The following is a 72,089-nucleotide window of genomic DNA, read 5'->3' as shown; positions in this document are numbered from 1 at the left end:
CAATTATGCTCTGCTCCTCGCTCCACACTCACCCACTTACATGCTCTGGCATTCAAAAGCAGCCATACTGTAGGCTATCAAAGAACTGTCAATCATATCAATGGATGGAATCAGTGAATGAATGGTTGCAGCAACCATTACATGGTCTGACAAACTACATAACAAATGAGGCCTAATTAGACAAAATAACAATTATCTTGTTCAAACGATTTAGTATCTCGTTTGAACAACTTAGTATCTCGTATGAATGACTTAGTACAACTTTTTTTTACTCAGTCGTTCAAACGCGATACTACACTATATCTACAAAAGTATGTGGACGCCTGTTCAAATTAGTGGATTCTGCTTTTTCTTACACACCCGTTGCTGACAGGTGTATAAAATCAAGCGCACAGCCATTCAATCTCCATAGACAAACAATGGCAGTAGAATGGCCTTACTGAAGAGCTCAGTGACTTTCAACGTGACACCGTCATAGGATGCCACCTTTCCAACAAGTCAGGTCGTCAAATTTCTGCCCTGCTAGAGCTGCCCCGGTCAACTGTAAGTGCTGTTATTGTGAAGTGGAAACGTCTAGAAGCAACGACGGCTCAGCCGCGAAGTGGTAGGCTACACAAAGTCACAGAACGGGACTGACGAGTGCTGAAGCGCGTAGTGCCTACTTTTTGGCTCTGTGATGCGAGCTAACTATTCAATTATATGAATTTGTGTATTGTGCATGTAGCCCCCCCAACAAGAAAATTAAAAGATTTATAAAGATTTGGACACAAAAAAAAATTCCTAGTATAAAGATCCTGGCACTTCATTGGAAGTAATAGGGGATGGGGGAAATGCTTTTGATTGCCCATATGACAAGTGATGAAAGTATGTAAGCTGCCTATTTATCACAGTCATTGCTTTTCTGGAGAATGAGATTAGCTTTAGTTTCTATATACAACATCTCAGTCCTGACTATTCCATGGAAGAGGCCTGTTGACAGCACTGTGACGTATTTATTATTACTACTACCAAACATTCAGATCTCATTCAGATTCTAGTGTTTAGACACTAACTGGAGTTCAGAGGAACAGCAATTGGAAGCGTCCAATTGTATTCCAGTGAAGCCACAGTGGTGTCAGATATCTATCTTTGCTTTTCTGGTATTGTGGGAATGATGTACGGAAACAAACACTCCCGGAACAAACAATCTCACCTACTTTGAAGTTTCACAGAAAACCTAAAGTAACCTCCCTCTCAAGCTTCTTTTGAGAATTGACCTGAAATGGTGAAATGGAAAATGTTCTCATGTACTGTAGATAGGAATGTCTTCTTAAAAATAAAGTAGAAATGTGTCAAGGCTTAGTGATGCTATCAGGCCGTATTCAGAAATCATAGGCCCCTGGCCCTTGTTTTTTTTTTTTGCCTTTTAAAAACACATTTCATGCAATTCTACCGTTATTTACATGATAAAATACATTAGCTGAATATTTCTTAATTCCACAAAATGACTGAAATGAGTGGCTACTCTGACAAACTGAGCTCAATCTGGTCTTGAATTCAGACCAACAATAGCCCAGGCCAATGAAACCACAGACAGATTGTACAATATTAGGGGGCAATATATCAACCTGAGCATTTCGTATTATTCTGTACATAAATCCGAGACACTCCATTTAGTATGATATGTTACATTTCGTATGGTATGTATTAATTTGTGGATCTTCATCACGCATTTCATATGATATGTTATGAATTGCAATTTGTGTTATATGTTACAAATTTGCAAAATGTGCAATATGTTAAGAATTTGCAAAACGTACAATATGTTATGAAATTGCAAACCTATGATATGTTACGAATTCTAGCTAGGTGGCTAGCAATAGCTAGACTAGGGGTTAGGGGTTAAGGTTACGTTTAGCAGTTAGGTTAAAGGGTTAAGGTTAGGGTTAGGGGAAGGGTTAACTAAAAGGGTTAAGGTTAGTGTTAGGGGAAGGGTTAGCTAAAAGGGTTAGGGTTAGGGGAAGGGTTAGCAACAGTGGCTTGCGAAAGTATTCACCCCCCTTGGCATTTTTCCTATTTTTTTGCCTTACAACCTGGAATTTAAATGTATTTTTGGGGGGTTTGTATAATTTGATTTACACCACATGCCTACCACTTTGAAGATGCAAAATATTTTTTTATTGTGAAACAAATAAGACAAAAAAGAGAACTTGAGCGTGCATAACTATTCACCCCCCCAAAGTCAATACTTTGTAGAGCCCCCTTTTGCAGCTATTACAGCTGCAAGTCTCTTGGGGTATGTCTCTATAAGCTTGGCACATCTAGCCACTGGGATTTTTGCCCATTCTTCAAGGCAAACCTGCTCCAGCTCCTTCAAGTTGGATGGGTTCCGCTGGTGTACAGCAATCTTTAAGTCATACCACAGATTCTCAATTGGATTGAAGTCTGGGCTTTGACTAGGCCATTACAAGACATTTAAATGTTTCCCCTTAAACCACTCGAGTGTTGCTTTAGCAGTATGCTTAAGGTCATTGTCCTGCTTGAAGGTGAACCTCTGTCCCAGTCTCAAATCTCTGGAAGACTGAAACAGGTTTCCCTCAAGAATTTCCCTGTGTTTAGCGCCATCCATCATTCCTACAATTCTGACCAGTTTCCCAGTCCCTGCCGATGGAAAAACATCACCACAGCATGATGCTGCCACCACCGTGCTTCACTGTGGGGATGGTGTTCTCGGGGTGATGAGAGGTGTTGGGTTTGCGCTAGACATTTTCCTTGATGGCCAAAAAAATCAATTTTAGTCTCATCTGACCAGAGTACCTTCTTCCATATGTTTGGGGAGTCTCCCACATGGCTTTTGGCGAACACCAAACGTGTTTGCTTATTTTTTTCTTGAAGCAATTGGTTTTTTCTGCCCACTCTTCCGTAAAGCCCAGCTCTAACACTAAGAAATATCAACGTTTTTGAGAAATAGGATCCACACACTGGGACGGCTTCATCTCTCTCCATGGGCGGCGCACAATTGGCCCAGCGTCGTCCAGGGTAGGGGAGGGAATGGCCGGCAGGGATGTAGCTCAGTTGGTAGAGCATGGCGTTTGCAACGCCAGGGTTGTGGGTTCGATTCCCATGGGGGGCCAGTATGAAAAAAAATTAAAATATAATAATAATAATAATAATAATAATGTATGCGCTCACTAACTGTAAGTCGCTCTGGATAAGAGCGTCTGCTAAATGACCAAAATAAAAAAAAATGTAAAAAATTATGGCTATATTCCCACTAATATTATTTTATGTAATTAAGCTTTTACATGTATTTTTCTGTCTTTATAATAATAATAATAATATCTAATTTGTACAGCGGTTTCCCACGCTCTATGCATATGTGAAGCTTGTTGGGGATTACTTCTGTACGCAAATCATTTCACTGCTGCAGTTTGACTTATTTATTCATTTTTATTTATGAAAAGAAGCTGATACTGGCCTTTATAATTTACCATTTATTTATGATATTTTAGCTTAATTAAACTAATTTATATTATGGTGTTTCTATTCCAAGAAAAACAAAAATACATTTTACAGTAGCCTATGTATTGCCTACCTAAAACATCTGTTAATACATTTGAAGTCCTTCAAAATAGAAACTAGATATCCTAATGTTAGAAAGTAGAATATAAACTAGATATAGGCTACTGTGGGTGGGGTAGGCTAAATCATTACAACTGAATAGGCCTAATTAAAAGAATAGTGATAATGGAAAGGAAATATTCTAGGCAGAACATGCCCAAAGCTTGTGGCTGAGCAGTACCAGAGTGAAATTGGAGCCGAAGAGAAGGCTGATTAATTTTTGAATCTGCTGAATTACACTCTGCTCCTCGCTCCACACTCACCCACTTACATGCTCTGGCATTCAAAAGCAGCCATACTGTAGGCTATCAAAGAACTGTCAATCATATCAATGGATGGAATCAGTGAATGAATGGTTGCAGCAACCATTACATGGTCTGACAAACTACATAACAAATGAGGCCTAATTAGACAAAATAACAATTATCTTGTTCAAACGATTTAGTATCTCGTTTGAACAACTTAGTATCTCGTATGAATGACTTAGTACAACTTTTTTTTACTCAGTCGTTCAAACGCGATACTACACTATATCTACAAAGGTATGTGGACACCGGTTCAAATTAGTGGATTCTGCTTTTTCAGCGACACCCGTTGCTGACAGGTGTATAAAATCAAGTGCACAGCCATTCAATCTCCATAGACAAACAATGGCAGTAGAATGGCCTTACTGAAGAGCTCAGTGACTTTCAACGTGACACTGTCATAGGATGCCACCTTTCCAACAAGTCAGGTTGTCAAATTTCTGCCCTGCTAGAGCTGCCCTGGTCAACTGTAAGTGCTGTTATTGTGAAGTGGAAACGTCTAGAAGCAACAACAGCTCAGCTGCGAAGTGGTAGGCCACACAAACTCACAGAACGGGACCGCTGAGTGCTGAAGCGCGTAGTGCCTAATTTTTGGCTCTGTGATGCGAGCTAACTATTCAATTATATGAATTTGTGTATTGTGCATGTAGCCCCCCCAACAAGAAAATGAAAAGATTTATAAAGCTTTGGACACAAAAAAATAATCCTAGTATCAAGATCTTCCTCCTGGCGCTTCATTGGAAGTAGTAGGGGATGGGGGAAATGCTTTTGATTGCCCATATGACAAGTGATGAAAGTATGTAAGGTGCCTATTTATCACAGTCATTGCTTTTCTGGAGAATGAGATTAGCTTTAGTTTCTATATACAACATCTCAGTCCTGACTATTCCATGGAAGAGGCCTGTTGACAGCACTGTGATGTATTTACTATTACTACTACCAAACATTCAGATCTCATGTTGTTGCTTCTAGTGTTTAGACACTAACTGGAGTTCAGAGGAACAGCAATTGGAAGCGTCCAATTGTATTCCAGTGAAGCCACAGTGGTGTCAGATATCTATCTTTGCTTTTCTGGTATTGTGGGAATGATGTACGGAAACAAACACTCCCGGAACAAACAATCTCACCTACTTTGAAGTTTCACAGAAAACCTAAAGTAACCTCCCTCTCAAGCTTCTTTTGAGAATTGACCTGAAATGGTGAAATGGAAAATGTTCTCATGTACTGTAGATAGGAATGTCTTCTTAAAAATAAAGTAGAAATGTGTCAAGGCTTAGTGATGCTATCAGGCCGTATTCAGAAATCATAGGCCCCTGGCCCTTGTTTTTTTTTTTTGCCTTTTAAAAACACATTTCATGCAATTCTACCGTTATTTACATGATAAAATACATTAGCTGAATATTTCTTAATTCCACAAAATGACTGAAATGAGTGGCTACTCTGACAAACTGAGCTCAATCTGGTCTTGAATTCAGACCAACAATAGCCCAGGCCAATGAAACCACAGACAGATTGTACAATATTAGGGGGCAATATATCAACCTGAGCATTTCGTATTATTCTGTACATAAATCCGAGACACTCCATTTAGTATGATATGTTACATTTCGTATGGTATGTATTAATTTGTGGATCTTCATCACGCATTTCATATGATATGTTACGAATTGCAATTTGTGTTATATGTTACACATTTGCAAAATGTGCAATATGTTAAGAATTTGCAAAACGTACAATATGTTATGAAATTGCAAACCTATGATATGTTACGAATTCTAGCTAGGTGGCTAGCAATAGCTAGACTAGGGGTTATGGGTTAAGGTTAAGTTTAGGAGTTAGGTTAAAGGGTTAAGGTTAGGGTTAGGGGAAGGGTTAACTAAAAGGGTTAAGGTTAGTGTTAGGGGAAGGGTTAGCAAGAGTGGCTTGCGAAAGTATTCACCCCCCTTGGCATTTTTCCGATTTTTTTGCCTTACAACCTGGAATTTAAATGTATTTTGGGGGGGTTTGTATAATTTGATTTACACCACATGCCTACCACTTTGAAGATGCAAAATATTTTTTTATTGTGAAACAAATAAGACAAAAAAGAGAACTTGAGCGTGCATAACTATTCACCCCCCCAAAGTCAATACTTTGTAGAGCCCCCTTTTGCAGCTATTACAGCTGCAAGTCTCTTGGGGTATGTCTCTATAAGCTTGGCACATCTAGCCACTGGGATTTTTGCCCATTCTTCAAGGCAAACCTGCTCCAGCTCCTTCAAGTTGGATGGGTTCCGCTGGTGTACAGCAATCTTTAAGTCATACCACAGATTCTCAATTGGATTGAAGTCTGGGCTTTGACTAGGCCTTTACAAGACATTTAAATGTTTCCCCTTAAACCACTCGAGTGTTGCTTTAGCAGTATGCTTAAGGTCATTGTCCTGCTTGAAGGTGAACCTCTGTCCCAGTCTCAAATCTCTGGAAGACTGAAACAGGTTTCCCTCAAGAATTTCCCTGTGTTTAGCGCCATCCATCATTCCTACAATTCTGACCAGTTTCCCAGTCCCTGCCGATGGAAAAACATCACCACAGCATGAGGCTGCCACCACCGTGCTTCACTGTGGGGATGGTGTTCTCGGGGTGATGAGAGGTGTTGGGTTTGCGCTAGACATTTTCCTTGATGGCCAAAAAGCTCAATTTTAGTCTCATCTGACCAGAGTACCTTCTTCCATATGTTTGGGGAGTCTCCCACATGGCTTTTGGCGAACACCAAACGTGTTTGCTTATTTTTTTCTTGAAGCAATGGGTTTTTTCTGCCCACTCTTCCATAAAGCCCAGCTCTAACACTAAGAAATATCAACGTTTTTGAGAAATAGGATCCACACACTGGGACGGCTTCATCTCTCTCCATGGGCGGCGCACAATTGGCCCAGCGTCGTCCAGGGTAGGGGAGGGAATGGCCGGCAGGGATTTAGCTCAGTTGGTAGAGCATGGCGTTTGCAACGCCAGGGTTGTGGGTTCGATTCCCATGGGGGGCCAGTATGAAAAAAAATATATATATAATAATAATAATAATAATAATAATAATAATGTATGCGCTCACTAACTGTAAGTCGCTCTGGATAAGAGCGTCTGCTAAATGACCAAAAGAAAAAAAATTGTAAAAAATTATGGCTATATTCCCACTAATATTATTTTATGTAATTAAGCTTTTACATGTATTTTTCTGTCTTTATAATAATAATAATAATATCTAATTTGTACAGCGGTTTCCCACGCTCTATGCATATGTGAAGCTTGTTGGGGATTACTTCTGTACGCAAATCATTTCACTGCTGCAGTTTGACTTATTTATTCATTTTTATTTATGAAAAGAAGCTGATACTGGCCTTTATAATTTACCATTTATTTATGATATTTTAGCTTAATTAAACTAATTTATATTATGGTGTTTCTATTCCAAGAAAAACAAAAATACATTTTACAGTAGCCTATGTATTGCCTACCTAAAACATCTGTTAATACATTTGAAGTCCTTCAAAATAGAAACTAGATATCCTAATGTTAGAAAGTAGAATATAAACTAGATATAGGCTACTGTGGGTGGGGTAGGCTAAATCATTACAACTGAATAGGCCTAATTAAAAGAATAGTGATAATGGAAAGGAAATATTCTAGGCAGAACATGCCCAAAGCTTGTGGCTGAGCAGTACCAGAGTGAAATTGGAGCCGAAGAGAAGGCTGATTAATTTTTGAATCTGCTGAATTACACTCTGCTCCTCGCTCCACACTCACCCACTTACATGCTCTGGCATTCAAAAGCAGCCATACTGTAGGCTATCAAAGAACTGTCAATCATATCAATGGATGGAATCAGTGAATGAATGGTTGCAGCAACCATTACATGGTCTGACAAACTACATAACAAATGAGGCCTAATTAGACAAAATAACAATTATCTTGTTCAAACGATTTAGTATCTCGTTTGAACAACTTAGTATCTCGTATGAATGACTTAGTACAACTTTTTTTTACTCAGTCGTTCAAACGCGATACTACACTATATCTACAAAGGTATGTGGACACCGGTTCAAATTAGTGGATTCTGCTTTTTCAGCGACACCCGTTGCTGACAGGTGTATAAAATCAAGTGCACAGCCATTCAATCTCCATAGACAAACAATGGCAGTAGAATGGCCTTACTGAAGAGCTCAGTGACTTTCAACGTGACACTGTCATAGGATGCCACCTTTCCAACAAGTCAGGTTGTCAAATTTCTGCCCTGCTAGAGCTGCCCCGGTCAACTGTAAGTGCTGTTATTGTGAAGTGGAAACGTCTAGAAGCAACAACAGCTCAGCTGCGAAGTGGTAGGCCACACAAACTCACAGAACGGGACCGCTGAGTGCTGAAGCGCGTAGTGCCTAATTTTTGGCTCTGTGATGCGAGCTAACTATTCAATTATATGAATTTGTGTATTGTGCATGTAGCCCCCCCAACAAGAAAATGAAAAGATTTATAAAGCTTTGGACACAAAAAAATAATCCTAGTATCAAGATCTTCCTCCTGGCGCTTCATTGGAAGTAGTAGGGGATGGGGGAAATGCTTTTGATTGCCCATATGACAAGTGATGAAAGTATGTAAGCTGCCTATTTATCACAGTCATTGCTTTTCTGGAGAATGAGATTAGCTTTAGTTTCTATATACAACATCTCAGTCCTGACTATTCCATGGAAGAGGCCTGTTGACAGCACTGTGATGTATTTACTATTACTACTACCAAACATTCAGATCTCATTCAGATTCTAGTGTTTAGACACTAACTGGAGTTCAGAGGAACAGCAATTGGAAGCGTCCAATTGTATTCCAGTGAAGCCACAGTGGTGTCAGATATCTATCTTTGCTTTTCTGGTATTGTGGGAATGATGTACGGAAACAAACACTCCCGGAACAAACAATCTCACCTACTTTGAAGTTTCACAGAAAACCTAAAGTAACCTCCCTCTCAAGCTTCTTTTGAGAATTGACCTGAAATGGTGAAATGGAAAATGTTCTCATGTACTGTAGATAGGAATGTCTTCTTAAAAATAAAGTAGAAATGTGTCAAGGCTTAGTGATGCTATCAGGCCGTATTCAGAAATCATAGGCCCCTGGCCCTTGTTTTTTTTTTTTTTCCTTTTAAAAACACATTTCATGCAATTCTACCGTTATTTACATGATAAAATACATTAGCTGAATATTTCTTAATTCCACAAAATGACTGAAATGAGTGGCTACTCTGACAAACTGAGCTCAATCTGGTCTTGAATTCAGACCAACAATAGCCCAGGCCAATGAAACCACAGACAGATTGTACAATATTAGGGGGCAATATATCAACCTGAGCATTTCGTATTATTCTGTACATAAATCCGAGACACTCCATTTAGTATGATATGTTACATTTCGTATGGTATGTATTAATTTGTGGATCTTCATCACGCATTTCATATGATATGTTACGAATTGCAATTTGTGTTATATGTTACACATTTGCAAAATTTGTAATATGTTAAGAATTTGCAAAACGTACAATATGTTATGAAATTGCAAACCTATGATATGTTACGAATTCTAGCTAGGTGGCTAGCAATAGCTAGACTAGGGGTTAGGGGTTAAGGTTAAGTTTAGGAGTTAGGTTAAAGGGTTAAGGTTAGGGTTAGGGGAAGGGTTAACTAAAAGGGTTAAGGTTAGTGTTAGGGGAAGGGTTAGCTAAAAGGGTTAGGGTTAGGGGAAGGGTTAGCAACAGTGGCTTGCGAAAGTATTCACCCCCCTTGGCATTTTTCCTATTTTTTTGCCTTACAACCTGGAATTTAAATGTATTTTTGGGGGGTTTGTATAATTTGATTTACACCACATGCCTACCACTTTGAAGATGCAAAATATTTTTTTATTGTGAAACAAATAAGACAAAAAAGAGAACTTGAGCGTGCATAACTATTCACCCCCCCAAAGTCAATACTTTGTAGAGCCCCCTTTTGCAGCTATTACAGCTGCAAGTCTCTTGGGGTATGTCTCTATAAGCTTGGCACATCTAGCCACTGGGATTTTTGCCCATTCTTCAAGGCAAACCTGCTCCAGCTCCTTCAAGTTGAATGGGTTCCACTGGTGTACAGCAATCTTTAAGTCATACCACAGATTCTCAATTGGATTGAAGTCTGGGCTTTGACTAGGCCATTACAAGACATTTAAATGTTTCCCCTTAAACCACTCGAGTGTTGCTTTAGCAGTATGCTTAAGGTCATTGTCCTGCTTGAAGGTGAACCTCTTTCCCAGTCTCAAATCTCTGGAAGACTGAAACAGGTTTCCCTCAAGAATTTCCCTGTGTTTAGCGCCATCCATCATTCCTACAATTCTGACCAGTTTCCCAGTCCCTGCCGATGGAAAAACATCACCACAGCATGATGCTGCCACCACCGTGCTTCACTGTGGGGATGGTGTTCTCAGGGTGATGAGAGGTGTTGGGTTTGCGCTAGACATTTTCCTTGATGGCCAAAAAGCTCAATTTTAGTCTCATCTGACCAGAGTACCTTCTTCCATATGTTTGGGGAGTCTCCCACATGGCTTTTGGCGAACACCAAACGTGTTTGCTTATTTTTTTCTTGAAGCAATGGGTTTTTTCTGCCCACTCTTCCGTAAAGCCCAGCTCTAACACTAAGAAATATCAAAGTTTTTGAGAAATAGGATCCACACACTGGGACGGCTTCATCTCTCTCCATGGGCGGCGCACAATTGGCCCAGCGTCGTCCAAGGTAGGGGAGGGAATGGCCGGCAGGGATGTAGCTCAGTTGGTAGAGCATGGCTTTTGCAACACCAGGGTTGTGGGTTCGATTCCCATGGGGGGCCAGTATGAAAAATAAATAAATAATAATAATAATAACAATGTATTCGCTCACTAACTGTAAGTCGCTCTGGATAAGAGCGTCTGCTAAATGACAAAAAATAATAATATTATGGCTATATTCCCACTAATATTATTTTATGTAATTAAGCTTTTACATATGTAATTTTATGTCTTTATAATAATAATAATAATAATAATAATAATAATATCTAATTTGTACAGCGGTTTCCCACGCTCTTTGCATATGTACTCCGAGCATGTGCTGACCAACTGGCAAGTGTCTTCACTGACATTTTCAACATGTCCCTGACCGAGTCTGTAATACCAACATGTTTCAAGCAGACCACCATAGTCCCCCTGCCTAAATGACTACCGACCCGTAGCACTGACGTCTGTAGCCATGAAGTGCTTTGAAAGGCTAGTCATGGCTCACATCAACAGCATTATCCCAGAAACCCTAGACCCACTCCAATTTGCATACCGCCCCAACAGATCCACAGATGATGCAATCTCTATTGCACTCCACACTGCCCTTTCCCACCTGGACAAGAGGAACACCTACGTGAGAATGCTATTCATTGAATACAGCTCAGCATTCAACACCATAGTGCCCTCAAAGCTCATCACTAAGCTAAGGATCCTGGGACTAAACACCTTCCTCTGCAACTGGATCCTGGACTTCCTGACGGGGCGCCCCCAAGTGGTAAGGGTAGGTACTCCCTGTTCACCCATGACTGCATGGCCAGGCACGACTCCAACACCATCATTAAGTTTGCCGATGACACAACAGTGGTAGGCCTGATCACCGACAACGATGAGACAGCCTATAGGGAGGAGGTCAGAGACCTGGCCGTGTGGTGCCAGGACAACAACCTCTCCCTCAACGTGACCAAGACAAAGGAGATGATTGTGGACTACAGGAAAAAAAAGAGGACTGAGCACGCCCCCATTCTCATCGACGGGGCTGTAGTGGAACAGGTTCAGAGCTTCAAGTTCCTTGGTGTCCACATCACCAACGAACTATCATGGTCCAAACACACCAAGACAGTCGTGAAGAGGGCACGACAAAGCCTATTCCCCCTCAGGAGACTGAAAAGATTTGGCATGGGTCCTCAGATCCTCAAAAAATTCTACAGCTGCACCATCGAGAGCATCCTGACTGGTTGCATCACCGCCTGGTATGGCAACTGCTTGGCCTCTGACCGCAAGGCACTACAGAGGGTAGTGCGTACGGCCCAGTACATCACTGGGGCCAAGCTTCCTGCCATCCAGGACCTCTATACCAGGCGGTGTCAGAGGAAAGCCCTCACAATTGTCAAAGACTCCAGCCACCCTAGTCATAGACTGTTCTCTCTGCTACCGCACGGCAAGCCGTACCGGAGTGCCAAGTCTAGGTCCAAAAGACTTCTCAACAGCTTCTACCCCCAAGCCGTAAGACTCCTGAACAGCTAATCATGGCTACCCGGACTATTTGCACTGCCCCCCCACCCCATCCTTTTACGCTGCTGCTACTCTGTTAATTATTTATGCATAGTCACATGTACATACTGCCCACATGTACATACTACTTCAACTACCTCAACTAGCCGGTGCCCCCGCACATTGACTCTGCACCGGTACCCCCCTGTATATATAGCCTCCCTACTGTTATTTTATTTTACTTCTGCTCTTTTTTTCTCAACACTTTTTTTTGTTGTTGTTCTATTTTTACTTTTTTGTTAAAAATAAATGCACTGTTGGTTAAGGGCTTTAAGTAAGCATTTCACTGTAATGTCTGCACCTGTTGTATTCGGCGCATGTGGCCAATAAAATTTGATTTGATTTGATTTGATTTGAAGCTTGTTGGGGATTACTTCTGTACGCAAATCATTTCACTGCTGCAGTTTGACTTATTTATTCATTTTTATTTATGAAAAGAAGCTGATACTGGCCTTTATAATTTACCATTTATTTATGATATTTTAGCTTAATTAAACTAATTTATATTATGGTGTTTCTATTCCAAGAAAAACAAAAATACATTTTAGAGTAGCCTATGTTGTCAAGCGACGTGTATGCGGTTAGCGAAGTCAAATGCAGGACACAGAGCGGCTGGCAACGTTCTTTACTGAACACAGTAAAATAAACGTACAAAACAACAAACCTCCAAAACAGGGAGGAAAACACAAAGACCCGTACATACGAGAAACTGCTGGAATGACAAACGAACAATCACACACAAAATAACCAAATGAGAGACAGGGGTTAATATAGGGAATACAATCCAACATAATGGGAAACAGGTGTAAACAATAAAGACCAAACAAGACAAACACCGAAACATCGATTGGCAGCAGCTAGTACTCCGGGGACGACGAACGCCGAAGCCTGCCCAAGCAAGGAGGAGGAGCAGCCTTGGCTGAATCCGTGACAGTACCCCCCCCTTGACGCGCGGCTCCAGCCGTGCGCCGACCCCGGCCTCGGGGACGGCCAGGAGGACGCGGAGCAGGGCGAGTCGGATGACTCCGGTGGAAATCCCTCAATAGGGAGGGATCTAGGATGTCCCTCCTAGGGACCCAGCACCGTTCCTCCGGACCGTACCCCTCCCACTCCACGAGATACTGCAGACCCCCCATCCGACGCCTCGAATCCACGATGGAACGGACTGAGTACGCCGGAGCCCCCTCGATGTCTAGTGGGGGCGGAGGAGCCTCTCGTATCTCATTCTCCTGGAGTGGACCAGCTACCACCGGCCTGAGGAGAGATACATGGAACGAGGGGTTAATGCGGTAATTAATGGGCAGTTGTAACCTATAACATACCTCGTTCAATCTCCTCAGGACTTTAAATGGCCCCACAAACCGCCGACCCAGCTTCCGGCAGGGCAGGCGAAGGGGCAGGTTTCGGGTCGAGAGCCAGACCCGATCTCCCGGTGCATAAACCGGAGCCTCACTGCGGTGGCAATTGGCGCTCGCCTTATGCCGTCTGATAGCCCGCTGCAGATGGACATGCGCAGCGTTCCATGTCTCCTCTGAGCGCCGAAACCACTCATCCACCGCAGGGGCTTCGATCTGGCTCTGATGCCAGGGTGCCAGGACCGGCTGATAACCCAGCACACACTGAAAAGGCGTAAGATTAGTGGAGGAGTGGCGGAGTGAGTTTTGGGCTATCTCTGCCCAGGGGATATACCCCGACCACTCCTCCTGCCGGTCCTGGCAATAGGACCTCAGAAACCTACCCACATCCTGGTTTACTCTCTCCACCTGCCCATTACTCTCAGGGTGAAAACCCGAGGTAAGGCTAATCGAGACCCCCAGACGTTCCATAAACGCCCTCCAGACTCTAGAGGTGAACTGGGGACCCCGATCAGACACTATATCCTCAGGCACCCCGTAGTGCCGGAAGACGTGAGTAAACAGGGCGTCGGCCGTTTGTAGGGCTGTAGGCAGACCTGGCATAGGAATGAGATGGCAGGCCTTAGAAAACCGATCCACAACGACCAAGATCGTGGTATTCCCCTGGGAGGGGGGAAGGTCCGTGATAAAATCCACCGACAGGTGAGACCACGGCCGTTGTGGAATGGGTAGGGGTTGTAACTTCCCTCTGGGCAGGTGTCTAGGCGGCTTACACTGGGCGCAAACCAAGCAGGAAGAAACGTAAACCCTCACGTCCCTAGCTAAGGTGGGCCACGAGTACTTCCCACTAAGGCAGTGCACTGTCTGACCAATACCAGGATGACCAGAGGAGGGTGACGTGTGAGCCCAATATATCATTCATCACGGACCTCGAGCGGCACGTACCTCCGTCCCTCTGGACACTCTGGGGGAGTAGGGTCGGCACGTAACGCCCGCTCGATGTCCGCATCGACCTCCTACACCACCGGTGCCACCAGACAAGACTCCGGAAGTATGGGAGTGGGCTCAATGGACCTCTCCTCTGTGTCATAACGTCGGGACAGGGCCAGTGCATATCAGACTTTCTGCCGGAATCACTGGACCCTAGCGCCGGATCATCGCAACCAGCTAGCTGCAACCTGTTGTTGGCTAATTACCATTGCCCCTTAGCGGCACCAGTTAGCCTCTAGCTAGCCTCGAGCCAGGCCCATCTCCCGGCTATCTACCTCTCTGTCAACCGGACGAACCTCCTAGTGTTAACACTCGCCATGATCTCGCCATCACATCTTGACAACTCCGTTGTGTCCTCCTCCCAGAGTGCGAAGAGCCTTGGCGTGACCCTGGACAATACCCTGTCGTTCTCCGCTAACATCAAGGCGGTGACCCGATCCTGCAGGTTCATGCTCTACAACATTCGGAGAGTACGACCCTGCCTTACACAGGAAGCGGCACAGGTCCTAATCCAGGCACTTGTCATCTCCCGTCTGGATTACTGCAACTCGCTGTTGGCTGGGCTCCCTGCCTGTGCCATTAAACCCCTACAACTCATCCAGAATGCCGCAGCCCGTCTGGTGTTCAACCTTCCCAAGTTCTCTCATGTCACCCCGCTCCTCCGCACACTCCACTGGCTTCCAGTTGAAGCTCGCATCTGTTACAAGACCATGGTGCTTGCCTATGGAGCTGTGAGGGGAACGGCACCTCCGTACCTTCAGGCTCTGATCAGTCCCTACACCCAAACGAGGGCATTGTGTTCATCCACCTCTGGCCTGCTGGCTCCCCTTCCTCTGCGGAAGCATAGTTCCCGCTCAGCCCAGTCAAAACTGTTCGCTGCTCTGGCACCCCAATGGTGGAACAAGCTCCCTCACGACGCCAGGACAGCGGAGTCACTCACCACCTTCCGGAGACATTTGAAACCCCACCTCTTTAAGGAATACCTGGGATAGGATAAAGTAATCCTGTAAAGTAAAATTGTAAAGTGGTTATCCCACTGGTTGTAGGGTGAATGCACCAATTTGTAAGTCGCTCTGGATAAGAGCGTCTGCTAAATTATGTAAATGTAAATGTAAAATGTAAACACTGAGCCCCGCCGATCCAACACGACTGGTTTGCCGACGAAATCGTCTGATGTGGTTTCAACAGGCTTCCCGTTACGACGTCGACCACGAAGATCCATCTGCTAGCCCCAGCCCGCTAGCACTGTCGTAGAAATATTTGACTAATAAATAATCAACTCAAAAATATCTCTCAAGACACCGGAGCTTGTGAATCCAAGAATTAGACTTTATTGCATAATAAAGCCGAGCTTGCTCCATGGAACAACTGGCTCTCCTTGGCTCAAAGATCTCCTTTTATACAAATACAAGTGCATAGTCATCCTTACATAGCATATACAGTTACTACCCTTAGGGTAAATGATTGACTTCTTTCATGGCCACGCCATCCTTATCTTTCAACGTCTAGATGTCACATGTTGTTTTCTCCAAAAAGGCTATGTGAACTTTTCCATATGACCTCTTCCTCTTATCTCATTATATTGGTGGCAGACCCTTTCTCAAAAATAATACACATACATACATTAAGGCATGGTTACACACTGTATTGGCTATATTGCTTATTTAAACATGCATCTGGACTTATAAAATGTCAATCATGTTTACTATATTTTATCTTTGACATTTCCCAACATTTTCTTTAATGATACATAAAATATTACCATATAATCCCCCCTTTGGGACATTCCAACAATGTCCCAAATAATACAAAGATTAATTTTTAAATGAATGTAAGCATGCGCATTTACTTATTCTTATCCTTGCCATATGTGGTTACTTTTCATATGCATATATTTAAACCAATATATATTCCTCATTGTTTGACCCATCCTAATGAGGACCCAGAGCCCAGTCAGGTATTGGATACAAGTTTGGAAGGTTTTCCTCTAAATTAACCTCCAAGTTTTTCTATTAGGCTTTGTAACCATGGCAGGCCCATCCACCCCCAGGAACAACTTCATACAAACATTCAGGATTCCCAAATTCCCAAAATGGCCCATATTCATTTACCTACTGTCATGGCGCTCCCTGAACTGGGTGTATTTCTTTATAAACAATGCTCCCCACTTTTGTTTAGTTATAGCATTTCCCATATATGTGTTAGTATCCTATCACATCAACATATACAACTTTGTCTTAACAATAATATCTAGGACATGTTTAAGAATGGTGTCAATATCTTTAGCTTACATAACCTTTTTCACCCATATCACAAGTATTATAACAATCAAAATAATCAATATCAATATCTAATCAATTAATTGCCATGTCAACATCACTAAGCATTAATATTAATAAGTTATTCAGATCAATCAGTCCACTTATAATTTATAATCATAATCAAATTAATTACCCAAAACAACTTTGGAATGACAATTCTTAGCTAGTCACCTTTGTTCCATCATTCAAAGTTAAAACTCTCACCTTGGCACATATTGACACTGGCAGAATGTATATTTATATTATAATAATTCTAGCATTAACTTCCTCATAACGAGAATTACAACAGATCAGTATCTTAATGCATTGTCCAAATTACTATAAATTTAGTAGTGTATAATACCTCCTTAATCAACATACTACCTCAACTAACAGTCCCTTCCTCTACCGGCACTCAATCTTCTGGCGTCTTCATTATGTTCTTCAGATAGCTTCATAGTTCATCTTGGATTGCCCATGGCAATGTCCCAATTCCAATGTCACACCTGAACCGCCCCACCTCCACCATCATTCTGTTTTGTCCATTTGCAAACCAGTATACCCAAACTAGGAAGAACGTTGCATTTGCATAGACCTCTCTCCTCCTGCTCACTCCACATGGTCTCCTGTCTCATTCTTGAGAGAACAGGCACAAAAGAGAAGGCAATTGATTGCTTTGATTTGATGCTGGATTCAGGTCTCCTGGCAGAGGTGGTGTCGGACAGGAACGTCTTCAACGCCTTTGTTGTTACCCTTCAGCCGTGTAGAGGGTTTTGGTTTTTATTGAGGTTTACACCGTTCTGGACCGAATGATTTCTGCTATGCATTACGACACCATCCGTAGTAACCTCCGGAAAGGACAGATCATAACAGTTTAGTTGAGTTCATTTCCAATCCAAAACATTCCTATTAACATTGACTACATGTCTTATGTTTCATCACTCATTCTTAATACCCATTTCTATCTAATGCCTGATAGATTTTTCTTTGAGGGGTCCCTGTATTCCAAAGGCTATCTGTTTAAACACCCCCTATTTTCACATTCTCCCTTGAATTCTCCCAAACTATATAACCCAATTGTTTTACTTTAACATTCCTATATTTTTGCTCATAATCTATTTGACATTACTCTGGTGTTTCCCTTTTCCTTGTTCCTATTCCAACAATTGCTTACACTTCTCTCTTCATCCTGGTTGATCATAAAATTGTTTATAGTTAGAATTTCCAAAATATTACAACAGTTATGATTGAATCCTAGCACACAGTCCTAGTAACTGTGAAGATGTTGAACTACTGTTAACTATTTAAAACGGAGATGTGGTGCATATTAGACTATTATTTTATTTAATTTTACTGCAATATATTGTACTCATCTATACCAATCATTGTTTAACGGCTCCTTCAATTCCCTTTCTTCTGTATTTGGTATGGCTCTAACATGTACAGGGTTCAGTGCACTTTCCCAAGGAATAACTACTCCAATAACACTTCCCCCTGGAAATCTAACACTAAATACTACATCAAATTGTTTATCTAAGTCTTGGACTGTTCTCCTTATGTCTATGATTCACCTGTCTCATTCTTTCATTATCTTAAAGTCACACTACCCCATGTGACTTCCCCATACTCTTTGTGCTGGTTCCTCACACACCAATAATATTTTAACCCTTGTATTTTAATAGTGATCCCTTCCTGCATTTTAGTTATGGTTCCTGCCTGTGCAAGAATATACTTTCTAATCCTGTCTATATCCCTTCTATGTCTTGTTCTTCTGCTCTCTACTATTATCAGTACCCATTACCCTTATTCTCAGGGAACTAGTCAAGTACAGAGAAATCAATGATGAGGATTTCTGATGCGTCTTGGAGGTCTTGAAAGTCTCGGTGGTCTCTTAGTCATCAGTTTCCTCACTCTGGTACAATGGTTTAGATGATACCCGATCACGCTTCCCTCTATCCGTACCGCCGTTGGTGTAACCTGGACAACGATGTATGGTCACTTTAGCTGTTAACCTTCCTCCGTCACTAGGGTCTCCGGATCAGCCAGAGTCCCTCTCAATCTATCGACATCGGTCTGCGAAAAGTGTCCTTCAATCAGCCTACCCATAGGGAAGCTCAGAGTTACTGCTGCAAAGACACAAGCACAGACACACACAAAAGACAACAATGCTACCCAATGGCTGAGGTTGGAACACTCCTATAGTGGGAAACATGGATCTAAGTATCTGTCTCCACCACTTTTACCATCATGAAGGTAGCCAACAACACCTGGTACAGGCCCCTCCACATAGGGTCTTTCCAGCTCTTTCTTCTGTAGTCTTTTGCCATCACATAGTCTCCAGGGCACAGAAAATACTCAGATTATCCTACTCAGTTGGGCAGAGTTATCTTCACCCATGAAAATAAAATCTTAAGAGCATTGTTAGGTTAAGTGAGACACCGTATGCTACTCATGTCCTCTCATCCGTCAAGAGAAGCCTTGAGATTATGAAGCACACCTGCTTCCAGCTTGTTGTAGTCCACTTATCTCATAGACAGACCACCTCTACACCATGCCTCCTATCACAAAAACAAAAATGATTTAACCTAACCCATAACACATTATTACTACTGCTCATATCCTTAATACACCTTGCATATTTCCCCACAAAACCATAATAAAACATTAAAACCTCTGTAATCCCAACTTCCCCCCTTGGACACATGCATCACATCGTGATGCATGTGTACAAAAAAACAAAACAACAACAATATTGCCTATCAAACCTAAAATAATAACTAACCTTAAAATGACAACCCTTGAGCATATCTTTACTTAACTGTATTCCATAACACTATTCAAGGAATACCTCTCCTTCAGGACTAACCCTCTCACTTCATCCTTGTCCTGTTTCGACTAATTTATATATAGGATTTTTTCCAAATTTATAAACTTCTTCACAATTATCCTTAATGTATCTAACCCCCTAATTCAGCATGCCTCTAGAATTTATAGTGCGGGTGATCAGGTCACACTATAAAGCCAGGACAGATTTCAGAAGTCATTGAAATCATTCAATGAATTGTTTCATCCAATAGTATACTACTCCTAACAACCATCAAGACCTTTCATAAATGTTGTATCCCGAGTGTACAGTAAGTCCTTAGTACAGCTCTTTTCAAAATAAATCACACTTATTTACTTATCCCTCAGTAAATAAAACCCAAATTACATGTGTATGCCCCTTTAAGATATTTCACTTCCATCCCGTCACAAAACCCAAAATAGAAATAAAATCTTATATAGAATAACATTTCATACTAAGTAGTTTGTTTGTGGTTATTCGAACACCATATAGTAAAACAATAAACAAACAAAAAATGGCCAGGCCTTATTTATTTTGGTAGCTCCCTATGACAAAATAAAAATATAACTACTTAATCTTACTAACTAGTTCCACCCTAGCCTACAGACTTTTTTAACATCCCAATGAGATAAAGAAATCCCCATGTTCCTGGAAGAGAAAGTATACATGTCGTTAACATATAATAAACAATCCAAAGATAGTAATTACACACAAAACATCATACATATATCCCCAGTCCTATCTCATCAACAATCATTAACCCCAGCATCGATTTAAAATTGTTTGATACGTCGTGTCCTACTTTACCCCTAACATAATATTATAGGAGACTCCCATCAATCCTTAAAAGAAACTCCCACTTAGAAGACACTAGATAATAACATGTTTTATTAAGTTAACTACACCTTCCACTATAAACCTATAACCCCTTTTTAGTAATTTAAACGTCGTAAACTGTTGCATTGATGTTTATTTTTATTTTTTTTAAATATAAACATATTGTTTCATAATCCAAAACCCATAAAAAGATGTCTACTTAATCCATCAGGCCAACAGCAACAACTACCTCCCATCGTTCAACGTACTATAAACAAATTATCGTTATCTGAAGTAATAAACCATTGTCATAACTCACTGCTGTTTAAACAAACTATATAATGTCATAATAAAATGATCAATTATCAAATATCGTTCCTTATTCAACTATCGAGACATGTTCTTCATTAGTAAATCGTCTCCACAAAGCAATACTACCTAATAACATATTCTCCTAAATAGAAATAATTACTTCTATTAAACAATCCCATTCAACATCAAGTCAACCTGTCTCATCACCCAATTAACTTATTTTTTAAACCCTCTACAATATCTATCATACTCTACCACTAATTTTCCTCATAACGGTGCCTCAACCGATGACAAATTATTTTATATTTATAGTAAAAACCAATAAAACATCCAATTCACCAATATGCAATTTTAATTACTATGTTATCCTATCCCATGGATTGGTAGGACAACATATTTCCTATAATGTTATCAATGAAACCAGTAATTCACATCAATGGCATCAATGTAAAATATTTACTTTCTGTCGCTTACTGGATTCGAACCAGGAACCCTCTGCACACATCCACAACATTCACCATCGAAGCACCGTTACCCGTCGCTCCACAAATGCCACACAAAGCATCTACTTCCAGTTCATAGAGCAAGTGACGTCACCCACCGAAAACCGCACTAGCTCTCACCGCTAACTAGCTAGCAATTTCCTGCCGATAATATTCAACCTTCTACGACTTCCTACAAAATACGCGATCCTTGTACACCTAACTTAACCCATAATGTCCCTTATAGCGCTCTCGCGTTTCAGCAAGCCCCAATGTTTATCACCCACAGACAAAAATGGAAATTCTTCCATTTTTACTAGCAGACCTAATAAAACACACTTTCAAACAGCATTCTGCATTTACCTCTATCATAGGGTTTAAAAACGAACTTAACAACATTAACCATGCTAAATTTCCATAGTAACGTCATGTTTGGTTCAGTTGATCTATTACCATATAAGACATTCACTTCTCCATGCGTTGTAAACTATATCCTATTTCTCTTGTATCAACTAAAATCATAGCCACGCAATTAAACCATCACTCCACCATTATCAGAATGAATTAACTATCCTTTCTAAGTAAGCTACAAGTAACACCAAACACTTGCTGTAGTTTACCATCATATATTAAAATCATCCATTTATCATGATCCAATTTATTTATAGACATATTCCACCATTGTCACTCGATTAATCTAGCAAAACCTTGTTCAATGACTAAAAATTACTACCACGCACTCTTCTCTCCATATCCATTTGTATATGTTAGTCATTTCGCTGATGCTCTTATCCCAAGCGACCCACAATTAGTGAACTCATACATTTTTATACTAGCCCCCCTTGGGGATCGAACACGCAACCCTGGCGTTGCAAGCACCGTACTCTACCAACTGAGCTACAGAGGACCACAGATGAGCGTATAGTGCCTTTTTCTGATAATGTTATAATTGTAGCCTATTGCATTACTTTAGTTTAAAATATACGTTTGTTTATTAAACAAATCTAGAACCCACTATAAATTGGTGCTATTCCCTCAGCATAATAGCCAAAGCTCCTTGCATCCCCTAGTTCACGTAACGAAAATACATTATCATTCTACAATTCACCAACTATTCGCATACATTACTGATGTCACGCAAACCATAGAATAAAGTAATAACAATTAGAATTTTGTCAAATAAATGTTTTCCATCCAGCTATTCAAACTTGCTTCAAATATCTCTTTCAGCTCGATACAGTCAAGCAAGTACGACTCTCTTTTACCCGGAAACCAATTCATGGCATTAGTAATCCCAACAATAACTAATAATATATTTATATTCATATTATTAAAAGACCTTACTTTCATTCCAGTCTACCTAAACAATTCAAATTATTGCCATAACTCTATCACAACTGCCAGTATGCTATTCAGATGTATGTAACCGTCCTTTCTGACTATAGTCACTCCTCCTTCTTTCCCGTTGAATAAGTGAGTCCTTCAGTCTGAAAAGATGCAGGCTGCTAAATCGTCCAGTCTTATCCTGACTGTTCCGTCAATCTAAACAACCCACAACCATAGTTAAACTATACTTAGAAAACCTAGACTCTGATCAGCGATGCAGAATCTATGCTTTATTGAAAAGACAAGTTAATCCTCCTTTATTTCAATGATAATGGTCAGTAGTTTTAGTATCTGGCACATACCACACTTTATCAGAAAATAGCTTTGAAGGACACAGATCTCACACGCTCAACGTAAACAATTTAACAATCAACGAGTCAAACCCCACATTCATTGATTTGGAACCAGATCTAACAACCTAACCAAATGAATTATATTTTCCCCCTAATATACAAAAATTCCTTGACTATCTTACCTCTACTTCTGAAATAATAGATAGTTTATTATAATGCTTAATTCTACCACATGTCCTATGTACTCTCTCCCATTTCCACGTACGTCTACGTGTTTGGGCAAGTCAACACCTATAATTTTATCCAGTCCCTCGTATTAAATCACACTCACATAAAATTCATTATATTCCAATATATTCATATCTACCAAACCATTCATGTTTCTAATTATTCTTTATTGCCACAATCTGTTAATCACAATCTAGTCTCAGCGGAACGAACCACAAATTATCCAAATCCTTCCCCTCCTGGTAACGTGAATTTTCTACACTCAGTTGGTCAATGAATATCCACGCACCATTTGTTTTTCTCTTTCCTAATGTGAGATTGGGCACGCCCTTTCTCCATCAGACAGAAGCTTCAAACAACCTCAAATATATTTCCTTTCCTTACAGAAAGGCTATTTACTTGCAGGATTTCTTATTATTCTCACTCACACAGATGAGCAGCCACTTGTGCCCAAATGAATCAGACAGTTGAATGGCTCGCAGCCGCCCAAGCAAACCAATCACCCACACAAGATGAGCAGACCTACTCTATTTAACACTTTCTCTATATTTTGAAGCCCTTGTGACTATTTAACCCGTTCACCTACTCAGGATGACCGGTGTTACTCCAATTTATGCTGTCACCTACGCCGGATGACCTAACTTTTTTACCTGATCGACCCTACTTAACTTTGGCATCACCACAACACAGGATGATGCCCTACCTACCCGAGCAGACCTCTAACAATGAATTCCTCATTAGAGCGGTAACCGTAGGTCCCAAATTTAGCTAGCCACCTGCCCGTTCAGTCCTCTGGAGCGCTAATTTTAGCTCTCCAAAGCGGTATCCACAGGATTTCTATTTATTTAGCCCCCTAGGTGTTACACTTCCTCTACACATCTGGACTTCTACTACGCTTTCCTAAGCGACCTGTAAATTCTGCCCTATTTTTTTTTCTGTTACACTTCCTCGACACAGAAAAATAATTTCTGCCTACCTAAGCAGCCTATAAACAATACACTTCCTCTTCACGTCTATAGCGGTATTCGTAGGACTTAACATGTTATTGTCTGATTGCTCAACCAGATGGACAACCGCCTGTGCCGAAATGACCCAGACAAAGCGATCAGCAGGATGAATCAAATGAATCAAATGAATCAAATGAATCAAATGAATCAAATGAATCAAATCAATTGAACAGACGGTTCAGACAAACAACAGCGACATGTATTCTTAAATTCAAAAGCTCCTAGTCTTTAATTTTCTGGTTCTTAAATTTGGAGAGACCTACTTGGTATTTCTTTAGATGTTGCCGAGCCCCGGATCGGACCACGCAAACGTTATACTATATAAGTAAGAACTTGGCTTACCTTTTAAAAGCGGCCGCTTTTGTTTGTATGATCCGTCCAAGCCGTTTCACAACTGCAGATGTATACCGTCTCTGGTCCCTATTTTTCAACTCCTGGCAAAGCTCGCCAATTATGTCGTAGAAATATTTGACTAATAAATAATCAACTCAAAAATATCTCTCAAGACACCGGAGCTTGTGAATCCAAGAATTAGACTTTATTGCATAATAAAGCCGAGCTTGCTCCATGGAACAACTGGCTCTCCTTGGCTCAAAGATCTCCTTTTATACAAATACAAGTGCATAGTCATCCTTACATAGCATATACAGTTACTACCCTTAGGGTAAATGATTGACTTCTTTCATGGCCACGCCACCCTTATCTTTCAACGTCTAGATGTCACATGTGAACTTTTCCATATGACCTCTTCCTCTTATCTCATTATATTGGTGGCAGACCCTTTCTCAAAAATAATACACATACATACATTAAGGCATGGTTACACACTGTATTGGCTATATTGCTTATTTAAACATGCATCTGGACTTATAAAATGTCAATCATGTTTACTATATTTTATCTTTGACATTTCCCAACATTTTCTTTAATGATACATAAAATATTACCATAGCACACGCAAACAACAGTGCTTCCTGCTTGCTGTGCTTTAGCACCAATTCGAACTGCTCTCGGACTCACATATTGCTGTTCACTGGACCTTATGATCACTCATCTGCACAGCTGATGCCTGCTGGACTGTTCCTTTACACGGTACCCTGTCCTGTTTATTCTGTTTAGCCTCATCCCAAACTTTATCGCCATTACCAGTTGTTGTTTTAGCTCTCTCTAATAACACCTGTGATTGCTTTATGCCTCTCTCCCATGGCAATATGCCTTGCCTATTGCTGTTTCGGTTAGTTGTTATTGTACTATTTCACTGTAGAGCCCCCAGTCCCGCTCAACCTGCCTCAGATAACTCCTTTGTCCCACCCCCCATACACGCCGAGACCGGCTCAATCGGTGCCTCCAGTGATGCTATCTCTTTCATTGTTACCCAACGCTTAGGTTTACCTCAACTGTTCTCATATCCTTCCATATCCTTTTCTGTACATAATGCCCTGAATCTATTCTACAACGCCCGGAAATCTGCCCACTATATTCTCTGTACCCAACGCACTAGAAGACCAGTTCTTAAAGCCTTTAGTCGTATCCTTATTCTACTCCTCCTCTGTTCCTCTGGTGATGTAGAGGTTAACCCAGGCCCTGTAGCCCCCAGTATCACTCCTACTCCCCAGGAGCTATCATTTGTTGACTTATGTAACCGTAAAAGCCTTGGTTTTCTGCACGTAAATATCAGAAGCCTCCTTCCTAAGTTTGAGTTATTCACTGCGTTAGCACACTCCGCCAACCCTGATGTTCTAGCTGTGTCTGAATCCTGGCTTAGGAAGGCCACCAAAAATTCTGAAATTTCCATCCCCAACTATAACATTTTCCGTCTAGATAGAACTGCCAAAGGGGGTGGAGTTGCAATCTACTGTAGAGATAGCCTGCAGAGCTCTATCATACTATCCAGGTCTGTGCCCAAACAGTTTGAGCTTCTACTTCTAAAAATCCACCTTTCCAGAAATAAGTCTCTCATTGTTGCCGCTTGCTACAGACCCCCTCAGCCCCCAGCTGTGCCCTGTACACCATATGTGAATTGATTGCCCTCCATTTATCCTCAGAGTTCGTACTGCTTGGTGACCTAAATTGGGATAAGCTTAACACCCCGGCCATCCTACAATCCAAACTAGATGCCCTCAATCTCACACAAATTATCAACGAACCTACCAGGTACAACCCTAAATCCGTAAACATGGGTACCCTAATAGATATCATCCTGACTAACTTACCCTCTAAATACACCTCCGCTGTCTTCAACCAGGATCTCAGCTATCACTGCCTTAGTGCCTGCGTCCGTAACGGGTCCGCGGTCAAACGACCACCCCTCATCACTGTCAAACGCTCCCTAAAACACTTCAGCGAGCAGGCCTTCCTAATTGACCTGGTCCAGGCATCCTGGATGGATATAGATCTCATTCCGTCAGTAGAGGATGCCTGGTTGTTCTTTAAAAGTAATTTCCTCTCAATCTTAAATAAACATGCCCCATTCAAAAAATACAGAACTAAGAACAGATATAGCCCCTGGTTCTCCTCAGACTTGACTGCCCTTGACCAGCACAAAAACATCCTGTGGCGTACTGCATTAGCATCAAATAGCCCCCGCGATATGCAACTTTTCAGGGATGCTAGGAACCAATATACACAAGCAGTTAGGAAAGCAAAGGCTAACTTTTTCAAAACAGAAATTTGCATCCTGTAGCACTAACTCCAAAAAGTTTTGGGACACTGTAAAGTCCATGGAGAATAAGAGCACTTCCTCCCAGCTGCCCACTGCACTGAGGCTAGGAAACACTATCACCACCGATAAATCTACAATAATCGAGAATTTCAACAAGCATTTTGCTACGGCTGGTCATGCTTTCCACCTGGCTACCACTACCCCGGCCACCAGCTCTGCACCCTCTGCTGCAACTTGCCCATGCCCCCACCGCTTCTCCTTCACACAAATTCAGACAGCTGATGTTCTGAAAGAGCTGCAAAATCTGGACCCCTACAAATCATCTGGGCTAGAAAATCTGGACCCTTTCTTTCTAAAACTAGCCGTCAAAATTGTCGCAACCCCTATTACTAGCCTGTTCAACCTCTCTTTTGTAACGTCTGAGATCCCCAGAGATTGGAAAGCTGCCGCTGACACTCTAGATCTAAACTGTTACAGACCTATATCCATCCTGCCCTGCCTTTCGAAAGTTTTTGAAAGCCAAGTTAACAAACAGATCACCGACCATTTCGAATCCCACCGTACCTTCTCCGCTATGCAATCCGGTTTCCGAGCTGGTCATGGGTGCACTTCAGCCACGCTCAAGGTCCTAAACGATATTATAACCGTGATCGATAATAGACAGTACTGTGCAGCCGTCTTCATCGACCTGGCCAGGGCTTTCGACTCTGTCAACCACCGCATTCTTATTGGCAGACTAAATAGCCTTGGTTTCTCAAATGACTGCCTTGCCTGGTTCACCAACTACTTCTCAGATAGAGTTCAATGTGTCAAATCGGAGGGCTTGTTGTCTGGACCTATGGCAGTCTCTATGGGGGTGCCACAGGGTTCAATTCTTGGGCCGACTCTTTTCTCTGTGTATATCAATGATGTCGCTCTTGCTGCTGGTGACTCTCAGATCCACCTCTACGCAGACGACACCATTTTGTATACATCTGGCCTTTCATTGGACACTGTGTTAACAAACCTCCAAACGAGCTTCAATGCCATACAACACTCCTTCAGTAGCCTCCAACTGCTCTTAAACACTAGTAAAACGAAATGCATGCTCTTGAATCGAACGCTGCTGGCACCCGCCCACCCGACTAGAATCACTACTCTCGACGGGTCTGACCTAGAGTATGTGGACAACTACAAATACCTAGGTGTCTGGGTAGACTGTAAACTCTCCTTCCAGACTCACATTAAGAATCTCCAATCCAAAGTTACATCTAGAATCGGTTTCCTATTTCGCAACAAAGCCTCCTTCACTCATGCTGCCAAACATGCCCTCGTAAAACGGACTATCCTACCGATCCTTGACTTCGGCGATGTCATTTACAAAATAGCCTCCAACACTCTACTCAGCAAATTGGATGTAGTCTATCACAGTGCCATCCGTTTTGTGTCCAAAGCCCCATCTACTACCCACCACTGTGACCTGTACGCTCTTGTTGGCTGGTCCTCACTACATATTCGTCGCCAAACCCACTGGCTCCAGGCCATCTATAAATCACTGCTAGGCAAATCCCTGCCTTATCTTAGCTCATTGGTCACCATAGCAACACCCACCCGTGGTATGCGCTCCAGCAGGTATATCTCACTGGTCATCCCCAAAGCCAACACCTCCTTTGGCCGCCATTCCTTCCAGTTCTCTGCTGCCAATGACTGGAACAAATTGCAAAAATCTCTGAAGCTGGAGACTCTTATCTCCCTCACTAACTTTAAGCATCAGTTGTCAGAGCACCTTACCGATCACTGCACCTGTACACAGCCCATCTGAAATTAGCCCACCCAACTACCTCATGCCTATATTGTTATTTATTTTGCTCATTTGCACCCCAGTATCTCTATTTGCACATCATCTCTTGCACATCTAGCATTCCAGTGTTAATACTAATTGTAATTATTTTGCACTATAGCCTATTTATTGCCTTACCTCCATAACTTGCTACATTTGCACACACTGTATATATATTTTCTGTTGTATTTTTGACTTTATGTTTTGTTTTACCCCATATGTAACTCTGTGTTGTTTTTATCGCACTGCTATACTTTATCTTGGCCAGGTTGCAGTTGTAAATGAGAACTTGTAAATAAAAAACTGACTGTTAGCACTTGGTGGTCTATAGCAGCTTCCCACAAGAATGGGCTATAGGTGAGGCAGATGAACCTGTAGTCATATTACTTTAACAGTATTTAACATGAGATCCTCTCTAAGCTTTACAGCAGCCAACCCCAATAAGCGGCCCGCGCGCTTTGCATACTCGTCTCCACTTGACTAGCTACCTAGTGTAGTGTCACAGACACACAGTAGCCGCAGCCGTTCGCCAGTTAACCCTCTTTCATCAAAAGGACTGACCACTTCCTCACAAAAAAATATGAAATCCAGTCAAACCAACATGGCATTCGCCAAGATACGCAAGGTAGACCAGGAGAACCGTCAGTTCAAAACTGACTGGACTGAGAGGTATTGCTTTTTTTTACCGGACCACAACAGTGCTAAGCCCACATGCTTAATATGCATGCAGCCTGTAGCTGTAATCAAAGCAGACAATCTGAAGCGGCATTTTAACTCTATTCATGCTGCCAGTTTTAATACAAACTACCCAGAAAAATCTGACCAGCGCAAACAAAAAATTGCAAGCATGTTAACGTCATACAAGCACTCGGTTTTAACTATGTGTAAAACAACATCGGCACAAGAGAGCGCAACAGCTGCCTCATTACACGTTTATTGGAAGCTTGCAAGAGCTAAGAAGTCATTCGCCGATTTAGAGTTCATTAAACAATGTGCAATCGACATGGCTGCCGAAGTTTTAAACCAAGAGGAACCAATAAAAAAAATAAGTTGTTGAGCTGTTGAAGCAAGTGCCGCTGTCGGCTAACACGGCAACCAGAAGAGTCAAAGTTTTAGCGGAGGAGTGTTTTTCCAGTCTACTCACAGATTTGAGGAAAACCGAAGCATTCTCACTGGCAATAGACTCGTCTTGTGACCGAACCGACATGGAACAACTGTCTGTGTTCGCAAGATTTTTTGATGGGAAGACATTCCGGGAGGAGCTGCTGTGTTTGATTTCTCTACCCGGGCGTACAACCGGGGAAATAATATTCAACGAGCTGACACAGTTCTTCGAAAGGAATGGCTTAGTTGTGAGTAAAATTGTCTCTGTTGTTACCGACGGGGCTCCGTCAATGGTGGGACACCGCCAGGGCTTGGTAAGCAGGCTTTCTGCCATCAACCCAGCACTCCTGGCATTTCACTGCATTATTCACAAGTCAGTTTTGTGCGGAAAACTGTGTGGAAAAATGAAAGAGACCATGGATACTGTGACTCGACGAGTTAACTTTGTCCATGAGAGCTCTAGTCTGCAGCATCGCCTTTTTAGAGCATTACTCGAGGAAATGTCAGCTGAACACAAGGATCTTTTGCTCCACAATGACGTTCGCTGGCTGAGCAAAGGCCGTGTGTTGGAGAGGGTGTGTGACCTGCGTGATGAACTTGTGTCATTTTTATCCAGCCTGCAGAGCCAAAAAGCCAGCGACTTTTTGAACTTTTTAACTGACAACAAGGTGATATCAGATGTTACTTTTTTGTGTGACATCATGTCTCATCTAAATCACCTTAACCTGTGACTACAAGGCAAGAACCACACTGTTGCTGACATGTATGAGGCGATTGAAGCCTTCCGGTCAAAGCTGCACCTCCTGGAGAGAGACATTCATGGGAGAAAGTTGCACTTTCCACGTCTGCGTGAGCATTGTGAGAAGAATAAAATGCAGGAAGATCCAGCAATGAAGGATTTTGTGTCCAGGCTGGCAGAAAACTTCAAGGAAAGATTTGAAAGCTCCCCTAAACTCTCAGCTGACATCCTTCTCTTCGTAAGACAGCCGTTTTCTGTGTCAGCTGACGGCCAGTGGACTGCAGAGGCCAAAAAGCTGGTGCCTTCCATAGATGAGGCTGCTCTTCAGATGGAAATCTTGGAGATGGAAACATCTGATTTGCTCAAAGCTCAACACAAGGATGCACTGGTGAGTGACTTTTGGATCAACGTGGTTCCCCAAGCTCGTTTTAAAAACACCAGAGATATTGCAATGCTCCTACTCACGATGTTCCCCTCAACATACATCTGTGAATCAGCATTTTCTTCAATGAATGCTATCAAGAGCCAGGACAGAAACAGACTCTCAGATTCACATCATGATTGTCACAACAGAATACAAGCCTGACATCAGAAAAGTTGCCTCATCCCATCGTTCTCACTTCTCTCACTGATTGGTGAGTGAACCAGATCCAATTATTTTTTTGCTATTTTTCAATCTTCTTGTGGTATAATAATTATTACAATGAAATAACCATTTCATATTTAATAGCATGTTTCCTACTAAATATGCTACACAGCTTAAATAAAAGTAAATGGCATCCAACTAGTTAGTAAAATGTAAAACTTAATACACAGCAATTATAAAATTATACACAAATAAAAGCTAATTAATTATATTGTCACATTAATATCAAACACTTTTGGCTAACAGCTTGATATTATTTGGTTCACATATTTTAAAAGTTTAAAAACTAATGTGGCATATTCTGATAACACATTTGAAAAGTACCTAACTAAAAATCTCTGTCTGTCTGTGTTTGTCCTTCTGTCTCTTCTCTTAGAAAGACCGCCTGAACGCAGATATCCAAAGCATGGGTGTTCCAGACAGAAGTGGGCGCTGTGTGTGTGTGTGTGTGTGTGTGTGTGTGTGTGTGTGTGTGTGTGTGTGAATGTGTTTGCTGGACTTTTTGTTTGCTGACTGTTTGCACAGAATATGCTCCAGGGGCATTTCATAATTAAATAGTTGGTTTTCTCTTATGTGACTCCTAACACCACTACTAATAATTATAAAATCACAATAGAAGTGAAAACTGATAAAACATAAAACTGTCGCCAAAAAAACAAACATGTTGGCCCTCGGCTTGGCATGCCTGACCAAATTTGGCCCTTTTGGAAATCTAATTGGGGAACCCTGCTTTACAGGAATGTGGTTCTGAATATAGACCACAACACTGCCCCCCATTGGCATTTCTGTATTTTCTGTAGATGTTATAACAATGTATTGCTACCAATGTATCATCAAATGTATTATCTAAGTGAGTTTTAGAGATAGTCAGAATATGAATGTCATCTGTTACTAGCAAGTTATTGATTTTCTTAACCTTGTACTTACTTTTGTACTGTACATACAGTATGTTAATATGGGCTATTTTTAGCACTTTTTGGGGATGTTTCATTGTTTTTATTGCTTTACTGGGAAGCTTATCAGAAGTAGACATGACAATGTTATTGATGTTTGAGCTGATAGTGCAGGGTGAGCTGCACACAGTGTACTTCCTACTTCCTCTGGTTCATAGGCACTGCATACATTAGCTGTAGGATCAACAGAGGCTTTCAGGGCAGTCAGAGCGACATAAATTAAGTTACTTACATTGTGTCTGCCAACAACCCTGGGAAAATGTACATTTGCAGCAGCACACAATGGTAGGGATTATCTGAGCTGGGCTTGGGTCATTGATAAGTCATTATCTCAACGCAGCCTTGGACAGAGTCCAGGAGCCAAGATGATTTGGATGGACTCTCTTTCCAGAAGGTGTCAAAGTTATCTATAAAAGTGATTCCAACAGAGCTACAGTCATCTTTTAGCCAGGTGTGTAATGCCAGTAACCTGCTGAATCTTTCACACCCGCGGCCCAATGATGGTACCGGACCTGAAATAATTGGCCGCTTTTTGGAATCTTTCAGTGCTAGAATCAGTTCTTTAAAATCAAATTTCTGAAGTTCCAAGCTAGCCTTCCTAATGTAGTTTGACCCGACATGAACTACGACAGCGTCAGCTCCCGGCATCTGTCGTAGAGCGGTCGGAAGCAGCGTTGTAATGTCCTGTACTCGTGCTCTAGGATAGCACAGGGTTTTTGCTCCAGGAACCATGATGTTTCTTATCATAGAACTGCCGATGATAACAGCTGGTGCAATGGCTGATGAGGTCCGGCCGTTCTATCGCCTCGAGTGGTTTCGCAAACCCCTCGAGGACCGAAGGGCGGTGGGGCCTGATGGACCCGAGCCAGCTGCAGTATCCATCGTGGATGATGAATGGGCTGGAGTCTCAGACAGCCTCACGGTCTGATGTGGGTGCGAGCTCTGAGGATCTGAACCCGAGGAAGAAGCCACCAGAGAGAGAGACAGAACAGAGGATGAAGGCGCAGGTACTTCCAGATCCGATCTCGAATCGGAAGCCCCCAGAGAAGAAGGCTCTGGGAACCTCTGGATCCAGGACGGCGAAGCTGTTTCTGGTCTGTGTCCGGTCTGGGCTTAACATCTCCAAGGAGGCCCCCGTTGCCTGAGGACACTGTTTTCGACTTCCATGGCGAGTGACATATCTCCAAGGCTGGTTGGTAGGATCGAGAACAGGAACATCCACCAAGTCATCCAGGAGCATCCTACTATCTCCATTCTCCAGGGAAGGGGGAGACCCCTTCGGGGAGGGATCCCTGCAGAGTACCGGCCAGTTGGCTGTGGAGAGCCGACACGGCGGCGACACTTCACCAGGCCAGAGTGGCGTCCGGCTACTGGGGTGGAAGAGAAAGTAAAAGTAGGTGTGCATTCCCCAGTAGCTTGTGTAGGTTCGCTACTTGTTTTCTGAGAGTAGCCACTTCACCCCTGTAGTCCTCTACAAGCAAACAGTTGCTACATTGAAAGTCTGGGCAGTCCACATTGTCCCGGAATAAAGCAAAATAAACACAGCTCCTGCAGCGTTGAAAACGTTTGTTACCGTCCTCCATTTGAGGCTCCAGGCTAGCTAGGCTAGCTAAGCCAGCCGGGCCTCCATGTCTATCCTCTTGACAGGAAACTCCCAATTTGTCAGAGAGAGAACCACACGGCTATCGAAAACGTCAGGCCAAGGTAAGCCTACACCAATCCCACACTTAATTAGAAATTCACGATGTGAAAAATGAATGGCGGTGTAGAGTATTATAACTCAGGCAAGTAAAACATGTTTCGTCAACAACACACTCAGTGGTGAACTGGGCATGGTTAGGGTAGGAAGAGATAATGTCTTGAAGCCTTTTAAGACACTATGTTGGTGGTTGCCTGTATGTGCTTGAGATAAAATGTAATCCACAGCTATTCTTTTGAAATGATTGATCCTCTGTGGCTTAATTATGCTCTCTAGTGTATCTTTAACATTGAGAGCAGGCTCCTGTGGTTGGATAAAAAAAGGAATACAAAAAAATTAATAATAATGTAATGTTTTATTAATTTATTTTTGGCCTCTTGGGCCCCCCATGGGCTTGGGCCCAGCCCCCGACTCACACAATTGACCAGTCACTATAATTTATTATGCAGTTTATTTTTTATTTTTGTATTAATCAGTTACCCAATCAAGGCAGGGCCCCCCAGTTCCCCACTTGTGTCCCCTACCTCCTCTCCTCCCCCCATCTGACGCAGCAGGCAGGAGCAGGATGTCTACACTCATTGAGAGTGGGCTCCTGAATCCTCCTGTGGTTGTCGGTTGCAGTAATAGATGGTGTTATTGTGTGCGGTGGCATTGATGCATCTCTGAGAGAAGGGACAGGATGCCACATACCTCCATTGGTCCTCTTCTATGCTACAGCACTGAACCTGCATGGACCATATAATTACATATAGAACATACACTACATGACCAAAAGTATGTGGACACCGCATTCCAAAATCATGGGCATTAATATGAAGTTGTTCCCCCCTTTGCTGCTATAACAGCCTCCACTCTTCTGGGATGGCTTTCCACTACTGTAGATGTTGGAACATTGCTGCAAGGACTTGCTTTCATTCAGCCACAAGAACATTAGTGAGGTCGGGCACTGATGTTGGGCGATTAGGCCTGGCTCGCAGTTGGCATTCCAATTCATCCTAAAGGTGTTAGATTGGGTTGAGATCAGGGTTCTGTGCAGGCCAGTCAAGTTTTTCCACACCGATCTCGACAAACCACTTCTATATGGACCTCGCTTTGTGCACAGGGGCATTGTCATGCTGAAACAGGAAAGGGCATTCCCCAAACTGTTGCCACAAAGTTGGAAGCACAGAATCGTCTAGAATGTAATTGTATGCTGTAGCGTTAAGATTTCCCTTCACTGGAACTAAGCGGCCTAGCCCGAACCATGAAAAACAGCCCAAACCATTATTCCTCTTCCACCTAACTTTACAGTTGGCACTCTGCATTGAGGCAGGTAGCGTTCTCCTGACATCCGCAAAACCCAGATTTGTCCGTCGGACTGCCAGATGGTGAAGCGTGATTCATCACTCCAGAGAACGCATTTCCACTGCTCCAGAGTCCAATGGCGGCGAGCTTTACACAGCTCCAGCCGACGCTTGGCATTGCGCATGGTGATCTTAGGCTTGTGTGGCTGCTTGGCCTTGGAAACCCATTTCATGAATCTCCCGACGAACAGTTATTGTGCTGACGTTGCTTCCAGAGGCAGTTTGGAACTCAGTAGTGAGTGTTGCAACCGAGACTATTTTTACGCTCTACATGCTTCAGCATTCGGCGGTCCTGTTCTGTGAGCTTGTGTGGCCTACCACTTCGCGGCTGAGCCTTTGTTGCTCCTAGACGTTTCCACTTCACAATAACAGCACTTACAATTGACCGGGGCAGCTGTGGCAGGGCAGAAAGTTGACGAACTGACTTGTTGGAAAGGTAGCATCCTATGACGGTGCCACGTTGAAAGTCACTGAGCTCTTCAGTAAGGCCATTCTACTGCGAATGTTTGTATGGAGATTGTATGGCTATGTGCTCGATTTTATACACATGTCAGCAACAGGTGTGGCTGAAATAGCCGAATCCACTAATTTGAAGGGGTATAAACATACTTTTGTATACAGTATATAGTGTATATAATTTATACTGTATATATTTCCTTTGTTGTTATTTTTTAAACAATTCTTTATTATTTTTTTGCTGCTTCTTACCATATGCAGGGCAGAGTGGGTGGCCTTGAAGCTGAAAGCCTAGGTGGGAGTGATACTTCGGGTTTGTGTTCATTATTCAAAATGTTGTAAAATGTTTTGCAACGGACAACAAAAATTACAGTTTCTTATTGGACAAGTCCAGGGAGTACCTCCCTGTTTCAATCTGTAATCTTCCATTTGGCTCCAAATGAACATGACCCTGGAGGTCCCCTGGAAGTCAGTGAATGTGTTATTGTCAGTGTTCTGCTACTGTGGAGCAGCTGCACAGGGCACCGCGTTCATAAAGCATTCATGAGCATTCGTTAATGATCCGGACAGATACATACACACTATACGTGCTTGCACACACACACAAACACACACACTCCCTCTCTCTCTCTCTTTCTCTTTCTCTTTCTTTCTCTCACACACACACTCACACACATGCTCTGTGTTTTTGAATACGGGTGACTAATTATGTACCAGTAACCGCAAGTAAGCAGAGTAGAACAATCACATGTGATTCACGTTTGATGGCTACCTAGAGAAACCATGGAGAATGTTGGGCAAATGCCCTGCTCTGCTCAAGTAGAATGCATATTTTCAAGTATTGTGGTGGCAGTATCATGTTATGGGTCCCATGTTGCTCAGTTGGTTGAGCATTGCGCTTGCAATGCAAGGGTTGTGTGTTCGATTCCCACGGGTGACCAGTATGAATGAAAAGGTATGCAAATGTATGCACTCACTACTGTAAGTTGTTCTGGATAAGAGCGTCTGCTAAATGACTAAAATGTAAAATGTCTTGTCAGTGGGAGGGACTGGGGAGTTTGTCAGGATCGAAAGAAGCAAGGCCCAGGTAAAAAGTTAGAGGACAAACTGCCTCAGTCTTCTGAAAACCTAACCCTGGGATAGAGGTTTATTTTTCAGATGGACAATTACACATATTGTAATGCCAAAGACACACCGGAATGGCTATCCAAGAGGTGTTGAGTGTTCCTGAGTGGTGCAGTCTCAGTCCTTAAATATGCTTGAAAATCATAGTCAAGGTTTGGATATTGCTATCCAGTTGGTAGAGCATGGTGCTTGTAAAGGCAGGTTAGTGGGTTCGATTCCCAAGACCACCCATACGTAAAATGGATATACACTGGAGGGAGACAAGTTGGATGGGTGGGAGGTTGGGGGTGGAGGCTCATTTTATTTTTAATTCTCTTTACATACTCAATTTATTGTTACTTTTTGGCTCTGTGATGCGAGTTAACTATTAAATGATATGAATTTGTGTATTGTGCATGTAGTCGTTTCCAATATTTTCAGACTACTAAACAACTATTGATTTAGAACCACGGAGAGTTACCGCAAGTCGCAAAGTCCACTATTCCAGCACCATTTCAACTTCAACATTTCAACATCATCTGTCACACCCTGATGTGTTTCACCTGTCTTATGCTTTTCTCCACCCCCCACCAGGTGTCTCCTATTTTTCCCCATTATCCCCTGTGTATTTATACCTGCGTTTTCTGTTTGTCTGTTGCCAGTTCGTCTTGTTTTGTCAGAACTTACCAGCGTGTTTCCCGTTTCTCCAGTTCTCAAGTTCTTGTTTTCTAGTCTTCCCGGTTCTAACCTTTCTGCCTGCCCTGACCCAGAGCCTGCCTGCCTTGGATTACGAACCTCTGCCTGCCTCGACCTGCCCTTTTGCCAGCCCCTTTGTTATAAAAAAAATTATGCGAACCGAACTATCCACCTCCTGTGTCTGCATCTGGGTCATATCCTGAGTCGTGATATCATCAAATCACCTATGCTTAGTCTAATACAGTGACAACTAAAAGATACAAAAAACGATTTAGTCCAATCAATGTAAGCTAAATATGATGTGTCTGTCCATGGTACTGATTTATCTCTGTGTGTGTGTGTGTGGGTGTGTGTGTATGTGTGCGTTTGTGCTTGCAAGTAGAAAAAAACATGTTGACACCCTACTTGTAGAGAAATGCCAATGCCATCCTCCTCTTATATGTTGCCTAAACGGCCTATGACTCTGTCACACAGAACACGCTTTTAGTTTTTGTTGCCCTAGGCTACCTGGCTAAAATGCTTGCTCGCTAGCCTAACTTCCTTTCTTGGGCAACTGAAAGAGAGCGGCTCTCCAGTTAGGCTGGTCTGTGATTCACAGACACCTTTCCCGGCAAGAGGAATAAGGCAACCTCATAGAGAGTTACACACACTAAATAACTTTATTTCCAGAGGACATATGATTGGCAAACGTATTGCAAATTGAGAAATCATGTGACTAAACGGAATAAAAAGAAGAAGAAACTACACTATGAAACAAAGATAAATGACATAAAGAATGATAGTAAAAAGCTTTGGAGCACCTTAAATTACGTTTTGGGCAAAAAGGCAAATTCTGCTCCATCATTCATTGAATCAGATAGCTCATTCATCACAAAACCCACTGATATTGCCAACTACTTTAATGATTTGTTCATTGGCAAGATTAGCAAATTTAAGCATGGCATGCCAGCAACAAACGCTGACACTACACATCCAAGTATATCTGACCAAATTATGAAAGATAAACATTGTAATTTTGAATTCTGTAAAGTAAGTGTGGAAGAGGTGAAAAAAGTATAGTTGTCGATCAACAATGACAAGCCACTGGGGTCTGACAACTTGGATGAAAAATGACTGAGGATAATAGAGGAAGATATTGCCACTCCTATTTGCCATATCTTCAATTTAAGCCTACTAGAAAGTGTGTGCCCTCAGGCCTGGAAGGATGTAAAAGTTATTCCCCTACCTAAGAATTGTAAAGCCACCTTAACTGGCTCAAATAGCCAACCAATCAGCCTGTTACCAACCCGTAGTAAACTTTTGGAAAGAATTGTGTTTGACCAGATAAAATGCTATTTTACAGTAACCAAATTGACAACAGACTTTCAGCACACTTATAGGGAAGGACATTCAACAAGCACAGCACTGACACAAATGACTGATGATTGGCTGAGAGAAATTGATGATAAAAAGATTGTGGGGGCTGTTTTTTTAGACTTCAGTGCAGCTTTTGACATTATCGATCATAGTCTGTTACTGGAAAAATGTCTGTGTTATAGCTTTACACCCCCTGCTATATTGTGGATAAAGAGTTACCTGTCTAACAGAACACAGAGTGTGTTCTTTAATGGAAGCCTCTCCAACAAAATCCAGGTAGAATCAGGAATTCCCCAGGGCAGCTGTCTAGGCCCCTTACTTTTTTCAATCTTTACTAACGACATGCCACTGGCTTTGAGTAAAGCCAGTTTGTCTATGTATGCGGATGACTCAACACTATACATGTCAGCTACCACAGCGACTGAAATGACAGCAACACTTAACAAAGAGCTGCAGTTAGTTTCAGAATGGGAGGCAAGGAATAAGTTTGTCCTAAATATTTTAAAAACTAAAAGCATTGTATTTGGGACAAATCATTTACTAAACCCTAAACCTCAACTAAATCTTGTAATGAATAATGTGGAAATTGAGCAAGTTGAGGAGACTAAATTGCTTGGAGTAACTCTGGACTGTAAACTGTCATGGTCAAAACATATTGATACAACAGTAGCTAGGATGGGGAGAAGTCTGTCTATCTGCATTCTTAACAGCACTATCAACAAGGCAGGTCCTACAGGCCCTAGTTTTGTCGCACCTGGACTACTGTTCAGTCATGTGGTCAGGTGCCACAAAGAGGGACTTAGGAAAATTGCAATTGGCTCAGAACAGGGCAGCACGGCTGGCCCTTGGATGTACACAGAGAGCTAACATTAATAATATGCATGTCAATCTCTCCTGGCTCAAAGTGGAGGAGAAATTGACTTCATCACTACTTGTATTTGTGAGAGGTATTGACATGTTGAATACACCAAGCTGTCTGTTTGAACTACTGGCACACAGCTCGGACATCCATGCATACCCCACAAGACATGCCACCAGAGGTCTCTTCACAGTCCCCAAGTCAAGAACAGACTATGGGAGGCACACAGTACTACATAGAGCCATGACTACATGAAACTCTATTCCAAATCAAGTAACTCATGCCAGCAGTAAAATGAGATTTAAAAAACAGATAAAAAATACACCTTATGGAACAGCGGGGACTGTGAAGCAACACAAACATAGACACATCACACGATAACATATGCACTATTCACACATGTACACATGGATTTTGTGTTATAGACATATGGTAGTAGAGTAGAGGCCTGAGGGCATACACTTAATATGTTGTGAAATCTGTTATGAATGTATTGTAATGTTTTTAAAATGTATAACTGCTTTAATTTTGCTGGACCACAGGAAGAGTAGCTGCTGCCTTGGCAACAGCTAATGGGGATCCATAATAAATACAAATACAAATATGAGATGGATGTGGTTCACGGCATCGCAGTGCTAGCTGTGCCACTAGAGATCCTGGTTCGAATCCAGGCTCTGTCGTAGCCAGCCGCGACCGGGAGACCCATGGGGCGGCGCACAATTGGCCCAGCATCGTCCAGGGTAGGGGAGGGAATGGCCGGCAGGGATGTAGCTCAGTTGGTAGAGCATGGCGTTTTCAACGCCAGGGTTGTGGGTTCGTTTCCCATGACTAAAATGATTCAGAGGAGAACTGGGTGAAAGTGTTGTGGTCAGATGAGACCAAAATCGAGCTCTTTGGCATCAACTTAAATCGCCGTGTTTGGAGGAGGAGGAATGCTGCCTATGACCCCAAGAACACCATCCCCACCGTCAAACATGGAGGTGGAAACATTATGCTTTGTAGGTGTTTTTCTGCTAAGGGGACAGGACAACTTCACCGTATCAAAGGGACGATGGACGGGGCCATGTACCGTCAAATCTTGGGTGAGAACCTCCTTCCCTCAGCCAGGGCAATGACCCAAAACACACGGCCAAGGCAACAAAGGAGTGGCTCAAGAAGAAGCACATTAAGGTCCTGGAGTGGCCTAGCCAGTCTCCAGACCTTAATCACATAGAAAATCTGTGGAGGGAGCTGAAGGTTGAGTTGCCAAACGTCAGCCTCGAAACCTTAATGACTTGGAGAAGATCTGCAAAATCCCTCCTGAGATGTGTGCAAACCTGGTGGCCAACTACAAGAATTGTCTGACCTCTGTGATTGCCAACAAGGGTTTTGCCACCAAGTACTAAGTAATGTTTTGCAGAGGGGTAAAATACTTATTTCCCTCATTAAAATGCAAATCAATGTATAACATTGCGTTTTTCTGGGTTTTTTGTTGTTATTCTGTCTCTCACTGTTCAAATAAACCTACCGTTAAAATTATAGACTGATCATGTCTTTGTCAGTGGGCAAATGTACAAAATCAGCAGGGGATCAAATACTTTTTTCCCTCACTGTATATTTTTTTTATCAAAGGAGGCCAAATGCTCGCTCGCTGCCCTTGCATTCAATGCTATGGGCGGCAACAATGTCATACTCTTTTTGACCAGACAGAATCAGATAGATGGGCTACACATACTGAGACAGAGGGGCGCTCTTTCGTTCACTTGGATGCTTTCTCGAGTGAGATACATTCAGCCTCTTGCAAATTGAAGGACATTTATGAAACACAGAGATCAATTTTTTTTTGTTTTTTTCTTGGTAAATTTTTTTGGGAAGCCTGGCTTCCCTTGCCATCCATAAATACACACCACTGTTACAAGTGGACCTAAACCATGCCAGGAAAATGCACCCCACACCATAACATATTATTTGTATACCTAATTTACTCAAGTGTTTCCTTTATCAGTTACCGGTTGCCTACAGTCGGGAAGGCCGCAGTTTGGCCAGCATGCACAACAAATATAGCCTACAGCTTGTTGCTTTGTGGCCATAGACATGTAATCCATAGAAGGGTTTTGGAACCCTTGGCAATTTCCCTTTTAAACTCATGTGTACGCTAGCAATGGCTGCCAGTCCTGACTTGAATGGTTACTGCTATCTATGGATTTTAATCCGGCCATGATAGCATCACTAAGCCTTGACACATTTCTCCTTTCGGTAACACTTAATTTGAAGGGGTCCTTATTATAGTGTAATTACATATGTAATTACACTGTAACAAGTATTGTAAGTCAATATAATAATTCATAGTTACACTGTAAAAACTACTTGTAACTGGTGGTAATTGCAGTCTGTAATTACAGGGGTGTAACAACGAATGCTTGTTACCAAGCTTGTTACGAATGTTAACATTTCCGATAGCATCCCAACGCACCATATTTCAGCCTGCACAAACCATGTGATAAGTGTAAGGCAATTGAAAAACGACCACCTCAATGACATGTAGGTCCCCTGTAGCTCAGTTGGTAGAGCATGGCGCTTGCAACGCCAGGGTTGTGGGTTCGTTTCCCACGGGGGGCCAGTATGAAAAATGTATGCACTCACTAACTTTAAGTCGCTCTGGATAAGAGCGTCTGCTAAATGACTAAAATGTAAATAACAGCAATAGAGATCTGGAGTCTGATGCCCAGGCCCAATGGCAAAAACGGGTTCACAAACTGTTCACATAAAAAATAAATGTTTACAGTGTATTTGAAAATGGGTCAATTACTTTAACTTTTAGACACATTAATAAACAGTTATAGTTAAAATTGTGAGATAGTCGTTTGTGCTTGCTAAATTGTAAGCCTATAGATGGGTTAGCTGACAATGTCACGAAAACGATGTGCGAGCTTCCATGGGGCAGAAGTCAGTGTGTTGTTGTGATTCTGGATGGCCAGATTGCTAGCAAAAATGACAAGAGACTGCCATGTGGAGAATATTAAAAGCAATGTTCCTTCTAAGGTGTTTGTGTGCGCGAGACTGCCACGCAGCTCCCCCAGGACTGCTGCACAGAAGAAATATCAGCCCACGGAGAGAAGCACACTTTACTCAACTTTCTAGAGTTTTCCCTGTTAGTTAACACTATCAACATTTCCCTTTACTCTGGCAATTGTGATCGAATCAACACAATATTAGCCACTTTCAATGCAACATACCGAAACTAAACGAACTATGCAAGACTTAATATGCTAAACTAAATATGCAAGAGATTTTGTTATAGGCAGAACGCATCGGAGTAGGATTCTTTTGCATTGACATGTATGACTCAGCCCGTACTCTACACAGACCTGTGCGGCATAACCAATCAGAGCTGCAGTAGACCTTATATGCAAATAGACCATTGCCATATATGGATCTGTGCCATTTACTTTGAATTGGACTGTTTTTACAGCATGAGCGGTCGTGAGTAGATGCGCTTGTTTTGAGATCAAAGCAAGAGCTGCATGTAGCCAAGTGTGCACATTTAGTTAATTTCCTTTTCTAGTTATTGCGTTATTTGTCATGATTCAACTGGATTTGAACCCAAATGCAGACAACTACACCGAGCCAGAGAAGGTTTAACAGGTTTATTTACAAAGTTCAATTTGTCCAGGTTTCCAATAATAGGGGAAGAGCAAGTCCAGGTTTACAGGGAGGGTAACCGATCCAGGTTCAGAGCAGGAATGGTACCGTAACGTCCGAGTGTCCGTGGTGAGTCCAAAAGGAAGGTCCGGTAGTGGAAAGCAGGATGGTGGTGGCAGGAGTGAAGCGGAGGCAGGAGTCAGGTTCCAATAATCTGTGGCACAGGAGAAAAGTAACTAGTACAGGCCAAAAACACAAAGGGCGAAAACAAGCAGGTTGAGTCAACAGCGAAACTAACATGGTAGACTTGACTATGATCTGACGATGAGTGGCAAGTTTGACCGGGTCTTTAAGGCTGAGGTGATTATGGTGAATGAGCTGCAGCTGGAACCCTGACTCCCGCACACCAGACTTCACTCCTGCAATCAAGGACAGACAGAGGGGAGGGGGAGAGCAGAGAGAGCTACCTAGCAGCAGTAGGCCTAACATTATTAGCCCAGTTATATATAATTTGTAGTCAGCAATAGGGGAGTGATTGCTTCCTATAAGAGCACAAAACGTGTACATTTCTAGACATCTTTGAAAAGCAGGTCAGGTAAAGAGCTTTTTTTGTCTTAAAGGGGCAGTGTTGTATTTTGAGACAGGCTTCAATAAACTAAGTAGTCAATAGGCAGAGGGTAGCATAATTTGTCTGATTCTCTGTAATAATGGTATGGGAATAATAATGCATTTTATTTTGTAAAGTGGTTTATTGCATCAAACAACATTTTCAGTCACCTCCTTGTCTGAAGATCAAGTGAATAAACAGGTTAATGTCAAGCCCTGCATATTGTTTTCAAAAGTCTCATGGAATGTAGGTCTACATTGAACACCACACATTGACTGCTACTGTATGTAGGCTGAATGATAGAACAGCTACAGTGGGGGAAAAAAGTATTTAGTCAGCCACCAATTGTGCAAGTTCTCCCACTTAAAAAGATGAGAGAGGCCTGTAATTTTCATAATAGGTACACGTCAACTATGACAGACAAATTGAGGAAGAAAAATCCAGAAAATCAAATTGTAGGATTTTTAATGAATTTATTTGCAAATTATGGTGGAAAATAAGTATTTGGTCACCTACAAACAAGCAAGATTTCTGGCTCTCACAGACCTGTAACTTCTTCTTTAAGAGCCTCCTCTGTCCTCCACTCGTTACCTGCATTAATGGCACCTGTTTGAACTTGTTATCAGTATAAAAGACACCTGTCCACAACCTCAAACAGTCACACTCCAAACTCCACTATGGCCAAGACCAAAGAGCTGTCAAAGGACACCAGAAACAAAATTGTAGACCTGCACCAGACTGGGAAGACTGAATCTGCAATAGGTAAGCAGCTTGGTTTGAAGAAATCAACTGTGGGAACAATTATTAGGAAATGGAAGACATACAAGACCACTGATAATCTCCCTCGATCTGGGGCTCCACGCAAGATCTCACCCCGTGGGGTCAAAATGATCACAAGAACAGTGAGCAAAAATCCCAGAACCACACGGGGGACCTAGTGAATGACCTGCAGAGAGCTGGGACCAAAGTAACAAAGCCTACCATCAGTAACACACTACGCCGCCAGGGACTCAAGTCCTGCAGTGCCAGACGTGTCCCCCTGCTTAAGCCAGTACATGTCCAGGCCCGTCTGAAGTTTGCTAGAGTGCATTTGGATGATCCAGAAGAGGATTTGGAGAATGTCATATGGTCAGATGAAACCAAAATAGAACTTTTTGGTAAAAACTCAACTCGTCGTGTTTGGAGGAAAAATAATGCTGAGTTGCATCCAAAGAACACCATATCTACTGTGAAGCATGGGGGTGGAAACATCATGCTTTGGGGCTGTTTTTCTGCAAAGGGACCAGGACGACTGATCCGTGTAAAGGAAAGAATGAATGGGGCCATGTATTGTGAGATTTTGAGTGAAAACCTCCTTCCATCAGCAAGGGCATTGAAGATGAAACGTGGCTGGGTCTTTCAGCATGACAATGATCCCAAACACACCGCCCGGGCAACGAAGGAGTGGCTTCGTAAGAAGCATATCAAGGTCCTGGAGTGGCCTAGCCAGTCTCCAGATCTCAACCCCATAGAAAATCTTTGGAGGGAGTAGAAAGTCCGTGTTGCCCAGCGACAGCCCCAAAACATCACTGCTCTAGAGGAGATCTGCATGGAGGAATGGGCCAAAATAGCAGCAACAGTGTGTGAAAACCTTGTGAAGACTTACAGAAAACGTTTGACCTGTGTCATTGCCAACAAAGGGTGTATAACAAAGTATTGAGAAACTTTTGTTATTGACCAAATACTTATTTTCCACCAAAATTTGCAAATAAATTCATAAAAAATCCTACAATGTGATTTTCTGGATTTATTTTTCTCATTTTGTCTGTCATAGTTGATGTGTACCTATGATGAAAATTACAGGCCTCTCTCATCTTTTTAAGTGGGAGAACTTGCACAATTGGTGGCTGACTAAATACTTTTTTCCCCTACTGTATTTCTATGTTAAAATGTTATGGGATGCATTTTCTCCATTGTTTTTGATGGTAGCCTACTTGGCCACTGTTAGAACTGTAACTTAATTTTTATTTAACCTTTATTTAACTAGGCAAGTCAGTTAAGAACAAATTCTTATTTACAATGACAGCCTACCCCGGCCAAACCCGGACGACGCTGGGCCAATTGTGCGCCGCCCTATGGGACTCCCAATCACAGCTGGATTGTGAAACAGCCTAGAATCAAACCAGGGTCTGTAGTGACGCCTCCAGCACTGAGATGCCGTGCCTTAGACCGCTGCACCACTCGGGAGCCCATAAAGCGGGCTCCCGCTGTGCTAAAGCGGGTACAGCCTCAGTGTTCACAGTAAACGCGTGCTGGAAGTTGCACAGAATTTTCACAACTTCAAGTTTGCGCTAAGTAGACCTGAAATTTGCTCAGTGCCTAATTTTTTTTGAGGGAACATTGATCATAAGTGGCTAGTTTCCTCTTGTTCTTTATACCATGCCATGTTTCGAGGTGTTTTGACTGATTTCCTGTCAATGCTAATATGGCAAACATTCGTTAGCTAGCTAACCATCAACTGTAACAATGTATTTGAGAGACAACAAGTGCTCATTGTGCAAATGAATTTATGTTTTCAATAAACATTGAAGATGAAATATTGCTTACATGTTGTGAACAATCTAAGCCAACCCCGTCTGTTTTGCCCCATATTTGTGCACTAGTCACTTTTGTTGCTAAACAACCAACCGGTCTATTAAGCTTGGTTGAATAATGGTTTATAATTGCACTTAAAATGGTCATAAGACAAACTCTTATTCCATCATGTAATCTTGCAAGGGTTTCACTGTTGAGGAACATTCTCACTTTTGGATTTGATGCATTGGTGCAATTATTTATTTTTCCCAAGAAATAAGGCATCATGCCAAGATCTGCCCATCTGCGCAACACGCTCGAAATAATGTAAACCTTGAATGTGCCCACGTGTTGACACTGACGTCATGTAACAGTGCGAAAATAATGGGGTTGAGAAGGTCAGTGTGCAAAATCCAGACATGAAAGATTTCCGCGAAAGAAACAAAGTGCTGTAGGTAAAAAATGGCAACACAGGAGAGAGAAAGTAAGTTTTCCATGCTATTTGTTTAGCTTTTTTGGATACATGTATTCTGCTGGACGATTTAGCTTAGGTAGTTAGCTAGCGTTTGCTAGCTAGCTAGCCTAGTGTTGGGCTAGCTAATGTTAGGGTATTTCGTGAGACACCCAGCATTTTAATGTTAGCTAGCTAGCTAGCTACTTGTGTCAACACAAGCACTATCATTGCTAGCTGGATAACACAACAACTAGCTAGGCCTAGCTAGCTATATGCCTAAACTATAGAAATCATGATGATGATGATAACTAGGGGTAATGTATAGTGGCTAAACTGTCATTTTCTTCTTCTCTACCACAGATTCCCACAAGGTCTCAGACTCCAGGATGGGAAAATGCTTACAAGAAAGAAACGGATGAAGACAGAGACTGAGTTGTCGATTTCCATTATTTCTTGTAATGTTAAAAAGGGAAGAAAAAGACAATCCCATTCTTCTAAAATAGCTAGCTATCTAGGCTACTCAAATCAAATCAAATCAAATTTTATTGGTCACATGCGCCGAATACAACAGGTGCAGACATTACAGTGAAATGCTTACTTACAGCCCTTAACCAACAGTGCATTTATTTTAAACAAAAAAAGTAAGAATAAAACAACAACAAAAAAAGTGTTGAGAAAAAAAGAGCAGAAGTAAAATAAAGTGACAGTAGGGAGGCTATATATACAGTAAAATAAAGTGACAGTAGGGAGGCTATATATACAGGGGGGTACCGTTGCAGAGTCAATGTGCGGGGGCACCGGCTAGTTGAGGTAGTTGAGGTAATATGTACATGTGGGTAGAGTTAAAGTGACTATGCATAAATACTTACTTAACAGAGTAGCAGCAGCGTAAAAAGGATGGGGTGGGGGGGCAGTGCAAATAGTCTGGGTAGCCATGATTAGCTGTTCAGGAGTCTTATGGCTTGGGGGTAGAAGCTGTTGAGAAGTCTTTTGGACCTAGACTTGGCACTCCGGTACCGCTTGCCGTGCGGTAGCAGAGAGAACAGTCTATGACTAGGGTGGCTGGAGTCTTTGACAATTTTGAGGGCCTTCCTCTGACACCGCCTGGTATAGAGGTCCTGGATGGCAGGGAGCTTTGCCCCAGTGATGTACTGGGCCGTACGCACTACCCTCTGTAGTGCCTTGCGGTCAGAGGCCAAGCAGTTGCCATACCAGGCGGTGATGCAACCAGTCAGGATGCTCTCGATGGTGCAGCTGTAGAATTTTTTGAGGATCTGAGGACCCATGCCAAATCTTTTTAGTCTCCTGAGGGGGAATAGGCTTTGTCGTGCCCTCTTCACGACTGTCTTGGTGTGTTTGGACCATGATAGTTCGTTGGTGATGTGGACACCAAGGAACTTGAAGCTCTCAACCTGTTCCACTACAGCCCCGTCGATGAGAATGGGGGCGTGCTCAGTCCTCTTTTTTTTCCTGTAGTCCACAATCATCTCCTTTGTCTTGGTCACGTTGAGGGAGAGGTTGTTGTCCTGGCACCACACGGCCAGATCTCTGACCTCCTCCCTATAGGCTGTCTCATCGTTGTCGGTGATCAGGCCTACCACTGTTGTGTCGTCGGCAAACTTAATGATGGTGTTGGAGTCGTGCCTGGCCATGCAGTCATGGGTGAACAGAGAGTACAGGAGGGGACTGAGCACGCACCCCTGAGGGGCCCCCGTGTTGAGGATCAGTGTGGCAGATGTGTTGTTACCTACCCTTACCACCTGGGGGCGGCCCGTCAGGAAGTCCAGGATCCAGTTGCAGAGGGAGGTGTTTAGTCCCAGGATCCTTAGCTTAGTGATGAGCTTAGAGGGCACTATGGTGTTGAATGCTGAGCTGTAGTCAATGAATAGCATTCTCACGTAGGTGTTCCTCTTGTCCAGGTGGGAAAGGGCAGTGTGGAGTGCGATAGAGATTGCATCATCTGTGGATCTGTTGGGGCGGTATGCAAATTAGAGTGGGTCTAGGGTTTCTGGGATTATGCTGTTGATGTGAGCCATGACCAGTCTTTCAAAGCACTTCATGGCTACAGACGTCAGTGCTACGGGTCGGTAGTCATTTAGGCAGGTTATCTTAGAGTTCTTGGGCACGGGGACTATGGTGGTCTGCTTGAAACATGTTGGTATTACAGACTCAGTCAGGGACATGTTGAAAATGTCAGTGAAGACACTTGCCAGTTGGTCAGCACATGCTCGGAGTACACGTCCTGGTAATCCGTCTGGCCCTGCGGCCTTGTGAATGTTGACCTGCTTAAAAGTCTTACTCACATCGGCTACGGAGAGCGTGATCACATAGTCGTCCGGAACAGCTGGTGCTCTCATGCATGCTTCAGTGTTGCTTGCCTCGAAGCGAGCATAGAAGTGGTTTAGCTCGTCTGGTAGGCTTGTGTCACTGAGCAGCTCGCGGCTGTGCTTCCCTTTGTAGTCTGTAATAGTTTTCAAGCCCTGCCACATCCGACGAGCGTCAGAGCCAGTGTAGTATGATTCAATCTTAGACCTGTATTGACTCTTTGCCTGTTTGATGGTTCGTCGGAGGTCATAGCGGGATTTCTTATAAGCGTCCGGGTTAGAGTCCCGTTCCTTGAAAGCGGCAGCTCTACCCTTTAGCTCAGTGCGGATGTTTCCTGTAATCCATGGCTTCTGGTTGGGGTATGTACGTACGGTCACTGTGGGGACGACATCATCGATGCACTTATTGATGAAGCCAGTGACTGATGTGGTGTACTCCTCAATGCTGTCTGAAGAATCCCGGAACATGTTCCAGTCTGTGCTAGCAAAACAGTCCTGTAGCTTAGCACTCACAGTACTATAGGCTACAGATTTGATTCACCACTAGAATAGTTATTTTTATGTTATTGAGTAGGTCTATTTATCTTTGTTTAATCTAATTAATCAAATTATTAATCTAACAATAAAAATCCTTATTATTTTGGAGGAAATGTAAGGTATTTTTACATTGCAATAAAGTTGACTAAAGTAGAAGCTCTTCTTTTGTTTGTAGGTATTTTCACTTGGTAATGAGTAATTATATAGAAATGTATCATAGGTAACTATAAAGTTACACTTCACTTTAAATAGCTAAATCCTGTGTAAGAACTATTGACAACCTTGTACTTATTACAGATATGTACAGTGCCTTGCAAAGGTATTCATCCCCCTTGGCGTTTTTCCTATTTTGTTGCATTACAACCTGTAATTTAAATGGATTTTTATTTGGATTTCATGTAATGGAAATACACAAAATAGTCCAAATTGGTGAAGTGAAATGAAACAATAACTTGTTTAAAAAAACTCTAAAAAGTAAATAACGGAAAGGTGGTACGTGCATATGTATTCACCCCCTTTGCTATGAAGCCCCTAAGTAAGATCTGGTGCAACCAATTACCTTCAGAAGTCACATAATTAGTTAAATAAAGTCCACCTGTGTGCAATCTAAGTGTCACATGATCTGTCACATGATCTCAGTATATATACACCTGTTTTGAAAGGCCCCAGAGTCTGCAACACTAAGCAAGGGGCACCATGAAGACCAAGGAGCTCTCCAAACAGGTCAGGGACAAAATTGTGGAGAAGTACTGATCAGGGTTGGGTTATAAAAAAATATCCGAAACTTTGAACATCCCACGGAGCACCATTAAATTGATTATAAAAAAATGGAAAGAATATGGCACCACAACAAACCTGCTAAGAGAGGGCCGCCCACCAAAATTCACGGACCAGGCAAGGAGGGCATTAATCAGAGGCAACAAAGAGACCAAAGATAACCCTGAAGGAGCTGCAAAGCTCCACAGCGGCGATTGGAGTATCTGTCCATAGGACCACTTTAAGCCGTACACTCCACAGAGCTGGGCTTGACGGAAGAGTGGGCAGAAAAAACCCATTGCTTAAAAAAAAAAATAAGCAAACACATTTGGTGTTCGCCAAAAGGCATGTGGGAAACTCCCCAAACATATGGAAGAAGGTACTCTGGTCCAATGAGACTAAAATTGAGCTTTTGGCCATCAAGGAAAACGCTATGTCTGGTGCAAACTCGACACCTCTCATCACCCCGAGAACACCATCCCCACAGTGAAGCACGGTGGTGGCAGCATCATGCTGTGGTGATGTTTTTCCATCGGCAGGGACTGGGAAACTAGTTAGAATTGTAGGAATGATGGATGGCGCTAAATACAGGGAAATTCTTGAGGGAAACCTGTTTCAGTCTTCCAGAGATTTGAGACTGGACGGAGGTTCACCTTTCAGCAGGACAATGACCCTAAGCATACTGCTAAAGCAACACTCGAGTGGTTTAAGGGGAAACATTTAAATGTCTTGGAATGGCCTAGTCAAAGCCCAGACCTCAATCCAATTGAGAATCTGTGGTATGACTTGAAGATTGCTGTACACCAGCGGAACCCATCCAACTTGAAGGAGCTGGAGCAGTCTTTCCTTGAAGAATGGGCAGAAATCCCAGTGGCTAGATATGCCAAGCTTATAGAGACATACCCCAAGAGACTTGCAGCTGTAATTGCTGCAAAAGGTGTCTCTACAAAGAATTGACTTTGGGCGGGGTGAATAGTTATGCACGCTCAAGTTTTCTGTTTGTTTCACAATAAAAAATATTTTGCATCTTCAAAGTGGTAGGCATGTTGTGTAAATCAAATGATACAAACCCCCCAAAAATCAAGGGGGGTGAATACTTTCGCAAGCCACTGTACTCTTGTGGTGTATTAATGTAGTTATTTTCTCACATGGATGGCGCCTATTCAGAAGCTGACGATTAGATTGTCGGAATGGGTAACGTACCTTGTAGGTACACATTAATTACAAGTAAGTACACTTCAAGATACCCTTCATTTTAACTAGCCAAATCCTGTGTAACACTTAGTAATTACATTGTACTTATGCAGATATTACGTGTACTCTCTGGTGTACTTGTGGGTTTATCCTCTCACTTGGATGGCAAGGAGGTTCAGGTTGTCATAATGGGTAACCTACACATTAATTATAAATTCGTTTTTTAATTATTATCTTGAATGACACCCGTATGGTATACCCTAGTCAGTGAGGTTGACCTGTGTCTGATCTGTTATTGTAAACTCAACCAAATTAACCCAGATGGTACACTTTTTGAGGGCAAGTGCTAGCAACCACATTGAGTGGAGATTTTGAAGAGTGCACATACACGGGCAGGTAATTAGAGCCTATTGAGCCTCCAACCTTTGTAATCTCGGACACCCAGCGCATCTGTCCACAAGAGATTACAACCTTGTGACCTTTATTACTGAATCAGATACAGCTGAGAAGAAACTAAACACTGAATTGGTGAATTTAGTGGAAACTTGCCCATCTGTAACAAGCTACACCTCTGTAATTCCAGACAGCAATGACCACCAGTTACATGTTGTTATTACAGTGTAACTATGAGCTATTACAATTAACTACAATACTTGTTATAGTGTAATTACACATGCAATTACACTGTAATAAAGACCCCTTAAAATGAAGTGTTACCCTACTTTCAAGAAGAAATTCCTATATACAGTACATGAGAACATTTTCAATTTCACCATTTCAAGGAAGCTTGAAAGGGAGGTTACCTTAGGTTTTCTGTGGAACTTCAAAGTTGTTGGGATGGTGACTCGTCTGTTTGTTCCCGTACATCAATACCAGAAGAGTAAAGATAGATATCTGATACCACTGTGCCTTCACTGGAATGTAACCGGACGCTTCCATGAAAAAGAGAGGACTAAGATGACAGATGATATCACCAGCACTTACAGCAGAAAAACACAAATTCTTATCATACTCAAACGTCAGTGGTAAAACATTTTGGCAAATGCGATGACCACCTTGGGGTTTCTGAGGTGAGGACCCTGACGGTTGATGAAATGATCTATGATTGCTGTTCCTCTGAACTCCAATTAGTGTCTAAACACATGTTAGATGAGATCTGAATGTTTGGTAGTAATAATAGTAAAAATGTCCAGTGGCATGTATTCATTGATGCCAAGGGAAGCCTCCCCAAAAATCTAACTGAAAACTGTCTGAGATTGTAGCTCACCATAACAATACTGCTGCAGACTACAGGGAACATTATCCGTTTCAATTATCTTATATCCATTTATCCAGGAATTAATTCAATACATTCACTGTAGGAAAAGCAGCTTTATTGGAATCTCACACTTAAATTAGTAATAATCAAAAATACTAGTCAGCCAAAATGTAAGTAGAAAACAATATTGGCATGTCAATCACATTGTATGGGTATGAGCTGGAAAGTTTGCACAGTGATTCAATCATTCAAATGGAAAGTTAAATCAGCATTAGAATACAATAAATAAAAAAGTGATTAGAGAGTTCAGGTATAGATTCACAATATATGATGTACATCATATATATATTTATACAGTATGTTTCATATTGAAGTATGGGATTTCCTGTCTGAAAGTGTCGTTCAATTCAAATTGAAGTCTTGTGACCTAGTTTCTTCATACACTAAAACATTTACTAAAAGGAAACTATATGAATACATAAAACTGACCAGGTTAGAGTGAAGATAAACTTTAGAATAAGTCTTATCTACAAAATAAGTATTGATACTGGTAAAAAACAATTAACTTGTGCTATGTGGTTAGTGTTCTTAAAAGTACTGTTCTGATTTCTCTTTTGATAACTTGGTCATAGTCACTAAAGGTTTAGGGGCTCTATTCAATCCGTATCGCGGAAGTTCAGCGTTACAGCGTGATTTAAATTTATAGGCAATGTTCCTGCGTTAGCGGAGACTGTATTCACGCGGTAAACTCTGCAAATGCCAGCTCAATCATCGCTACAGATTGAACAGAGCCCTGAATGTATGTAAATCTCCCATTTACATCAATAAACGATTAAATCCGAGTTATGCATGTGGATCTCAAGTTAGGATTCATGTCTGAAGTGCTTGTTGATCAATGTCAGTTCATGTGTTGTCAGTTACGAGGCAATAAGGACTTAAAATGCAGGAACTGAAGGACCTGTCTGCTGTATTAAGTGCTGAGGGGTGAATCCTGACTTCAAATTTTCTCCCATTGACATCAATGCATAACTAAGTGAAAATCGTATTTAAGTGGAAATTAGCCCCTTAGACTGTGTATGAGCTAACATCACCAATACATACAAATAGACGTGGCCACTAAACCATCACAAACATTTGTCTCAGATCATTTAACTGAACCTGAATCTAAATCAAAGAGTAAGTACGGGTGGCCAGAAGCCTACTTTTCTCATGCTTCAAATGACAGGAGACTACGGTTAGTGATAATTCATCAGAACAACAGAAGTCTCTATATAGTTCATAAGAAGTCTTGTTTCATCTACTGTGGAATGTAAGCCTGTGGAATGAAAGCCTTGATGTGATTCTATCATGTCTCTCATCTGTACTTGATATGGCATCTCCTTCCTCTTTGTATCTGTGTGGTATACCTGTCACAGAGCACACAGCAGTGTGCAATTCTATGTTTCCCAAATGGCACCCTATTCCCAATATAGTACACTCCTTCTGTCCAGAGCCTTGGTCAAAAGAAGTACACTATAGGGAATACGGTGCCATTTGGGACGCAGCCACAGAGTTGACAGTGAGGTTCCTCATCTGACAGTCTTACTGAGGTCATTGTCAGGATCAAGGCCAAATGGAAGATAAGCAATAAATGCAGGCTGGCAGGTTCCCAAAGGTGCCTTTTTTTTTTTTTAAACAATAGGCACTCACGGAAACGTTCCTTTGAAGCAAAGTCACTAAAGTGAGCAAATGTGTGAGTGTAGTTTCTAGGCGTTTTCCTCAATGAAATGGCATCTCACAACAGCTTACATAAATACACAACTGACAAGGCGCTGAAGCAACAACCTCAAAACGTGAGGTCTGAGCCGTCTCTTGTCGCCTCATCATTCTTGTGGTCTATAGATGGGGGAGGGAGTTGTAAGTACTTTCACCCAATAGTAGCAGGCTATGGGAATATGATTCGGTCAACTGCCTATCTTCAGGCAGCAGCCCAGGTTATGGGGTGATGTTTCCCCTAGGTACAGATCTAGGATCAGCTTCTCCTCCACCAATACTAACTTTGACCATTAGTGGGGAAAATGCATAACTGACCCATGATCAGCATCTAGTGTCAACCACCCTACACCTCAGTGGGTCTTCTGTGGTGGCCACTGGGTGACAGTGACACAACCGTGGTAGCTGACACTGCGTGACATGGGCTTCTCGTCCGTCAGCTTGCCGCTCTCGGGACAGTAGGCCCACACCTGGTCGGTGGCCGAGGCACAACTATCTCTCCCCCCGACGATGTAGACCTTCCCCTCACACACCGTCAGGCCACAGCTCTCCTGATGGACAGACACAGAGACATAGGGGTCAGGGGCCATATTCATAAAGCGTCTCAGAGTAGGAGTGCTGATCTAGGATCATGTTTCCCCTGTCCCAACCCAGACAAGCCAAACTAATATATGCCTGGCAGCTCCAAAATCATGTAGCTTTAGAGGCTTTACAACCCACAAATGATTAATGGCCTACTGCTCCTCAACTCCTGTTTCTTCTCTTATGTGGCCAAATTAGAAATTATAATCACATTCGCTGTACATGGGTATCTACATGGGTGTCTACATGGGGGTTGTTTTTGTTGTGATTTCAACAATTGTGATTGTAAATCCTTATTTGGCAATTGACAAACAGGAGTTGTCAAAAGCAAAGTGATTTCCCTATTCTATGTAACCCACTGGTTGCAACTACTAGTTTAGTATAAAATTCACTTACCAGTTTCATTGGCAAGTCCACCACTTTGCTCCAGGTGTCTGTCTTAGGAGTGTAGCTGTAAATCTGGTCCAGGAGGCCTCCCACTACATAGATGGTGTTATTGTGTGTGATGGCATTGATGCATCTCTGAGAGAATGGACAGGATGCCACATACGTCCATTGGTCCTCTTCTATGTTATAGCACTGAACCTGCATGGACCATAGAATTACATATAGAACATATAGAACATACACTACATAACCAAAAGTATGTGGACACCTCATTCCAAAATCATGGACATAAATTAATATGGAGTTGGTCCCCCCTTTGCTGCTATTCACTTTTCTGGGAAGGCTTTCCACTAGATGTTGTTACATTGCTGCGGGGACTGGCTTCAATTCAGCCACAAGAGCATTAGTGAGGTCGGGCACTGATGTTGGCCGATTAGGCCTGGCTCACAGTCGGCATTCCAATTCATCCCAAAGGTGTTCGATGGGGTTGAGATCAGTCAAGTTCTTCCACACCGATCTAGACAAACAACCTCTGTATGGACCTCACTTTGTGCATGGGGGCATTGTCATGCTGAAAAAGGAAAGGGCCTTCCCCAAACTGTTGCCATAAAGTTGGAAGCACAGAATCGTTTAGAATGTCATTGTATGCTGTAGCGTTAAGATTTCCCTTCACTGGAACTAAGGGACCTAGCCCGAACTATGAAAAACAGCCCCAGACCATTAGTCCACCGCCACCAAACTTTACAGTTGGCACTATGCATTCGGGCAGATAGCGTTCTCCTGGAATCTGCCAAACCCAGATTCGTCCGTTGGACTGCCAGATGGTGAAGCGTGATTCATCACTCCAGAGAATGCGTTTCCACTGCTCCAGAGTCCAATGGTGGCGAGCTTTACACCAATCCAGCCGACGCTTGGCATTGCGCATGGTGATCTTAGGCTTGTGTGCGGCTGCTCGGCCATGGAAACCCATTTCATTAAGCTCCTGACAAACAGTTATTCTGCTGACGTTGCTTCCAGAGGCAGTTTGGAACTCGGTAGTGAGTGTTGCAACCGAGCGAGGAGAGACTATTTTTACGCGCTACGCGCTTCAGCACTCGGCGGTCCCGTTCTGTGAGCTTGTGTGGCCTACCATTTCGCGGCTGAGCCATTGTTGCTCCTAGACGTTTCCACTTTACAATAACAGCACTTACAGTTGACCGGGCAGCTCTAACAGGGCGAAATTTAATGACCTGACTTGTTGGAAAGGTGGCATCCAAGGACGGTGCCACGTTGAAAGTCACTGAGCTCTTCAGTAAAGCCATTATGCTGCCAATGTTTGTTTATGGAGATTGCATGGCGGTGTGCTCAATTTTATACACCTGTCAGCAACGGGTGTGGCTGAAATAGCCGAATCCACTAATTTGAAGGGGTGTCCACATACTTTTGTACATATATTGTATAAAACAATAGGATCTCTATGGTATGGACAGCAGAAGCAGGGTTGTTTAAGAGAAGGTAAACATAAAATGTGTGCTAGAGATATAGATATAACATATTAGGCATTATAAAATGTTTTAAACGTATGCATGTGTATATAAATAGCTAATTTTTCCTTTATTTTGTATTATTAGACATTTAGTATGCCTTTATAGGGTTTTCTTATAATACATTACTTTTGGGGCCAGTTTCTTGGTTACAGATTAAGGCTAGTCTAGGAGTAAAATTAATTCTCAATAGACAATCTCTATTGAAACTGCTTTTTAGTCCAGGACTATTCTGTGTCTGGGAAACCGGCCTAAATTGCACTGAACCTCTATGGACAGTAAAAGTAGGGTCTTGTAGGAAATGGCTAAACACTACATTTGACTAATTCTACAGTATTGTGTGTGGCTTAAACATTAGCAGAACAACAGCAGATCCACTCGACACAAATAGTGTGTCTGTTTTGTATGCAAATACTAAATGAGGGGGTTCTTAATGAAAGAGAATGATAGTGTTGACAGTTTGGAATGCTGCTTGTTTCCTGGAATCCATTCTAAGAATCGTGTTAAGGCAAGCCCTAAGGCACAAAAGAATAGCATATTTTGATCTTCAGAATTTGGTTATAGCCTACAGTCCAAGGAGCATTACAGTACAGAGAACATCTACAAATGGACGACAAGATGTAATATGAAAGTAGGTAACATGATTCTGAAGGTGTTCTTTGGAAAAGGTCACTTCCATGAAATTCCACAAAACTTTCCAAGAAATTCCACAAAAGCAGAACAAGGTTCTCTGTGTCAGAATTGAAGAACCTCGGTTGACATTTAATATATCTACACAGGGAGTACTTGTCATTCCATAATCCAGCTATTGTTTGTTTAAGCCTTTGTCACAGTGTGGTGAAGACTAGAATAACAACAACACGTTCTGGTAGATGATGAAATGTCAACTATATTGCTATTCTGTTCTTAAACTTGAACTGTGGTTTCATGATACATGTGAAGTAAATCAAATTGCTTTAATGTAATAGTTTACCCCAACTCTAATACCCTTTTCACACTACCATACCACCCAAACCGTACTGTGCTGGCTCAGGTCTTTTCTTTTCACACATGGTTCCAGCAACTATGGTGGATGCGTAACTCAGTTCGCCTCAGTTCAGTAATCTGAAAAGGGTAATCTAACCTCTACTGTATGCCTGACCTTTATCCTACAACAGATCCCATTTCGGGAGGAAATGTCCTATAGGTACAGATCTTTTGCCCGTGCTACAGATGCCTATATCGGTCCGCTAATAAAGGACTAGCAAAGGCCCAGTGCACTACTTTTGTGAGAAAAAACATTTCTTAAAAGAATATCCAAATACATTATTAATAAATATTTTTTTACTCCAATTTTTCAGGGGGGGCTGCAGCACTCTCAGCACCCCTACTTCCCAGGTATGTCATGAAATTGCACAAGTGGGGGGCGGGCTTTTCCTCTTTTGTTCTCTATTGCTCCTCTATTGTTCCTCAAGCAAGAGGGGAGGCCGATGGCTTAACGGATTCCCATCAGACCAACTCCTTGAATGCCCTACTCCTTGAAGTTTGCAGTGTACTTTACTGTATTTATACTTGGGATATCGCTTTTCAACAGTAAAAGTAAAAAAATCGCTGGAGGGCGTCTTTAACCATTAGTGGGGGAAATGCAAAACTGACCCATGATCAGCGTCTAGGGGCAACTTCACGCTACACCACAGATTCCAGCTCACCTTGTTGGTATTGCAGTCGTTGCTCACAGCCCCACCAATGACGTAGAGCTTCCCAGAGCAGCCCACCAGAGCCGCTGAGCTCACGGCCAGCAGTAGAGGGGCTACAGTCCGCCACTGGTTGTCGTAGACGCTGTAGCACTCCACATTGGACAAGCGCTCCAGCCCGTTGAAGCCTCCCACTGCATATAACTACAACCACAAACACACGCACACAGCTATACTCAGTACAATTCTTATTCTACCCAGTCTATGGTCAAATTGCAAACCAGCCTGCTCGGACTCTACAAAGATTCAGCCTGATATGCATTATGGTAGCCTGGTCCCAGATCTGTTTGTGCTGTATAGAGAACAGCACAAACAGATCTGGGACCAGGTTAGCATTATGGGAGAAATCCTAAGCGCTCACAACTCTGACTCTGACTCAATCACAAATGGATGTCAATGATTATGGGGCTTTGTATCCACAAAAGGAGGCAACTGGAACAAAGGCAGGCTCACCTTTCCAAGCAGAGCAACCATCTTGTGCCTCCACCTGGCCTTGGCCAAGGAGGCAACACGAACCCAGTGGTCCACCTGGGGCATGTACTTCCACACGTCCGAGCTATTCAACTGGCCTCCTGCAGGACGATACAATCAGTCCAGGGTCAATATGAAGGCTATCAAGCGTCTCAGAGGAGGAGTGCTCATCTAAGATCAGTTTTGCCATTTAGATCACAATTAATAAGATTACATGGACAGCTGATCATAGATCAACACTCCTCCTCTGAGACTCTTGATTCATATGGCCCCCTATTTCAGAACTGAGACAGTGGCCATGTTTAATAGCTTTGAAAAATGCCACTGTATTCCTGAGGGACTTTTTCCTTGCCACTATATCGCCGTGGGCTTTCTTATAGGCTTTGGACATGCCTGTCTGTGTAAATAAATCTAGAGCAGAGATGCTATGAAAAGCAATTAAAGACAGACCGCATTGAATTACATTGAAGAAAAACATGCATTTCCCTTTGAATAAACAGAAGCTCTGTCAGTTGACAGTAGAACTGATGTAAGGTGTAAAAACAGGTTTGACAGCAATGTGCTTTGCACAATAACAAACATGGCTAGTTCACAGTTATTGCCCTGATACAGTATGAATAGCTTATTATCTAGGGGACTGTTCCTAAACATTTACCATTACATAATACAAATATTTTGGTAGCACGTTACATTACAGCATGGGATAAAGTTGTAATAACATGGTAATAGTATGTTCACAAGTAAGATAAAAACTAATAAAAACCTATAGTAATATGCACCGTCTCATCTTGTGACGATCAACATTTCCTTATAACAGTGGCACACCTGACACGTATACTTCATTCTGCAGCTCACAGCTGGCAAACTCGGACTTGGAGTATCCTGGGATGGTGGCACCGGGCACCCACTCTTTGGTGTAAGGGTTGAGTTTCTCAGTGAAGGACAGCCTGGAGAAGCCGTTTCTGTCACAGCCTCCGATCACCACGATCATCTCAGCTCTCCCCATGCACCTGAGCACAGACAGACCGACAGACAGAGTGAATATACTTGAACTGAAAAACTGAGAACAAACTGGACAACAACACAGACTCCCTGAATATGTACTAGTACTTTTCCAAATTAATATGATTATTAGGAATATGAGTCTACAGTAGAGAGACATACCAGAACTGTATTTTCGCTCTTGAATAATTCCCTCTTCTCTCTACCTTTACTTTGTTTTGTTTTCAGGTTAGAAAAAGGGGTAGCAAAATCCTGGTCCTTAAAGAAGTTGTGTTCCAGCCCAGCACTTGATTTAACCAAACATCTTATCATCAATACTTGAATTAGCTGAACTAAATGTGTTTGCATTGGGCTGGGAAAAAAGCCTGCACACCCTGTAGCTATTCAGGACCAGTGTTAGCGACCACTATAGAGCATTATTGTACATACATACATAAGGCTGGCTGATGTTTTTGACACCAATGGTTTTAATACTGACTTTCTCGGTCTGGTCCGCACAGAGTCCACTTCCCTCCCCAGGACATGGTACATCCTGGCCTCCTGCAGCAGTGGCCGGCACTCCCTGCAGTCCTGGACCAGGTCGTCCGACTCTATCACGTTGACGAAGAAAACAGGGTCCACCAGAGGCAGACGCACCAGCTCCAACAGCTCCTGGAGGGCCCCTTTCCTCTCGGCGGGCACGTGGTGCACCCACTTCAGCACTGCCTCCACCAACACCTCCTCCTTGTCCACCTGGAGTTGCTCACTGGTCAGAAGCTCCACCACACGCTCTTTGGCTAAGCTCAGGAACTCTTCGTGCTTGTAGACCTCCACAAAGTCCCTGTACAACATAGTCTGGCACTTGTCTGCCAGAGGCGTGATGAAGTACGAGCTAGCGAAGTCCATGATGCCTAGGCAGTTGGAGTGGTCCATACGCTCCTCCAGGAACCGCACACATGCCTTGCTGAGCACGCTGACACCCAGCATGTTGGTGGCGCTGAACACGCTCCCCACGTTGCCCTCATCCAGCGCTGCCTTGCCCTCGTACACGAAGTTGAGCACCGTCTCCATGGTGGAGGCACCTACACCCTGGATGCGCACCAGCTGCTGGCGGCTCTCGAGGAGCTGCCCGTTGAACATTGTGCGGAAGTAGATGCTGCCGGCGCTGAGGATGGCGCGGTGGCATGGGAACTCACTGCTGTCCACCTGCAGGACCACGTCGGTGAAGGTGCCGCTGCGGCGGTAGGCGTTGAGCACCTGGAGGATCTGTTCTGCATGGCACGGCCCCTCGCAGAAGCTCATCTCTTTCCGCTGGGGCTGGTGGTCGCTCTGAGGCTGAGGTTGAGGCTCGCCAGCGCTGCCGAACCCCATGGTGAGGAACGGACGAGGGAGCTGGAGGGAGGGAGAGAGAGAGAGACGGGGAGGAGAGCAGAGAAAGAGAGAGAGTGAGGGGAGATGAGAGTAGAAAGAAAGAGTTAAAGATATTAGATTAATTAAAGTGGTACAGTTCTTACCTCGAAATAGGTCTATTCTACATTTTTCATTTCGTGTTAACGCTTCCACATTGAATAAAGCTGATTCTAACATTTTAATTAAAGTGTGATCTGACTTTGATTTTCTGGTGAACCATCCCTTTCATTGCATATGCTTTAAAATGAAAGGCACCTTTGCAATGTTTAAAAATATATATATACAGAATAAGACCTGATACCCCATAAGAAACTATTTATGCTACAGTGGCAATTTCCTATGGTTGCTCTTTTTGAGTTGGTAGACATTTGCGCACCGATAACACAATAATAAGCACTCTACATGCACAGGCGGCACAGCATGAAATGTGATTGCCATGCACAGCAGCTGCTCCCTGCACGATAATATCGCGGCAGAGACAGCCAACCAGCCTTCCAGGCAGCATGTGCTGTTATGGTTCTGATCCACACCCTTTGTCAATCTATTGAGAAAAAAACGTGTAAAGGCTATACAGCATTCACAACCTGGTCGTTGGCTTTTTTGAATGTGGTATACAAAAAGTAAAAATCCAAACGGAGTGTTTTCTTTATTTTGTATTATCATGATATAATAAGCTATTTACTGATTAACTGGAACAAACGTATTATTTGAATACAAATGTGGCTAAACATACACTGCTTTATACAAACTATGGTGTGTTGTTCAGATAATTAACATTTTTCATTGAAAAAAATAACAATAGCCTACAATATTGCTGTTTTCCGAATCAGTGTTTATTTGGTCAAACTAGACACTCAAATGCAAACTTATTTTCTGAAAAAAATAGGCTAGTCCTAATAAATACAATAAAGTAATAAACGAAAGATTAGCCATGCACAATAGCACAAAATATTATAAAACTTACCTTCAAGACTTCACCTGGCATGTATGGGAAATTAGGCTATGTTGCCTAAAACCAATAACGGTCGATCATTCACCGACAAGAGCAACTGTTCAGGTATCCCACAAAGGAACTTACACACTAAGCTTTTTATATGCTTGCCGACAGGAAAGATGCGAATACAGACAATAGCCAATAACCTGGAAGTTCACGTGAGGTATCCTGTGCAATAATAGCCGTAGCCTACCTGTCTCGACCACTGACGTAGCGATTTGAAGAAAGGGGGAGGAGCAGGAGCGTAGACAGCATCAGTTATGTCCAACAAACACAAAGGGATAATTTAGTGGCTATGCCAGTAGGTCTATTGTGGAATTAGACTTCCTTTCCCCAACCCCCATGTTAACCAGACCCAGTGCTTTTCATAGCCTACACAAAGCAGATGATTTCAGGTTTGTCTGAAAGGGGCCATCAGAGGTAGGCCTATTGATGTGTGCCTCTCCTCTGATCCTGTGCCCCTATAGGCCTGCAAAATAATTTTAATAATAATAATAATAATAATAATAATAATAATAATAATAATAATAATTGTATTTAGCTTGTATAGCGTTTCTCATTACAAAAAAATTATCTCAATCTGCATAAAAAGCAACAAATACAAAAAACAAATACATATTGATTAGATGGAAATTGAATGTCTCTAGTCAGCTTCAGATGATGGAAAGGGAGTTGATGCAGTTTGGGTTGGAAAGGGTTTTTAAATAGTTTTAAAATAGAGTTTTAAGTGTTATTTAAAACTAAAAGCACATAATTGTACAATAACCATGATAATATGCAATATGCTAAATGGCATATTATTATTATTATTTTAAAAGTGGTTTCATGGCATACACTTGCCTTGTTCAATAGTGACACTCTAAGTGCAGTGTAAAAAAGGTTTTATTAGGCTGATGTATGAGAGCTACACTGACATCTGCAGACTTTATTATGTAATGCACATGAGTTTGGGCATGTTCAACGAGTGAGTTTGTTTTGCATCGTCCGGTGCCCCGGGTGCGAGTAGTTTGCACATTTTAGACATTTCCATTAGTCCTAAAGTAAAATCTCCACCAACCAGGGCACCTGGAGATGCAAAACGAGCTTGCCCAATGAAAACAAAGCATTCAGCATTTCATATGGGACAGTGTAAAGAATGTATAATAAATATAACAAATATTCAATTGTCTGAGGAGTCTCTAAATCTCAGTACTGTCATACCAGGTAGTCGCTGCATATTAACTATGTAGGTTATTTGGGATAAAATGGTTCCCTGTAGTAGTGGGATGAAGATCTGTAATATAAGCTCCAGGGTGAAGTTTCCCCTAGGTAAAGATCTAGGATCAGCTTCCCCTCCCCCAATCCTAACCTTAACCATTAGTGGGGAAGATACAAAACTGACCCAAGATCAGTGTCTAGGGGCTACTTACCCTACTTCTTAATGTAAGCAAGAAGAAAACCTTTCCACCAGGAGGCTCCACTGACAAAAATAAAATTGTATTTGTCACATGCGCCAAATACAACAGGTTTAGACCTTACCGTGAAATGCTTACTTACAAGCCCTTAACCAACAATGCAGTTTTAAGAAAACAGAGTTAAGAAAATATTGACCAAATAAACTAAACTAAAAAAAAGTAACACAATAAAATAACAATAACGATTCAGGGGGTACCGGTACCGAGTCAATGTGTAGGGGTAAAGGTTAGTCGAGGTAATTGAGGTATTTGTACATGTAGGTATGGGTAAAGTCACTATGCATAGATAATAAACAGCATGTAGCAGCCATGTAAAGACAAGGGGGGGAGGGGGGGGGGGGGGTCAATGCAAATAGCCCGGGTGGCCATTTTATTAATTGTTCAGCAATCTTATCGCTTGGGGGTAGAAGCTGTTAATATGCCTTTTGGACCTAGACTTGGTGCTCCAGTACCACTTGCCGTGCGGTAGCAAAGCGAACAGTCTATGACTTGGGTGACTGGAGACTTTGACAATTTTTTGGGTCTTCCTCTGACACCGCCTAGTATAGAGGTCCTGGATGGCAGGAAGCTTGACCCCAGTGATGTACTGGGCCGTACGCACTACCCTCTGTTGCGCCTTACGGTCAGATGCCAAGAAGTTGCCATACCAGGCGGTGATGCAACCGCTCAGGATGCTCTCGATGGTGCAGCTGTATAACTTTTTGAGGATCTGGGGACCCATGCCAAATCTTTTCAGTCTCCTGAGGGGGAATAGGCGTTGTCGTGCGCTCTTCACGACTGTCTTGGTGCGTTTGGACCATGATAGTTTGTTGGTGATGTGGACACCAAGGAACTTGAAGCTCTCAAACCCGCTCCACTACAGCCCTGTCGATGTGAATGGGGGAGTGTTCGGCCCTCCTTTTCCTGTAGTCCACGATCAGCTCCTTTGTCTTGCTCATGTTGAGGGAGAGGTTGTTGTCCTGGCCCCACACTGCCAGGTCTCTGACCTCCTCCCTATAGGCTGTCTCATCGTTGTCGGTGATCAGGCCTACCACCGTTGTGTCGTCAGCAAACTTAATGATGGTGTTGGAGTTGTGCTTGGCCAGAAGAACCTCCCAGAAGGACAACCATTACATTTACATTTACATTTTAGTCATTTAGCAGACGCTCTTATCCAGAGCGACTTACAGGAGCAATTAGGGTTAAGTGCCTTGCTCAAGGGCACATTTACGTCATTTAGCAGACGCTCTTATCCAGAGCGACTCACAAATTGGTGCATTCACCCTATAGCCAGTGGGATAACCACTTTACAATTTTTTTTTTTGGGGGGGTAGAAGGATTACTTTATCCTATCCCAGGTATTCCTTAAAGAGGTGGGGTTTCAAATGTCTCCGGAAGGTGGTGAGTGACTCCGCTGTCCTGGCGTCGTGAGGGAGCTTGTTCCACCATTGGGGTGCCAGAGCAGCGAACAGTTTTGACTGGGCTGAGTGGGAACTATGCTTCCGCAGAGGAAGGGGAGCCAGCAGGCCAGAGGTGGATGAACGCAATGCCCTCGTTTGGGTGTAGGGACTGATCAGAGCCCGAAGGTACAGAGGTGCCGTTCCCCTCACTGCTCCATAGGCAAGCACCATGGTCTTGTAACGGATGCGAGCTTCAACTGGAAGCCAGTGGAGTGTGCGGAGGAGGGGGGTGACGTGAGAGAACTTGGGAAGGTTGAACACCAGACGGGCTGCGGCATTCTGGATGAGTTGTAGGGGTTTAATGGCACAGGCAGGGAGGCCAGCCAACAGCGAGTTGCAGTAATCCAGACGGGAGATGACAAGTGCCTGGATTAGGACCTGTGCCGCTTCCTGTGTAAGGCAGGGTCGTACTCTCCGAATGTTGTAGAGCATGAACCTGCAGGAGCGGGTCACCGCCTTGATGTTAGCGGAGAACGACAGGGTGTTGTCCAGGGTCACGCCAAGGCTCTTCGCACTCTGGGAGGAGGACACAACGGAGTTGTCAACCGTGATGGCGAGATCATGGAACGGGCAGTCCTTCCCCGGGAGGAAGAGCAGCTCCGTCTTGCCAGGGTTCAGCTTGAGGTGGTGATCCGTCATCCATACTGATATGTCTGCCAGACATGCAGAGATGCGATTCGCCACCTGGTTATCAGAAGGGGGAAAGGAGAAGATTAGTTGTGTATCGTCAGCGTAGCAATGATAGGAGAGGCCATGTGAGGATATGACAGAGCCAAGTGACTTGGTGTATAGGGAGAAAAGGAGAGGGCCTAGAACTGAGCCCTGGGGGACACCAGTGGTGAGAGCACGTGGTGCGGAGACAGCTTCTCGCCACGCCACTTGGTAGGAGCGACCGGTCAGGTAGGACGCAATCCAGGAGTGAGCCGCGCCGGAGATGCCCAGCTCGGAGAGGGTGGAGAGGAGGATCTGATGGTTCACAGTATCAAAGGCAGCAGACAGGTCTAGAAGGACAAGAGCAGAGGAGAGAGAGTTAGCTTTAGCAGTGCGGAGAGCCTCCGTGACACAGAGAAGAGCAGTCTCAGTTGAATGACCAGTCCTGAAACCTGACTGGTTTGGATCAAGAAGGTCATTCTGAGAGAGATAGCAAGAGAGTTGGCTAAAGACGGCACGCTCAATAGTTTTGGAAAGAAAAGAAAGAAGGGATACTGGTCTGTAGTTGTTGACATCAGTGGGATCGAGTGTTGGTTTTTTGAGAAGGGGAGCAACTCTCGCTCTCTTGAAGACGGAAGGGACATGGCCAGCGGTCAGGGATGAGTTGATCAGCGAGGTGAGGTAGGGGAGAAGGTCACCGGAGATGGTCTGGAGAAGAGAGGAGGGGATGGGGTCAAGCGGGCAGGTTGTTGGGCGGCCTGCAGTCACAAGTCGCAGGATTTTATCTGGAGAGAGAGGGGAGAAAGAAGTCAAAGCATAGGGTAGGGCAGTGTGAGTAGGACCAGCAGTGTCATTAGACTTAACAAACGAGGATCGGATGTCGTCAACCTTCTTTTCAAAGTGGTTGACGAAGTCATCCACAGAGAGAGAGGAGGGGGGGGGGGGGAGGATTCAGGAGGGAGGAAAATGTGGCAAAGAGCTTCCTAGGGTTCGAGGCAGATGCTTGGAATTTAGAGTGGTAGAAAGTGGCCTTAGCAGCAGAAACAGATGAAGAAAATGTAGAGAGGAGGGAGTGAAAAGATGCCAGGTCGGCAGGGAGTTTAGTTTTCTTCCATTTCCGTCCCGCTGCCCGGAGCTCTGTTCTGTGAGCTCGCAATGAGTCATCAAGCCACGGAGCTGGAGGGGAGGACCGAGCCGGCCGGGAGGATAGGGGACACAGAGAGTCAAAGGATGCAGAAAGGGAGGAGAGGAGGGTTGAGGAGGCAGAATCAGGAGATTGGAGGGAGAAGGATTGAGCAGAGGGAAGAGATGATAGGATGGAAGAGGAGAGAGTAGTGGGAGAGAGAGAGCGAAGGTTGCGGCGGCGCATTACCATCTGTGTAGGGGCAGAGTGAGTAGTGTTGGAGGAGAGCGAGAGAGAAAAGGAAACAAAGTAGTGGTCGGAGACATGGAGGGGAGTTGCAGTGAGATTAGTAGAAGAGCAGCATCTAGTAAAGATGAGGTCAAGCGTATTGCCTGCCTTGTGAGTAGGGGGGGACGGTGAGAGGGTGAGGTCAAAAGAGGAGAGGAGTGGAAAGAAGGAGGCAGAGAGAAATGAGTCAAATGTGGACATAGGGAGGTTGAAATCCCCCAAAACTGTGAGGGGTGAGCCATCCTCAGGAAAGGAACTTATCAAGGCGTCAAGCTCATTGATGAACTCTCCAAGGGAACCTGGAGGGCGATAGATGACAAGGATATTAAGCTTAAATGGGCTAGTGACTGTGACAGCATGGAATTCAAATGAGGAGATAGACAGGTGGGTTAGGGGAAAAATTGAGAATGTCCACTTGGGAGAGATGAGGATTCCTGTGCCACCACCCCTCTGACCAGATGCTCTCGGGGTATGCGAGAACACATGGTCAGACGAGGAGAGAGCAGTAGGAGTAGCAGTGTTTTCAGTGGTAATCCATGTTTCCGTCAGCGCCAGGAAGTCGAGGGACTGGAGGTTAGCATAGGCGGGGATGAAGTCAGCTTTGTTGGCAGCAGAACGGCAGTTCCAGAGGCTGCCTGAGACCTGGAACTCCAGGTGTGGGGTGCGTGCAGGGACCACCAGGTTAGAGAGGCAGCAGCCACGCGGTGTGAGGCGTTTGTGTAGCCTGTGCAGAGAGGAGAGAACAGGGATAGGCAGAGGCATAGTTGACAGGCTGTAGCAAATGGCTACAATAATGCAGAGGAGATCGGAATGAAATGAACTAAACATCTGGGAGAGGAGAGAGCAGGGCCTCCCTCACCAAAACTTCCACCTCAGAAACTATAATTGTTTCACTGAACCACCCGAACAAAAACTCTCCCAACTTCCACCTTTAGAAATCAGAATTGTTGTGAACCACAGCGGTTCAATGTTTAAAGGAATAGACTCAACCCACTTTATTCAGCTAGCTAACTATGACACCATAGCTAACTAGAATGCTAGCATCCAATAACACACAGTTTAGCACCAACACTTGGTCACAACAAACCACCAATAGTGTGTTAACACACTAAGCAGATAATTCGTGTCCGTGTCTAGTTCCTTTCATAACGCAGCAATAATTAAACGTTGGCTAGCTTAGCACAAATATATTGTATTTAGCTGCCACAGTACAGCACACAATGGCTACTGTGTTGACTCTGTTCGAAAAACGGCTAGCTAGCTAGCTTCGTGCTACACCCGGCACCGCCGAAGACAATGCCAACCTACAGTAACTACCCACAACAGCCCACGATGCCTAACTATGACACCATAGCTAACTAGCATGCTAGCATCCAATAACACACAGTTTAGCACCAATACTTGGTTACAACAAACTACCAATAGTGTGTTAACACACTAAACAGATCATTCGTGTCCGTGTCTAGTTCCTTTCATAACGCAGCAATAATTAGACGTTGGCTAGCTAGCACAAGTATATTGTATTTAGCTACTACAGTACAGTTAGCTGGTCGTGTTGGCTAGCTAGCAATGGCTACTGTGTTGACTTTGTTTGAAGAACGGCTAGCTAGCTAGCTTCGTGCTACACCCGGCACCGCCGAAAAACAATGCTAACCTACAGTAACTACCCACAACAGCCCACGATGCCTAACTATGACGCCATAGCTAACTAGCATGCTAGCATCCAATAACACACAGTTTAGCACCAATACTTGGTTACAACAAACTACCAGTAGTGTGTTAACACACTAAACAGATAATTCGTGTCCGTGTCTAGTTCCTTTCATAACGCAGCAAAAATTAAACGTTGGCTAGCTGGCACATTAACATTGGAAACAACTCTCCACCGTTGCTAAACGTTACCAGTAGCTACCCGCTAGCTAGCTAGCCTCGTGCTTCGCCGGGCTCCGCCGTAAACAATACTTACCTACAATAATTACCTACGGAAACCTACAATAACTACCTAAATAAACTACCTACAATACCTAACTACAACTACCTACCTACGATCTAAATACATGGTTTAAGCTTTACTCAACACCATAAAAGAAGCCAAGCTTACCTCCTGCTTAGAGAAAACACAACCATCTCTGCAGCACTCCACCAATCAGGCCTTTATGGTAGATTGGCCAGACGGAAGCCACTCCTCAGTAAAAGGCACATGACAGCCCGCTTGGAGTTTGCCAAAAGGCACCTAAAGGACTTTCAGACCATGAGAAACAAGATTCTCTGGTCTGATGAAACCAAGATTGAACTATTTGGCCTGAATGCCAAGTGTCACATCTGGAGGAAACCTGGCACCAGCATCATGCTGTGGGATGTTTTTTAGCGGCAGGGACTGGGAGACTAGTTAGCATCGAGGGAAAGATGAATGGAGCAAAGTACAGAGAGCTCCTTGATGAAAACCTGCTCCAGAATGGTCAGGACCTCAGACTGGGGCAAAGGTTCTCCTTCCAACAGGACAACAACGCTAAGCACACAGCCAAGACCACGCAATAATTTCTAAAAACCTGTTTTTGCTTTGTCAATTTCGGGTATTGTGTGTAGATTGATGAGGGGGAAAAACAGTTTAATCCATTTTAGAATAAGGCTGTAACGTAACAAAATGTGGAAAAAGTAAAGGGGTCTGAATACTTTCCGAATGCACTGTAGGTGTTCCTTTTGTCCAGGTGGGAAAGGGCTGTATGGAGTGCAACTGAGATTGCGTCATCTGGTGGTCCTCTGTAGCTCAGCTGGTAGAGCACGGCGCTTGTAACGCCAAGGTAGTGGGTTCGATCCCCGGGACCACCCATACACAAAAATGTATGCACGCATGACTGTAAGTCGCTTTGGATAAAAGCGTCTGCTAAATGGCATATTATTATTATTATTATTATCTGTGGACACAAAGGGTATAATGTAGGGGAGCTCTTACCTGAGGGAGAGCAAATGATGGAGGCTATATTGTGGTTGAATCTATGTGGCTGACTGGCTGTGTTTGTTTACATCTTTCCTAGCCTGTTGTTTGACTGTTTATTAAAGCCACAATCTGTAATTCGTTTTTCAGCCAAACTGGAGCTCCACCACTTTAACTTTAGCTTCAAAGCTAACTTATGCTTTAGAAATGTATGGAGCTATGGATGCAAGGACTGATAATCCATGACATCAATATGATGGTTTTTAACATATTCTGATGATAACATTGTTGTGTAGGCCGACATCATATTTTTTATTGTGATGGAGTAAGAGTTGTACTAAGTTCATGAGGCATTTATAAGTTAAAGTCTTCAATGATCAATGGATACGAATCAATAATTCAAATGACCATTGAGGAGCATGAACTATTTCAGATTCCACAGTCATTTTCAATGTGAAGAATTATGTAGAGCAGAAGTTATACTCATGTGCATCAATTATTTTTAGCACTAGGGGGAGACATAGACCTTGATAGATAAAATAAACATAAACCTGACAAAGGGCAGGTATAAAAACTATAAACCTGACAAAAGGCTGGGTTCGACTCAAACCAACAGTGTGCAACGGCAGCCCGTAATTCGGGGAGTTCCTGTATGTGGGCATTCCTGCATCTGCAGGAATGCCCCCCTTCGAACATCCCATTGGTTCCTTCATGAACATTCCCTCGAGCATCCCATTGGTTACTGCATGAACGCCTCCCATCGAACACGACATCTTCTTGCTTGTGTAACACCTCCCGTGTACCCGAGAAAACCGTGCAGACAGGCGGGGGACAAGGACACTGTCTACCGGAAGCCCCCGCCTCCGGCTAGCACAGCAGGCGGGAGGCTGGGGCAAAACTGTGTGCTAACTTGCTCGTTTGCTAGTTAGCGACACTGTGTGCTAGCTTGCTAGTTAGCTAGCTAGCACCGGTGTCGCCACTGCCTCCCGCCTGCTTTGTACCGGAGAAAACCGTGCCTGACAGGCGGGGGAAAGGACACTGTCTACCGGTCGCTAGTTATTCTTCCCTGGGCGATGAAGACACGGGCTCTGAGAGGTCAAAAGCCCTGTCTTTCGCAGCAGCCTCTCTGTGCTCAGACTTCCCTGGGCTCATTGAGAGGGCTGCTAGACGGCTAGAAATAGCACTGCCCCCTATTCCCGCTGTACCGGAAGTGGATATGATGGAGGGCGGCCCGTTTTCCAGACCAAGAATGGCGGCTGAGCCTCTGGCTCCAGCAATGCCCTCACTGGCTAAATACGCGGAGGGCTCATGGGAGGCGCCTATGGAGGTGCATTCGCGGGCCAAGGCGTATCTCCCATTTACCAGAGTGG

General features: G+C 43.1%; 1 protein-coding gene across 1 annotated transcript; it reads right to left on the bottom strand.

Annotated features, from left to right (window-relative positions):
• Nucleotides 1-55,101: 55,101 nt before the first annotated feature.
• klhl35 (kelch-like family member 35) lies at nucleotides 55,102-62,820 on the bottom strand (the record flags this gene model as incomplete). The annotated part of the gene is made up of 7 exons (XM_084177945.1): nucleotides 55,102-55,299; nucleotides 55,727-55,915; nucleotides 58,929-59,117; nucleotides 59,427-59,545; nucleotides 60,270-60,454; nucleotides 60,925-61,817; nucleotides 62,800-62,820. The coding sequence occupies 7 exons, from the start codon at nucleotides 62,818-62,820 to the stop codon at nucleotides 55,102-55,104; spliced, it is 1,794 nt and encodes a 597-aa protein (XP_084034071.1).
• Nucleotides 62,821-72,089: the final 9,269 nt, after the last annotated feature.

The sequence above is a fragment of the Coregonus lavaretus genome (assembly GCF_964263955.1).
Source record: "Coregonus lavaretus genome assembly, chromosome: 15".
Lineage (NCBI taxonomy): Eukaryota > Metazoa > Chordata > Actinopteri > Salmoniformes > Salmonidae > Coregonus > Coregonus lavaretus.
Note: the sequence above shows the minus strand (reverse complement) of the source record. Positions and strands in the feature narration are given on the sequence as shown.